Source organism: Tachyglossus aculeatus, chromosome X1, assembly GCF_015852505.1.
Source record: "Tachyglossus aculeatus isolate mTacAcu1 chromosome X1, mTacAcu1.pri, whole genome shotgun sequence".
NCBI classification, from domain to species: domain Eukaryota; kingdom Metazoa; phylum Chordata; class Mammalia; order Monotremata; family Tachyglossidae; genus Tachyglossus; species Tachyglossus aculeatus.
Window position 1 is genome coordinate 28,550,915 of NC_052101.1, and position 71,820 is coordinate 28,622,734.

Consider the following 71,820-nt stretch of genomic DNA (forward strand, 5'->3'; position numbering starts at 1 on the left):
ACGAGGTCAGCGAGGAGGCAGGTGCGGGATAGGTGGACTGCCTGGATCAGTGTAGTAGCGGTTTGGACGGAAAGGAACGGATGGCTTTAGCAATGTTGTGAAGGTAGAACCGACGGGATTTGGTTACAGATGGGAAAATGCAGAGAGAAGAGTTGAAGACAATGCCAAGGTTGCAGTATCGTCCACCGTGATGGGAAAGTTGGGTGGAGAAGTGGATTAGGGAGAGAAGACAAATCAGGAATCAAAAGGGCAGACAAATCAATCAATCGTATTTATTGAGTGCTTACTGTGTGCGGAGCACTGTACTAAGCACAAAGACAAAGACTCTTCAAGTGATACAGCCATTATTCTGGGCATAGTGGAGCAGAGTGGTCTAGTGGAAAAAGCACAGGACTCCCAGTCAGAAGAACTGGGTTCTAATCCCAGTTCTACCACTTGCCTGCTGCGTGACTTTGGGCAAATCGCTTAACTTCTCTCTGCCTCAATTTCCTCATCTGTAAAATTGAGATTAATATCAGTTCTCTCTCCCCATTTATGCAATGAGCCCTGTATGGGGCGGGGACTGTACTTCATCTGATTTTCTTGTATCTACCCAGTGCTAAGCACTGGGGTGGATGCAAGCAAGTCGTGTTGGACACAGTCCCCGTCCCCCAGAGTAGTCTTAATCCTCGTTTTACAGATGAGGTAACTGAGGCACAGAGAACTGCAATGCCATGCCCTAGGCCAAACAGCAGATTAAGTGGTGGAGCTCGGACTAGAACCCATTAATTCCCACCTGTGTATTCTCTCCCAGAGCTTAGTACAGTTCTGTGCACATAGTAAGTGTTTAATAAATATCACTACTACTACTACTGCATTGTAAAGTTGCCCAATGAAGCCAAAGCCAGCACCCTACTGACAAGTGTGTGGCTGAGTCAGGAGACTTGGGTGGACCCACTTCTGCCATTGCCCTGATGTGCAACCATGGCCAAGTTACTGAGCCTCTATGGGCCTCAGTTTCCTCCTCTATATACTGGGGATTCATTCATTCATTCATTCAATGCGCTTACTGTTTGCAGAGCACTGTACTAAGAGCTTGGGAAGTACAAGTCGGCAACATATAGAGACAGTCCCTACCCATTAACGGGCTCACCGTCTAGGAACAAAACACGTGGACAGGTGTCAAGTTGTCAGAACAAATAGAATTAAAGCTAAATGCACGTCATTAGCAAAATAAATAGAATAGTAAATATGCACAAGTAAAATAAATATAATAATAAATCTGTACAAACGTATTTACAGGTGCTGTGGGAAGGGGAAGGAGGTAGGGCGGGGGGGATGGGGAGGAGGAGAGGAAAAAGGGGGCTTAGTCTGGGAAGGCCTCCTGGAGGAGGTGAGCTCTCAGTAGGGCTTTGAAGGGAGGAAGAGAGCTAGCTTGGCGGATGTGCGGAGGGAGAGCATTCCAGGCCAGGGGGAGGGCGTGTGCCGGGGGTCGACGGTGGGACAGGTGAGAACGAGGTACATTGCAGAGATTAGCAGCAGAGGAGCGGAGGGTGTGGGCTGGGCTGGAGAAGGAGAGAAGGGAGGTGAGGTAGGAGGGGGCCAGGGGATGGACAGCCTTGAATAATAATAATAATAATAATAATAATAACAATAGCATTTATTAAGCGCTTACTATGTGCAAAGCACTGTTCTAAGCACTGGGGAGTTTACATGGTGATCAGGTTGTCCCACGGGGGGCTCACAGTCTTAATCCCCATTTTCCAGATGAGGGAACTGAGGCCCAGAGAAGTGAAGCGACTTGCCCAATGTCACACAGCCGCCAATTGGCAGAGCCGAGATTTGAACCCATGAACTCCGACTCCAAAGCCCGGGCTCTTTCCAGTCAGCCACGCTGCTTCACTCTTGAAGCCAAGAGTGAGGAGTTTTTGCTTGATTCGTAGGTTGGCGGGCAGCCACCGGAGATTTTTGATTAAATATAAGATAGAAGAACCTACCTCCCAGGGACGTCGGAAGCAAGCGTGGCTCAGTGGAAAGAGCCCGGGCTTTGGAGTCGGAGGTCATGGGTTCAAATCCCGGCTCCGCCACTTGTCGGCTACGTGACTCTGGGCAAGTCACTTCACTTCTCTGGGCCCCTTCATCTAGAAAATGGGGATGAAGACCGTGGGCCCCAAGTGGGACAACCTGATCACCTTGTAACCTCTCCGGCGCTTAGAACAGTGCTTGGCACATGGTAAGCGCTTAATAAATGCCATTATTATGATGATGATGATGATTATCAGTACTATAAGGCTACTCTGGAAAAAACAGAAGCACAGTGCACACTCCAAGCATTAGTATAAGCCACTGTAACAGGATGCCCCCACTAATCACCTGTTCATTTGTGCCGCTATCAGACACCCGTGAAACCTGCATTGCTCAGTGACAACATGCAGAGACACAGATTGTTGATCATTTCTTGAGTTTCAACACAGAAAGCAAAAATTAAATGTAAAAGCCACACTTAGCAACAGACCGCGAATCACGGAAAAACATCTCATTGCCATCCATCTTCATCTTTTTATGGCACTGGTGCTCTTCATCCTGGTGCAAATTGCCCTTTAGAGCTAATCTCCATTAGCGTGCCAAATGGCCCATTTTTCACTGCAGACCTGCCGGTTGAAAAATCAGCATTTCCAAAGCAGCTTGTGATGGAGAGCCCAAACAGAAAGGCAATAAACAACGTTTTAAATTACATTTTGGACAAAAATGCCCCGGGCTCAATTTCATAAAGAATTTGCATTTGTAATGAAAAACACATTGCAGAGTTTCCTGTCCCAGGTTAACAAACCCTTTTATGTTGTAAATTTTTGCAAGGGCAATTACAAATTGTACATAGACTCATTATTCCCCAGTACTTTTATCAGGACATTTACCCGAACGCAAAATTTGTCCTGTCTGAAATGTAACGTGACTTAGGGGACTTTCTTAATTGCTTTTGAAGCCGCTCCAAGATAATCAACTGCCATTTAGAGCATGATAGAAGATGTTTGACCATGTTACTGACTTGTCTTTAGATTACACCTTGTGTTATTTCAACTAGATGACTGGGGAGTGCAGTGTCTGCTTATTAGATTTTTAAAAATCATTTTTACTTGCTTTTTGTTTAAATCAGCCTGCTCCTGAGTTCTAGAGGTCAAAGGGGATTCCCAGACCTCCCGTTGTTCAAATCTGTCCCATTTAATTGACTAGGGATTTTGCAAATCAATATTTTACAAAAGCACGAAGATTCCCCCTTCTAGACTGTGAGTCCGCGGTTGGGAACACAGTTGTAACTCCTTGGTTTCACACTAAAGGATTAAACTTCAATCTGACATAACATCTTTCGCTGTTCCACACGTAGGATTACAAAGTTGCTGCACTTTTCCTGTGACAACTGATCAGGGCATGTATCATTTGACAGAGGTGTGCTGAGGGTAGTTACTTTTGTAAGGGTGACACTCAAGCTAGCTACTTTATTCCCTAAATATAAGAGATAACAGAAAACTGCCATTTGATAGAAAGTGAACAAAATATACGCACCCCAGGTTACCACCAACCCGCAGTAAGACGTATCCCTGACTGGTGATTAGCCTCACATTTGTCCTCCCAAACCTGTCACGTCAGAGTCACACATTAACTTCCTAATCTCCCATTCCTGTTAGATTTTTTGCCCACCCTTCCATTTAATCCTTGATTTCCTTTTCCCGACCTTTTTTTTTTCCTGTATTGACTGCAGGGCTGGCTGGCCAGGGTGGAATTCATCTGTAGGGTTTAGCATAGTTAACAACCCACGGTACAGTCGCATACAGAGAAGCAGCGTGGCTTAGTGGAAGGAGCCCGGGTTTGGGAGTCGGAGGTCGTGGGATCGATTCCCAGCTCTGCCACCTGTCTGCTGTGTGACTTTGGGTAAATCACTTAACTTCTCTGTTCCTCAGTTACCTCATCTGTAAAATGGGGACTAAGGCTGTGAGCCCCACGTGGGACGACCTTGTATCTACCCCAGCGCACAGAAGAGTGCTTGGCACCTAGTAAGTGCTTAAATAATAATAATAATGGCATTTATTAAGCGCTTACTATGTGCAAAGCACTGTTCTAAGCGCTGGGGAGGTAACGAGGTGATCAGGTTGTCCCACGGGGGGCTCACAGTCTTAATCCCCATTTGACAGATGAGGTAACTGAGGCACAGAGAAGTGAAGTGACTTGCCCAAAGTCACACAGCTGACAATTGGCAGAGCCGGGATTTGAACCCATGAACTCTGACTCCAAAGCCCGGGCTCTGTCCACTGAGCCATGCTGATTCTCCTAATACCATCATTATTATTATAATGATGGCATTTATTAAGCACTTACTATGTGCAAAGCACTGTTCTACGCGCTGGGGGGATACAAGGTGATGAGGTTGTCCCACGTGGGGCTCAGTCTACATCCCTGTTTTACAGATGAAGGAACTGAGGCCCAGAGAAGTTAAGTGACTTGCCCAAAGTCACACAGCTGACAAGTGGCGGAGCCGGGATTTGAACCCATGACCTCTGACTCCAAAGCCCAGGCTCTTTCCCACTGAGCCACGCTATTAAGCACTTAGTACAGTGCTCTTCACACAATAAGCGCTCAATAAATACGATTGAATGAATGAATCTTCAAGGAACAATATGACTCCAATGTGGGGAATGCTTGTGTTATACAATTAATGTATTTTAGGAAACGAATCCTAAAAGGTTGCTTGAGGGAATGGGATTATTCCGATCTAGTTACCCGTGAACTGAAGAGACACTAAGACTATCGCGTCAGAATTATATTTATTGTTACTTCGGAACGGTCAGAGAAACCCGCAAGGCTCATTATCGGAAACAGCTTGAAACAAAGACGGTGCACCTTTAGGTACCAGACGTCACGGCGTGAAAAGAACGGGCGGTTAACAAAAGACACACAGACAGACGCACGTGCTTACCATGTGTAGTTACAAATGAAGCCAAAGACGTTTCAAGGTATGCTAACGTTGTGAAAATATCCCAAGCGGAAAAACGCCACTCAAAATTGCAAAAATAAGGGTTTCACATTTCAGGAACGTTTTGATCTGTGCTCAGGCAAAGCAAACCCAAAAATGCCAATGATTTTCACATCAGAATAACCACTGTATACATCCACACATATATAGTGGTAAACAGGTGGCAGGCAAGGACTGCAGAGGACATGGGCATTACTCAAAAGAAGGTCTACAGCTGACCAACTTCAACCGTGCCGCCTAAAGTCATAATTTACTCTAAGCAGAGCGAGAGATTAAGCTCATATAAACGAAGGGATAAAAGGAAAGATTGTTTCTTTCGCCACAGCCTCTTTAGATAATGTCACGAGTGCAAGAGCTTTATACCTGAAAGATCATGTGTTACGGCTGAAGGACATTCATACAAAACTATTTCCTTTTTTTTTCTTTAAAAAGTGCCGCAGACTTGACTTCTGTCATAAAAAAATACAAATTAATGGAAGACCGTCTGTCTCCACCTCTTGTCAATGAGGAAAGGCCAGAGCGACTCTTTGATTCCGACTCGAAACGGCGTCCGCTGAGCGATCCCCAGGGTCTCTAGCTTGGAGCAGTCGAGCTGGGCGTTCCTCGGGCGGAGCGCGCCCACCACGGGGCTGTCGGTAATCTCGAGAGAAAGGAGGAGACATTTTTCACTCACACGGCCCAGAATCCTGATCCCAGGGCTCACGGGCCACCTTCGTAGATACCAGGTGATAGTAATAATAATAATAATAATAATAATAATAATGATGATGGCATTTGTTAAGCGCTTACTATGTGCAGAGCACTAAGCGCTGGGGGGGATACAAGGTGATCAGGTTGTCCCATGGGGGGCTCACAGTCTTAATCCCCTTTTGACAGATGAGGTAACTGAGGCTCAAAAACCTCCAATGGCTACCAATCAATCTGCGCATCAGGCAGAAACTCCTCACCCTGGGCTTCCAGGCTGTCCATCCATCCCCTGGCCCCCTCCTACCTCACCTCCCTTCTGTCCTTCTCCAGCCCAGCCCGCACCCTCCGCTCCTCCGCCGCTAATCTCCTCACCGTCCCTCGTTCTCGGCTGTCCCGCCATCAACCCCCGGCCCACGTCCTCCCCCGGGCCTGGAATGCCCTCCCTCTGCCCACCCGCCAAGCTCGCTCTCTTCCTCCCTTCAAGGCCCTACTGAGAGCTCACCTCCTCCAGGAGGCCTTCCCAGACTGAGCCCCTTCCTTCCTCTCCCCCTCGTCCCCCTCTCCATCCCCCCCATCTTACCTCCTTCCCTTCCCCACAGCACCTGCATATATGTATATATGGTTGTACATATTTATTACTCTATTTATTTATTTATTTATTTTACTTGTACATATCTATCCTATTTATTTTATTTTGTTAGTATGTTTGGTTTTGTTCTCTGTCTCCCCCTTTTAGACCGTGAGCCCACTGTTGGGTAGGGACTGTCTCTATATGTTGCCAATTTGTACTTCCCAAGCGCTTAGTACAGTGCTCTGCACATAGTAAGCGCTCAATAAATACGATTGATGATGATGATGAGGCTCAGAGAAGTGAAATGACTTGCCCATATGCCGTCCCTCAGCTTCAGTGATACACACGACCCTGGCGCCGCCCGTAACATTGCCTGTGGATCCTGCCACCGCTGCAGATGCCTTGTCTACGGCTCCCATGAAATTGGCATTGACACTGTAAACTGGGAGCACCGAGCCCGAGGTGTGGGAGAACCTCTCCGGGAGTGTCCCGCTCCCAGACAGAAGGTGAAGCTTCCACGGACTTGGCCAGAAGTGGGCCGAGTCCTCTACTTTCTCTACATCTGTAGTTAGCCACTTAAAATATCAAAGTCCGTTCTAAGCCCTCCGTGTTTCAAAGTGAGGCCACGGACCACGGCCAACAACACCCGTCTAGTTCAAACGTGTAATCAGGAAATTCCGAAATGATGTGCATCTAGCTTTATTTCTATTTTTGACACCTGTCCACATGTTTTGTTTTGTCTGTCCACCCCTTCGAGACTGGGAGCCCGTTGTTGGGTAGGGACCGTCTCTCTATGTTGCCAACTTGTACATCCCAAGCGCTTAGTACAGTGCTCTGCACACAGTAAGCGCTCAATAAATACGATTGAATGAATGAATGAAATCTTCATCCCATGTAGCATCTCCTTACAAAATAAACCGCATTTTAAGTCTCCTGAAAAGAATGGTACTTTCACCGCTAGCAGCATGACCGTAGGAGAACTAAATCCATTTTTTTTTAATTATAAGATCTCTAGGTTACGTGCATTATACGGAATTCAGGCATTTCTAATCTCATAATAGGGAATTACTGTACTTACTGGTCTCAAGTGACTGCTGGGAAGGTTGAATGCATCTGCAATAGCACATGCCATTTCATATTTGGTCATCTGTTCATTTCCTGACCAATGGTAGGTTCCTTTGATTGAAGGGTCCTAGGAAGAAGGAATTCACAAAATCAAAGAGGAAACTCATTTGCAACGCTACAACAACAAAGTAGATTCTACCCTCAAACGTTACATTCACCTTCCCTTCTTTTGGGATTGCGGCAACCATTTTCCACCGACCTATCCTAAAGGCTAACGTGTCTTTATAACACACGCCATAGCGACTTTGCCATTTGAAGGCAATCAAACGTCTTCAACTCTGGAAATTAAGATTGAGAAACTGAAGGAGTTGTAGACATTTTGCACGAACTCACAAAATAAAGGTCAGTCATCCTTACTGATCTAGTGCGGGGGTGGTCAAGCCCAATGAACTGAAGCAGCGTGGCCTAGCGGAAAGAGTCCACGTCCGGGAGGCAGAGGATCTGGGTTCTAATCCCGACTCTTCCGATTGCCTGCTGTGTAATCTTTGGCAAGTCACTTATACTCCTCTGCACCTCAGTTCCCTCACCTGTAAAACGGGGATTAAATCCTCTTCTCTCCAATTTAGAAGGGGAGCCCCCTGATAATAATAATGATGGCATTTATTAAGCGCTTACTATGTGCAAACCACTGTTCTAAGCGCTGGGAAGGTTACAAGGTGATCAAGTTGTCCCCTGGGGGTTCACAGTCTTACTCCCCATTTTACAGATGAGGGAACTGAGGCCCAGAGAAGTGAAGTGACTTGCCCAAAGTCACACAGCTGACAATGGGCAGAGCTGGGATTTGAACCCATGACCTCTGACTCCAAAGCCCGGGCTCTTTCCGAGCCCCCCTCCGTCCCCCGCATCTTACCTCCTTCCCTTCCCCACAGCACCTGGATATATGTATATATGTTTGTACATATTTATTACTCTATTTATTTATTTTACTTGTACATATCTATTCTATTTATTTTATTTTGTTAGTATGTTTGGTTTTGTTCTCTGTCTCCCCCTTTTAGACTGTGAGCCCACTGTTGGGTAGGGACTGTCTCTATATGTTGCCAATTTGTACTTCCCAAGCGCTTAGTACAGTGCTCTGCACACAGTAAGCGTTCAATAAATACGATTGATGATGATGAGCCACGCCGCTTCTCTAAGCTGTCAGGTCATTGTGGGCAGGGAATGTGTCTGTTCACTGTTATATTGTACAGAGCTTAGTACAGTGCACTAATGATATTAAATGAAAATAATAATTATTGTCATTATTATCGAATTTATTAAGCACTATGTGCCAGGTACTGTACTAGTGTACAGAGCTTAGTACAGTGCATTAATGATATTAAGTGAAAATAATAATTATTATCATTATTATGGAATTTATTCAGCACTATGTGCCAGGTACTGTACTGAGCGATGGGAATACAAGCAAATCGAGTTGGACGGAGTCCCTGTCCCCTGTCGGGCTCAAAGTCTCAATCCCCATCGGACAGATGAGCTAACCGAGGCCCAGAGAAGTGAAGCCCCTCTTTCCTCAGCTTCCCCACCCTTCCCCATCGCCCTGACTTGCTCCCTCTGCTCTACCCCCACTCCCCACCCCACAGCACTCGTGTATCAATGCACATATTTATAACTTTATATATTTATATTAATGCCTGTTTACTTGTTTTGGTGAGTATATATCTCTAATTCTATTTATATTGATGCTATTGATGCCTGTTTACTTGTTTTGATGTCTGCCTCCCCGCTTCTAGACTGTAAGCTCTTTTGTATAATAATAATGATGATGATGGCGCTTATTAAGCGCTTACTATGTGCAAAGCACTCTTCTAAGCGCTGGGGAGGTTACAAGGACTGTGGGACTGTGTTTAACCATAAACTTCTATCTACCCCAACGTTTAGAACAGTGCTTGACACATAGTAAGCACTTAAAATGCCATAAAAAATCCGAAGGGCAACAAAGCTAATATATAAAATGGCTAAGAGTACAGGTTAACACTAACAAACCCACCGCGCCGTAGCGGGTAGCAGAGAGCAGGCGTCCCTTTACAGAACAGGCAGGGGTGAACAAGAGATGACAAGGACAGGGGCTGAGGATGAAGGCAGGCAACACCCCTCTCCCTGCTCTGGGCTCCCGTGGGCCGAGCCACCGCTACCGCTGGAAGGGCTAGAGAAGCAAGAACCCGTAGTAGCAAACAAACAATAAACCAAATATGCACAAGGCAAACGGTGAGTGAAGAACCGCAGTCCGGCCACTCCAGTCTAGTACAAATCGATACGGTGAAGATCGACCCACAGTAAACGTTGGCTTTATTGACCAAAGTCACCTGCTGAACGTCCTCTGCCTGCTCAAGGTCTTTCCCCGAAAACGGCTCCACCTCGGCTACCCTGTTTTTAATTACACAGAGGATTCAGGGAGAGTCATTTTATCAGTATTGGTGAGTAGGCATATGGATTACAGTTCTGTTAACAGACCAAAAGGTTAATTTGGTCTTCGCAGTGACAAGTCTGTCAAGCTAGGTCGTGCATCCTTGGCCGTGTCCCCGTCAAGTCTCTCTGACCTCTTTCAAAATACACTCCACCGCTGTCCCCTCGAAGCAGAGACTCCCCAAACATCCCACCCTTGGGGACCACGGCTGAGGGGACCTGCTCCCGGAAGCCCTAAACTCCTTAGCTAATTCCACCCTCCAACCGCTCTGAATTCGACAAGTTTGGGAAAGCCTGGATTGAGCTGGGAAGTACTTCCCGGGCGCCGGGACCCCTCAGCATCCGACATCAATTTTCGGCATAAACGCTCATCTAGCTCCAAGGAGCCCGTTCTATTGTCATTAATAGTTGAGTAAGAGAAACGGAAAAAATCTGCAGTGCCACATGCAGACTAAAAAGCTGAATAAGGAAAAGAAAATTAGGGAATGGGTTTAAATAAGTATCCATCGCTCCTTCCCAAGGATTCTCACCAACATTCTCTTCTCCGCCAGCTGACGGCAAACGCTAGCCACATCCTTGACGTTCGTAGGAAACCTCTGCTGCCAGTGGTCCATGTTGGCCGATTTGTTACTGAACTGTACTTTATCGAACATAATGGTCACGGCGCTCTCTTCGAGCTTTTCGACTTCTCCGTACAGAACAGGAATCCTCAGCACTGCAGCACCTACAAGGAGAAAACAAACAAAAAAAACCCCACCAACCTGAAAATCAAGATTTGAGGTTGCACTGTTCAACAAAGCTCCGAGAGGAAAGACTTCTCTACTAATAGAATGAAATATACTTGGGCGCTGTTTTCCTTAAAGCAGGAGGATGAAGATTAACTGCAACGCTGCTGCTAAAGGTTACACACACCACTTGGAAGTTAGTCCAATCAATCAATCAATCGTATTTATTGAGCGCTTACTGTGTGCAGAGCACTGTACTAAGCGCTTGGGAAGTACAAGTTGGCAACATATAGAGACGGTCCCTACCCAACGGTGGGCTCACAGTTTAAAAGTCCAGAAACTACCAGCACTTACTATGTCTAGCAACCCCACTGAGGTGCAAGGGGGTGGCAACCGGCCCGGGGGCTTTGTTTCGCAGGTTTTTTGGATAGTGCCCTCCGCAATGTGGGCCAAGGCCACAGCTCCTCGTGTAATAGCAATAATAATAATAATAGTATTTATTAAGCGCTTACTATCAATCAATCAATCGTATTTATTGAGCGCTTACTATGTGCAGAGCACTGTACTAAGCGTCTGGGAAGTACAAATTGGCATCAAATTGGCTTACTATATGCCAAGCACTGTTCTAAGCATTCATTCATTCATTTAATCGTATTTTTGAGCTTGGGAAGTCCAAGTCGGCAACATATAGAGACGGTCCCTACCCAATAACGGGCTCACAGTCTAGAAGGGGGAGACAGACAACAAAACCAAACACGTAGACGGGGGGAGATACAAGGTAATCAGGTTGTCCCACGTGGGGCTCACAGTCTTAATCCTCATTTTCCAGGTGAGGTAACTAAGACACAGGGAAGTTGAGCGACTCGCCCAAAGTCACACAGCTGACAAGTGGCGGAGCCGGGATTCGAACTCATGACCTCTGACTCCCAAGCCCGGGGGTCTTTCCGGGTACACTGCGCCTATGGGAGTTCGGTCACTCTCACCAGGCTGCGGTCCAGAGTCCACAAGGGGGAAAACTAAAGAGTCGCAACAGAGCGGAGGAGGCTCTGCACTCTTTCCTGGCCCGGTGGCGACACTGCGGCCTGAGAAATTCTGGCCTGATCCGGGCGTGAACCTGCTCCGGCACCTGAGGCTTCAACGGCATCCTCGGTCTGGGCGGCTCATCTTCGCTGGTTCAAGGCAAGAGGGGGTGTCTCAGTGGCAAGAACAGCCTCTGGCCTAGTTCTGCAGCCTGGAGGGGACTGGAGAAGTGGCTGCTGAGCATGGCAGGGGAGAGAAGTTCATTCAATCAGCACTCACTTTGAGCAAAGCACTGTTCCAGGTGCTTGGGAGAGTAGGACAGAAAAGTTTCCTGGAGCCAGGAAACCCTTGTCCTTCCATTGTTCTTCCCCTATATACTTAATATAATACCATGCACCCAGGAGATGTTCAATAAGCACCATTATTACTAGTACAAAAGAGTTTCAAGTGCCTTCTTACCTTCTGCTTTGCACAGAGTAAGCGCTTAATAAATACCATTATTATTATTATTATCATTCTCCCACTCTCCTCAAAGCCCTACTCTCAAGTGGCCAATGCTCAAAAATTAACAATTAGTACTTCTCTACGAGCCAACTGAATCAATGGAATTTGAGCACTTACTATGTGCACAACAGACTGTGCTCCTCTGGACAGGGAGCTCGTTGTGAGCAGGAAATGTCACTCTTTATTGTAGTATTGGACTTTCCCAACAGGGCTTAGCACATATTAAGTGCTTAATAAATGACTGAATGAATTTCAGTCGTAATTATTGAGTGCTTGCTGTGTGCAGAGCACTGTACTAAGCGCTTGTGAGTGCACAGCACTACATTACATTCTTGTGCTTACAAGTTGACTTACAAGTTACAAGTTGGGCTTACAAGTTGAGTTGACAGGCATGGTTCCTGTCCACAGTGAGTTTTCGGTCTAGAGGGGGAGACTGTAATTTATAATATATAATTTAAAGGTTTGTACAGAATTGAAGACACTTGTTAGAGATTAAAACAGAGCCCAAAGTTTCTAGCCCTTATATTATTTACTGCAAACCTTAGTTTACTGATCTGCTGAACAACAAAACATGTCTCTTCAATTCGGCCTATTCATAGAGCCCTGGGGGAACTGAAATATACACTTCAGTTTAAACACAGTTAAGTTTAGATAAGTACATCTAGATTAACCAGCTTGGTCGGGGGAAAAGGAAGTAGGCGTAAGTCTCTAGACTGTAAGCTCGTTGTGGGCAGGGAATGTGCCTATTTAGTATTATATGATACTCTCCCAAGCACTTAGCACTGTGCTTTGCACACAGTAAGCACTCAAATACAATTGAATAAATGAATAGTTTGTAAAACAGAAGAATAATTCCACTTACAATCCAACCTAAACAATGGATGACTTTACACTGGCCAACCAAATTACCACAATTTCAGTCTACAAATTTAAGACGGCCAGAAATGTGGACATGAAGGTTTAATACAGATGGAAAGTAGGATTATTGATATTATTAATATTGCTCTCGGGGCAGTTGTGAAAATAGGATGATTAACAATTGCCCTGTAGCTGACCCTGCTTTCCTGCCCTTTAGGTTGAGTCCCACCAAGTGTGGAACCAAAACCCACAGTTCTGGGCTTCACTGAGGACACTGTGGGGCAAAGAGAAAGGAGAGTGAACTGGAGCCAACTTGTACTTCCCAAGCGCTTAGTACGGTGCTGTGCACACAGTAAGTGCTCAATAAATACGACTGAATGAACGAATGGAGCTGAAGCAGTTGCATTGCTGTACTTCCCCTCCCATCCCCCAGAAAGGGGAGAACAATTTTGCTGGTGTGCAGGAGAAGGGAGTCACACAAACACAATGGCTGACTTGTCCCAGGTCTTGCTCATTCATTCGATCATATTTATGGAGCGCTTACTGTGTGCGGGGCACTGTCCTAAGCGCTTGGAAAGTACAATTTGGCAACAGATAGTGCCAATCCCTACCCAACAGCGGGCTCACAGTCTAGAAGGGGAGAGACAGACAACAAAACAAGTAGACAGTCATCAAAGACAAGCAGACAGGGACCGTGACCAATCCAATATGCCCGCATCCACCCCAGCGCCAAGTACAGGAATGGCCCAAGTTCCCTTCCCCAAGGGGCTGCGCTGGGGGGAAACGTAAGACGCATCACAGAACCGAGATTCATTCAATCGTATTTTTTGAGCGCTTACTGTATGCAGAACACTTGACGAAGTGCTTGGTAATAAACAGTCACATTCCCTGTCCGCGATGAGTTTACAGTCTTGAGGTGGGGGAAACGGGCATCAATACAAATAAAATTACAGATACGTACGTGGGGCTGGGAGAGGGGAAAAGCGAAGGGAGTGGGAGATGAGGAAAAGTGGGGTTTAGTCTGGGAACGCCTCTTGGAGGAGATGTGCTTTCAGTAAGGCTTTGAAGGGGGAGAGAGTCATTGTCAGATTTGAGGAGGGAGGGAGTTCCAAGCCAGAGGCAAAATGTGGGTGACAGGACAGGCAAGACGAGAATATTAGCAGTATAGGAGCAAAGTGAGCGGGCTGGGTTGAAAAAAGGAGACAAGTGAGGTGAGGTCGGAGGGGGCAAGGTGGTGAAGTACTTTAACGCCAATGGTGAGCAGTTTTTGTTTGATACAGAGATGGATGGGCAACCAGTGGAGTATTTTGAGGAACAGGGTGATAAGTCCTGAACGTTTGTGTAGAAAAAGGATCCGAGGAGGGAGATAAATGTCTGGAACAAGTGGCGAGGGAGAGAGGCATGGGTGTCAACAAGGGTGGAGAAATAGCTTTGCCGGGCCGACGAGGGGGCAGAGTTAAGGCACGCAAGAATAAATCTTCAAGTGGACAAAAATCGACCGGATCTTTAGATTTTCGTCAGCAGTGTTCTGTGACTTGAGCACAAGAGCGAAGGAGGCGGTCTGTGCAGATGATCCAGGACTGTGGGTTGGTGGTATGAATCGACAGAGATATGGGGGAGCAAGTGAGTTGAGTAGAGACGGTGGTGTTGAGAACGTCTATTTAGTCATCAAGGGAGGGCAGTTTGGGTATGGCGGCTAAGTGGGGCATGATGAGCTGAGAAAATTGGATGGGGCCCAGAGATTAGAGTTCTCTGTTGGGGGATAGTACAGATTTACGGGGAGGAGGTGTGTAAGAGAAGAGGCAGGTGGGGAAGTTCAGAAACTTTCTTCCTATAGGGAGACTGCTCCAGTGGCTTGTGCGGCAGGAAGAACATCTGCTGACAGCTTGAGAGGAGGGAATAATAATGGTATTTGTTAAGTGCTTACTATGTGCAAAGCACTGTTCTAAGCGCTGGGGAGGTTACAAGGTGATCAGGTTGTCCCACGGGGGGTTCATAGTTTTCAATCCCCATTTTTCAGATAAGGTAACAGGCACAGAGAAGTTAAGTGACTTGCTCAAAGTCACACAGCTGACAGTTGGTGGAGCCGGGATTTGAACCCGTGACCTCTGACTCCAAAGCCCGGGCTCTTTCCACTGAGCCACGCTGCTTCTCCCAATGGTATTTATTCAATTCTTATTATGGGCAGAGCCCCGTTTTAACATGCTTGGAAGAGTGCAATTCAACAGAATTAGCAGACATGGTCCCTGCCCATGAGTTTGCAATCTGAACAAAGTGAACTAAGTGCATGTCCTTTTCCAAATGCAGATTGTATTCTTCAGAAGTTTGGAACGAGTGGATTTTGGTGACCAGGAGCCACCAGAAGGAAGTTCAACCAGTCAGTGGCACGGCTCTATCCATCTCCCTAGTCTAGGCTTTGATAGCTGCCTCATCTTCTAAGTTCTGGCCCTGGCTGGCCCACAGCGTGCAAAGACGATGCCGGGCTAAAATACGGTTTCTGAAAAAAAGACCTCAAATCTCTCCTGGGTGACTTGTGATTGAAATACAACAGGCAATGCACTTAACTTTCAGGCAGTCAAGAGAATCAATGCTTATTTATTGGGCGCTTACTCTGTGCAGAGCACTGTACTAAATGCTTGGGAGAGTATGATACAGAGTTGGTAGACACATTCCTTGCACATGATAAATAATAACTGTTAAAAGGGCTCTTCTGGGACGGGGTGGGATACCTCTCCCTTTCCTGAGGTCTGGACCCGACAACGTTGGGGTTTGGTGGGAGTGGAGGGATTCCCACCCCAGATCTGGGATTGTCATTTTAGACTGTGAGCCCGTTGTTGGGTAGGGACTGTCTCTGTTGCTGAAATGAACTTTCCAAGTGCTTAGTACAGTGCTCTGTCCACAGTAAGTGCTTAATAAATACGACTGAACGAATGAATGGTGGGTACCTATGCAGCCAAGGCTGAAAAGATCAAAATGCTTCTCTACCTTCAGTAACATTCTTTAGAAAAAATGCATGTTAAATGTTTAACGTGGCCTAATTTACGGAGAATTGTTTAGGGCTGTGGAAAGGAGTGGGTAAAATCTGTTCATTCTAAAAGTAAGTTTTTCCGTAACTATATAGGAAGAAGTTTCATATAGCTACGCTCATTAAGCCACCCAAAACAGCTCACCCTTCAAGAGAGAGCGCTTCCTCATTTCCGTAAGACTAAAAGTTATTTCTTACCTACATTATTCTCCAGAACCGCTTTTTCTCCTTCTAGTTTGGTTTTACCATAGAGATTTAAGGGATTCGGTGCATCCTCCTCTCTATAGGGAGGATTTGTTCCATCAAATACATAATCAGAACTAATGTAGATCAAAAATGCTCCAATTCCAGCTATGAAAAAGAAAAGATAAGACACAGTTACATCAATTTCCCAGAAGAGAATAGTCTAGTCATGTATTATGAAGAATGGCATTTTAATGTAAGGCAAGTGGACTAAGCCAATGTTAAACAGAAAAATCTTAGCGAATAAGGTAACTTCATAAAAATTTAAAGTGTTTTTCATTACCTGCCTCTTTTGCCAAGTTTCCTGAAGCTGCGACATTGAGTTGGGAAGCAGCATCTGGTTGATTTTCCACAACATCAGGCCTTCTTTCTGCAGCACAGTGCACGACGACATGAGGCTGGAAATGGAAGCATTTTTTTTTTTCTATTAAAGATGAAATTTAGAGCAGAGTATCTGTCTTCCCTATATTAAATGCAAGTTCCTGTAAGACTGTAAGCTCCTTAGGGGTACTAATCATATCTATCAATTCTACTGTACCATACTCTCCCAAGTGCTTTGTACAGTGCGCTCCACAGAGTAAATACCCAATAGATACTAATGATAGATTTATTAAATACACAAATAGCAGGCAAACGTACTAGTTAGGGGCTGCTTAAGTGTGCAACACTGCAAAACTTTAGTTCGGGAGCTTTTACAAATCTGTTCTTCTCTTGTTATTTTACAATCCTCCCTATATGACAGCATTATTTCTTATTCTCTAACACACAGGCCACAGAGTTCACATGAGACCTTCACTTATTTGCTTACGCCTCCTCCTTAATTTCCAGTCACCTCACGATATTGCACATACATAATCATGCCATCAATAGTAGTAATAATGATGGTATTTATTAAGTGTTTACTATGTGCAAAGCACTAGTGTTGAGTGAGCACCCCTTTGGTGCAGAGCACTGTGCGAGGCACTTGGGAAGGAAGGAATAAAGAAGCGACAGTTCCTGCTCATACTCTAACAGGGGAGACAAACAAACAAAAATATTTACAGGTGTAGTCAAAATAAATAAATTTACACCTGAACTGGAGAAGCAGCATGACCTAATAGATAAAGCAGGGGCCTGGGAGACGGAACGAAGACCCGATCTCAAATCCCGGCTCTGTCACTTACCTGCTCTGTGACCTCATGCAAGTCACTTAACTTCTTTGGACCTCAGTTCCCTCAACGGCAAACGGGGATTCGATATCCGTTATCCTTCCTACTTCAACTGTGAGGCCCGTGTGGGACCTGATTATCTTGTATCTACCTCAGCACTTAGTACAGTGCTTGGCACATAGTAAGTGCTCAACAAATAAATGAACCCATATTAAGTATATAAGCATAAAGTACACACGCTGGCATATAAATCCGTAGTACTAGACTCTCCTGAAGGTTTATATGGTTTAGGATGATGGAAGATTAACTGGGAGGCAAGGATGAGAATCCAGAAAGGGAGAGCTGGTTTGGGGATTGGTATGGAGGTCATAGCAGGGGGTGGAGACTGAATGGGACAAAGAGGGATGTGGATGAGGTCAAAGATTAGAGGTTACGGGTGGAAAGTGGTGAGTCTGCGGTGGTGAGTCAGAGTTGCTGAGATTAGAGATGATTATACCAAGTGTGGGTCCATGCTGATGATTGGCTGTGGTGATGTGTAGGACATCAGGAAAAAAGGAAGGATGTATGTCAACGCAATCATCAACATGGAGGATGAGGTCCCCAGATGTCAGAATAGGATAATGGAGAGAGCAGGAAGGAGAGAAATACATCAAAATCATAAAGAAAAGCAGAGGGTGAACCCAGAAGGGTGACATAACTGTAGAGAGGCAGAAATGGATAATCAGAGAGAAGAAAAGACGGATGGGGCGGGTGGTGAGGGAAAGTGACATGGTGGGGGACTAGGCCCAACTCCTCCTCATTCCTCAGTGAGATGGGGAGAATGGGAGAAAATGGAGGGTCCCACCTCAGGAGAGCAGCAGGGAAAAGCGGCACATGAGTGCCAAGTCTCTGGGATGGCCAAAAGAAACAAGTGAGCCACAGACAGGCCAAGAATGAAGGGGAGCTTGTCCGTGATGGAGTAGTGTGTCACTGAACTGCGGGATGAGGATACGAGGGAAAGAGAACTAAGGAGGTGAAGGACAAAAGTGAGTGCTTGGCTCTGAGATGGAAGGGTAGTTTGGCAGAGGATAGCAGGATGGGGGGAGGCGGTGGGGGGAGTGAAGAAACTATCAGTGCTGTGGAGTTCAGCTGCTGCTCTCTTTTCAACATTTTAAATATTGTGAGGGCTACAGTCTTTGAATTCTCAGCTTTCCAAAAGATTCTCTTCAAATGCTCTTTCCCCCTACATCCAATGACTGCCCAAAGGCACAGTCTTGGGAAGCATATCTGTCACTTCTAGTCAGTCTTCCTCTTTCTCCCCATATCACCTAGAGCAATGGTAGTTTCCTTCTTACTCCTTAATATCTTGTCAAGTCACCTTTGCAGACCCCTCTTTCATCCTCACTTTTCCACTGTTGTGCCCCTCAAATAATTTCAATAAAGACTCAAGTTCAGACTCCCTTTTGTGAAGCTCATCCACTCAAGACGGTTTCACCTCCACGTGGTTGGCTCCCCCGTCCACTCAAAGTCATGATCTTTCTCCATTTTTGTGTTTCCTCTTGTGTTGTAGGTCTTGTCTCCTCAAACTCGTTATAAACTGAACTGATTTCTTCTAAACCTTAGTTGGCTTAGAAATAAATCATGAGTCCCCCACACCTCTACTTTTATATTACCGGTTCTCCTAAACAGAATGCACTATTTTCCTTGTTCTACCTGTTCCACCCAATGAGACAATTAACTTCTTTACCAGAAATCCTTGTTGGGTTATCTTTGTGATGGCCATTTAATGAGTGTTTGGACAACACCTACTACAGTCTGGACAAGGACGAACCTATTGCAGATGCTTACTGTAATGTTAATTTTTACAAAGACAAAACACCTTACCCGAAAATCCTGTATGATGTCATGTACCGCAGTATTATCCAACAGATTAACTTGTTCAAACTTGGGTCGAGCTCTACGTAACCCGCAGCCAACTGCATGCCAATTATTTTGTTCAAATTCTTTGTACACAGCTCTTCCGAGAAGCCCAGTGGCCCCAGTAATCAAAGCACGTCTACCAGGGATGTTAACATCCTCCTAAAAATAAAAGGGGGAAAAAAGTCATTCATCAGCATACTGCTGTCAAGTTTTCCCCTATTGACACTGATTGATATCCAGAGAAGATGATAATTTGACGTCTCTCCTGTGCTTCAGAAAAGTAAATGCCAATATTTTTCATAATTTTGAGAGTGTCCAGAGCTATCTGGTTTAAGTCCAATATGAATGCCATACAGTGATTTCGTCCGGCCTCTCACAAGATAGGATTTTTTGCTTTCATAATAATAATAATAATAATAATAGTAATAATAATGGCTTTTATTAAGCACTTACTATGTGCAAAGTACTGTTCTAAGCACTGGGGAGGTTACAAGGTGAACAGGTTGTCCCATGGGGGGCTCACAGTCTTAATCCCCATTTTACAGATGAGGGAACTGAGGCACAGAGAAGTGAAGTGACTTGCCCAAAGTCACACAAATGACAATTGGCGGGGCCGGGATTTGAACCCATGACCTCTGACTCCAAAGCCCGTGCCCCTTCCACTAAGCCATGCTGCTTCTCTGGACCCATATTATTATAGCTGATTCTTGTATTTCTGGACCCATATCCTTACAGCTTTCCCAAGAGAGGGGAGTGTGAAGAGAGGGAAAATCAGTTCTTTTCAACTCACATAGAGGTTACTATTACATAAGCACTGAAGTTCAAAAAAGAATTCATGCATGACAATTATCAACCTAATTTAAAAATAAATATTTTTAATTCTCAATTACTGTGCTTAGAGGAGAAACACATAATGACGGTAACAGAAGAGGGAAAACAACAGGGATACAGATCACTACTAATAATCACTTGTTTTTTTTGCCAGTTTAATCATTTTTCCTTGACCTTTTATTTTTAAAAATTAAAAATTTTCCCAAAACACTTGTAGAGAAACTAATCAATGCTTTTTTAGTATGCCTTAATTAGCATACGTGAATCTTCCCTACTGTCACAGAATTTTTTCCATGATGGAAAAGCCTGGGAATCAAGAACTTGGAGACTCAGAAGGGATTATTTGGGCCTGATAAAAGTTCTGATCTTTCCTCCTCATGTGGCAGACCAATGATTTCAAGACAGAGTCCAAGCTCATAAGGTGGGGGGGAGAAAATATCTGTCTCTCCACTACAAATATTTGTCTCTTCCCAGGCCAAATGTCAGTAGTTTTTGTTCCAATCTACACCATTTTCTTTCAACTGCAGAAAGTTGGAAGAAGACTAGGTATCTATAAAATCCACAGGATCCATTGATAAACTAAATGTGTTCTCTATAAAAAAGAAAATCTATCGATTCAGCACAACGTTTTGGGCACTGTTTTAAGCGCTTGGCAGACGACAATAATCGGTAGACATGATTTCTGTAAACAAGAGCTTGCAATCTCATCATACCCTTTTTCTCTTTGTTGATACCAATGAAAATGATATATGACAACCTCCAAGATGAGTCTCAGAGTTTAAGATGACAGCAATTCCTATATAAGCAGAAAAAACATGGCTCAGTTTCAGATTTGGCTATGTTTAAGCTCTGCAACTAGAGTTGTAGAAAGTGGTGTGTGAAATACATATTTCTCTCTAAGTTTATTCTTTGGGATTGGGCAAAGCAGTGCAGAAACCATTTTAAAATGAACAAAGTTTAGTAGTTAAAGAAAAATTTTACTCACACACACAGAAACAGAGGATGGAAATACTGTTAAGAAGAGGAACTAGGATAATAGTTTGAGAGGTTGAGAGAGAAGTTTTATGAGTTTCGGATAGGGAGGGATAGAGAGGGAGTAATAATAATAATGATGGCAATTGTCAAGCCCTTACTATGTGCACAGTACTGTTCTAAGCGCTGGGGAGGATACAATGCCATTAGTACAGTGCTCTGCACATAGTAAGCACTCAATAAATACGATTGATGATGATTATTATTACAAGGTGATCAGGTTGTCCCACGGGGGGCTCACAGTCTTAATCCCCATTTTACAGATGAGGGAACTGAGGCACAGAGAGTGAAGTGACTTGCCCAAAGTCACACAGCTGACAAGCGGCAGAGCAGGAATTTGAACCCATGACCTCTGACACCCAAGCCCGTGCTCCTTCCACTGAGCCACGCTGCTTCTCAGTATCTCTGCTGGGTGTGAATTCCAAGACCATGGGATAAATCTGGGAGAACAAAAAGCTCTACTCAGTTCAGTATACTATGTCACGAAATTCCCGCATCAGAAGAGGTGAGGAAGGATGAACTCGGGGCTCCGGTCTGGATCCCCTTCAATTCTCCATCTACACCCACTCCCTTGGAGAACTCATTCACTCACACGGCTTCAACTACCCTCTCTATGAGGATGATACCCAAATCTACATCTCCCTCCCTCTCCGCAGTCTCACATTTCCTCCTGCCTTCAAGACATCTCTATTTGGATGCCCCACCACCACCTCCAACTTGGCATGTCTAAAACAAAATTCCTTATTTTTCAATCTCATTTCTTGAGCGCTTAACTGTGTGCAGAGCACTTCCCACCCAAACCCTGTCCTCCCGACATTCCCATCACTGTAGATCCTTCCTTCCTGTCTCACCAGCCCATAACCTTGGCATTACCCTTGACTCGTCCCTCTCATTCAACCCACATAATCAATCCACCACTAAATCCTGTCAGTTCCACATCCACAGCATCCGTCCTTTCCAAGCACTTATTCATTCAGTCAATCGTATTTAGAGCGCTTACTGTGTGCAGAGCACCGTGCTAAGCGCTTGGGAAGTACAAGTCGGCAACATATAGAGACGGTCCCTTCCCAACAACGGGCTCACGGTCTAGAAGGGGGAGGCAGACAACAAAACAAAACAAGTAGACAGGTGTCAAAACCGTCAGAATAAATAAAATTATAGCTATATGCACATCATTAATTTGTTTTGTTCTCTGTCTCCCCCTTCTAGACTGTGAGCCCACTGTTGGGTAGGGACCGTCTCTATATGTTGCCAACTTGGACTTCCCAAGCGCTTAGTACAGTGCTCTGCACACAGTAAGCGCTCAATAAATATGATTGATTGATTAATAAGAGTTGTAAATATGTACAAGTAAAATAAACAGTAATAAATATGTGCAAATATTTACAAAAGTGCTGTGGTGAGGGGAAGGGAGTAGGGCAGAAGGTGGAGAAGGGGGCAATGGGGAGGGGAGGAGGAGAGGAAGAAGGGGGAAAAACGGGGCTCAGTCTGGGAACAGTGACTTATCCAAAACCGCCTTGATTACTGTATCAGTCTCCTTGCTGACCTCCCTGCCTCTCTGGGAACAGACACTTATCCAAAACCGCCTCGATTACTGTATCAGTCTCCTTGCTGACCTCCCTGCCTCTCTGGGAACAGTGACTTATTCAAAACCACCTTGATTACTGTATCAGTCTCCTTGCTGACCTCCCTGCCTCTCTGGGAACAGTGATTTATCCAAAACCGCCTTGATTACTGTATCAGTCTCCTTGCTGATCGCCCTGCCTCCTGTCTCTCCGCCACTCCGGCCCATACTTCACTCTGCTGCCCAGGTCATTTTTCTACAAAAACGTTCAGGCCATGTTTCCCCACTCCTCAAGACCCTCCAGTGGTTGCCCATCCATCTCCCCAAACAGAAATTCCTTACCACTGGGTTTCAAGCAATCACCTTGCTCCCTCCTACCTCACCTTGCTGCTCTCCTACTACAACCCAGCCCGCACAGTTTGCTCCTCTAACCTTCTCACCGTACCTCTACCTTGTCTATCTCACTACAGACCTCTCGCCCACATCCTGCCTCTTCCCTGGAATACCCTCTTCTTCATACCTGAAAGACAATTACTCTCCCCACCTTAGTCAGGGCCCATCACCTCTAAGAGGCCTTCCCTGATTAAGTCCTTTCTTCCTCCTTGACTTGCTCCCTTTTGTCATCCCCCCCCTCCTAGCCCCCAGCCCTTAGGTACACATCTATAATTTTATTTATACAAATGTCCCCCTCTAGACTCTAAGTTCTTTGTCAACAGGGAATGTGTCTTATACTGTACTCTCCCAAGTGTTTAGTAGTGTTTACACACTGTAAGTGCTCAATAAATATGATTGGCAGACTGACTATATTCTCCCAAGTGTTGAGTACATTGCTCCACTAAACATATACTTCTGATTAGTTATAATCATGGACAAATACTGCATCATAATGCACCATAATGGATTTCTATAGCACTTTTCTAAAAACCAACAGAGTTCAAACTGCCCATTCTTTAAAGGCTTTTAAATGTATTCTTATAAGGCTAAGGTGTCAACATCCTGATCCAATTTTTTTTTTCAATGGTAAAGAGCTTACTATGTGCCAGGCACTGTCCTAAGCACTGGGGAAGATACAAGCTAATCAGTTTGGACACAGTCCGCGTCCTGGGACTCACAGTCTTAATCCCCATTTTACAGATGAGGTAACAGACAGAGAAGCGAAGTGACTCGCCCAAGGTGACACAGCCGATCAGTGATGGAGCTGGGACTAGAACCCGGGTCCTTTTGATTCCCAGGCCCATCCTCTAGTCCATGTCCTGGAATTCACAGTTTCAATCCCCGTTTTGCAGATGGGTTAACTAAGGCACCCAAACCAACTCCATAATGGATTGCTTTGTGCACGGCACATGCTCTTCGTTCTGGACGATAACTGATCATACTCTATTTATTTTACTTGTACATATCTATTATTTATTTTATTTTGTTAGTATATTTGGTTTTGTTCTCCGCCTCCCCCTTCTAGACTGTGAGCCCACTGTTGGGTAGGGACTGTCTCTATATGTTGCCAACTTGTACTTCCCAAGCGCTTAGTACATCTGCACCCAGTAAGTGCTCAATAAATACGATTGATTGATTGATCACACAGCAGTGTGATGGCTGTTGTCACGGTGTTGCATCTAACAGCCTCACATTCTCTAGACTGTAAGCTCATTGTGGGCAGGGAATGTGTCTTTTTATTGTTATATCGCATTCTCCCGAGCGCTTAATACAGGGCTTTGCACACAGTAGGTGTTCAATAAATACGATTGAACGAATGGACACTGAAGAGTAGAGCTTACCATTAACTAGTATGACTTGGGGATGGCAAGCGCTTAATACAGGGCTTTGCACACAGTAAGTGCTCAATAAATACGATTGATTGAATGAATGGACACTGAAGAGTAGAGCTTACCATTAACTAGTATGACTTGGGGATGCATTTTTCAAGACGGACACTTTTTCGTCCCCCTTCACTCGGTGGTAGCTCAACTTCCCAAGGCACTGCTGCTTCTTTAGTAGCCTGCTGAGCAGTATCTTAGGTGATCCACTGTATAGGACTTGAATTTAGGGTAGGGCAGGTTACTGAACTGTGCTGAGCCAGGCCCATTCCCTAGCAATACCCCTCCAAAACTAGCAAGACACGTTGCTAAAAGGTTGGCTGGGGTAACGGTACAGTCTGTAATCATCTCTCACCATTTATTCTCAAGTGAAGTACAATAATCGCACATATAAGCTGTTTGGGTCCCTGCTGAAAACCCAGTACTTGTAGTACATGTAGTTGGGAATTCATTGGAAATCCCGGTACTTGTAGTTGGGAATTGGGAAGTGTACTAATAATAATAATGATGGTATTTGTTGAGCGCTTACTATGTGCCGAGCACAAGTGCTGACAGAACTTCTCCTCTCCTTAGTGGTTTGGGAGAACTCCTATCCCCCAGAGCACACCTTTTTGAAGCTAAGCCAGTAGAGATGATAATAATAATAATAATAATAATAATAATGGCATTTGTTAAGTGCTTACAACGTGCAAAGCACGGTTCTAAGCGCTGGGGAGGTTACAAGGTGATCAGATTCTCCCAAGGGGGGCTCACAGTCTTAATCCCCACTTTACAGATGAGGTAACTGAGGCACAGAGAAGTTAAGTGACTTCCCCAAAGTCACACAGCTGACAGTGGGCGGAGTCGGGGTTTGAACCCATGAACTCTGACTCCAGAGCCCGTGCTCTTTCCATTGAGCCACTCTGCTTCTCATTCGATCGTATTTATTGAGCGCCTACTGTGTGCAGAGCACTGTACTAAGCGCTTCGGAAGTACAAGTTGGCAACAGATAGAGACGGTCCCTACCCAACAGATGCAGGTCTTTAAATATAAAAATACAATCTCTTTTGATGTAAACAATCACAGTTTCCTACTTTCCCTCTCCTCGGTCCTTTCAAATCTGCCTAGAAGTATGCGACTATCTGATGTTAGGACTCCGGCCCCTGAAAGAAACAAAAAATTTCTGCCACAGATCAGCAGGCGTCCCAACAAGTGACCCACTGTAGTGAAGAATGCATCTAGAAAGATCTGGGTAGAGTCAACACAGGAATACCAACTCTGCCAATTGTAAGCTGTGTGACTTCTCTGCGCCTCAGTTCCCTCATCTGTAAAATGGGGATTAAGACTGAGAGCCCCCCGTGGGACAACCTGATCACCTTGAAACCTCCCCAGTGCTTAGAACAGTGCTTTGCATGTAGTAAGCGCTTAATAAATGCCATCATTATCATTATTATTATTACCACCATCTGACCATCAGGAGAGGTGTTGACGCTCAGAGGAGAAACAACTGTAATATTTTTCAGAAGGCCAGATCAATCAATCGTATTTACTGAGCGCTTACTGTGTGCAGAGCACTGTACTAAGCGCTTGGGAAGTACAAGTTGGCAACACATAGAGACAGTCCCTACCCAACAGTGGGCAGATGACTTGGGAAATGGCAAAAAAGGCAACTCATCAGGTTAAGGTCCAGGTGAAAGCTTTAGACAGTCAGTCACTTAGGAGTTGCTATTTACAGATGACTGTGCCCCTAGAGGTCCGCGCTCAGGGACGGGATTTCTGTTTTCTAGCCGGAGCCTTGCGACGGAAAAGAAAGTAAAAAAATAAAACAGAGTTAGCACATCATCAGGAGACTGTCAGAGAGTGGTGTCAACGTGGCACCGGACTAAACTGAATACCTACAGAGTCGTACCGCTATCCAACCAACTACACCCAGACCGAGCCCCCTTTTTCCTCTCCTGCTCCCTCCTTCCCCTTCCCACAGCACCTGTATATATGTTTGTACAGATTTATGACTCTATTTGACTTGCACATATTTACTATTTATTTTGTTAATGATGTGTATCTAGCTTTACTTCTAGTTCTCCTGACTTGACACCTGTCCACATGTTTTGTCGCCCGTCTCCCCCTTCTAGCCTGTGAGCCCGCTGTTGGGTAGGGACCGTCTCTAGATGTTGCCAACTTGGACTTCCCCAGCGCTTAGTCCGGTGCTCTGCACGCAGTAAGCGCTCAATAAATACGATTGAATGAATGAATGAATGAATGAAAAGGGGATTCACAGACGCGCTCCTTGGACGGTTCCATCGGAGTCGAGGAGGAAGCCAGGACCTCCGGCAGCGAAGTCCTGGGATGAAGCCCTGAAGCCACGCTCACCTCGACACGTCACTGGGGGTGAAGTGAGGAAAGGGGACAAAAACAGACTATCGAAACAGTTGCTGTACGGTGAGCTGAAACCCGGGATGGCTGAAAACCGGGGGGACACAGCAAATCCTTTAAGGTGGCACCCCTGAAAAAGAGTCAGGAGGCCACTGTGGCCCGACCGAGGAGAAGTGGCTCTGACCAAGTGGCTTCAAGAGGATGGCGAAGCGAGACCATCCCCGGAGCTGCCGACAGCTCATCCTGAAAGGGCCATTTAATAATAATAAGTTCACGGTCTAGAGAATCCCTCTCCCTTTTGTGCCACCCTTGGCATTTGGATTTGCGCTTTTATTCATCCCACAGCACTTCATTCATTCAATCGTATTTATTGAGCGCTTACTGTGTGCAGAGCACTGTGATATACATATCTGAAATCTATTTTAACGTCTGTCTCCACCTCTAGGCTGTAAGCTCCTTGTGGGCAGGGGAGACATAGCAGTCTCTCAAATATTTAGTACAGTGCTCTGCACACAGTACGTACTCAATAAATATGATTGATTGATTGATTGATGGGACCATAATATGAGCTAGGGTTGGATGGTCTAGACTGCAAGGTCCTTGAGAGCAGGCACTATGTCTACTTACTCTACTGCCCTCTTCAAAGTCCTAAGTATTCAACAAATACCTTTAATAATTGTCTTGGGGAAATAATAATAATAATGATGATGATGGCATTTATTAAGCGCTTACTATGTGCAAAGCACTGTTCTAAGCGCTGGGGGAGGAGACAGGGTGATCAGGTTGCCCCCCCTTGGGGCTTCCAGTCTTCATCCCCGTTTGACAGATGAGGCTCAGAGAAGTGAAGTGACTTGCGCAAGGTCACACGGCTGGTAAGCGGCGGAGGTGGGATTAGAACCCACGACCTCTCCATCCCCGTGATCCCCGTGCAGAGCCCCAGGTTCGAATCCCAGCTCCACCACTTCTCTGCTGTGTGAACTAGGGCAAGTTGCATAAATTCTCTGGGCCTCAGTTACCTCATCTATAAGAAGTGGGGATTAATTGTCGGAGCCCAATGTGGGACAGGGACTGTGCCCAACCTGATTAACTTGTATCTACCCCAGCACTTAGAACAGTGCTTGGCACAAGGCAAGTGCTTAACAAGTACCATAATTATTATCATGGTCTTCCCAGCCTGAGCCCCCTTTTTCCTCTCCCCCTCCCGAGAAGCAGCGTGGCTCAGTGGAAGGAGCCCGGGCTTGGGAGTCAGAGGTCACGGGTTCAAATCCCGGCTCCGCCAATTGTCAGCTGTTTGACTTTGGGCAAGTCACTTGACTTCTCTGGGCCCCAGTTCCCTCATCTGTAAAATGGGGATGAAGCCTGTGAGCCCCCCGTGGGACAACCTGATCACCTTGAAACCTCTCCAGCGCTTAGAACGGTGCTTTGCCCATAGTAAGCGCTTAATAAAGGCCATCATTATTATTATTATCGAGAAGCAGCGTGGCTCAGTGGAAAGAGCCCGGGCTTGGGCGTCGGAGGTCATGGGTTCGAAACCAGGCTCTGCCACTTGTCCGCTGTGTGACCTCGGGCAAGTCACTTTAGTTCTCTGTGCCTCAGTTCCCTCATCTGTAAAATGGGGATGAAGACTGTGAGCCCCACGTGGGACAACCTGATCACCTTGTATCCCCCCCCCCAGTGCTCTGCACATAGTAAGCGCTTAAAATGCCACCATTTATTTTTATCCCCCCCACCCTACCTCCTTCCCCTCCCCACAGCACCTGCATATATGTTCGTACAGATTTACTACTCCATTTATTTTACTTGTCCTTATTTACAATTCTATTTATTTTGTCAAGGATGCGCGTCTAGCTTCACTTCTATTTATTCTGACGACTTGAGACACCCGTCCGTCCGCACGTTTTGTTTTGTCGTCCGTCTCCCCCTTCGAGGCCGCTGCTGGGTGGGGCCCGTCTCTAGCTGTTGCCGACCCGTCCTTCCCAGGCGCTCGGCCCCCTGCTCCGCACGCAGTCAGCGCTCAATAAAGCCGATGGAAGGAATGAATGAATGAACGGTCCTTCCCGAAGCGCTCAGCCCGCTGCTCCGCGCGCGGTCAGCGCTCAGTACAGACGATGGAATGAACGGATGACTTGAGTCCCAAGCCCGGGCTCCTCTCACCGCGACGCGCGGCTTCTCTTTTACGGGGGGAGGCCGGCTCGCGCCCCCTCCTCCCCCGCCTCGCGCCCCCTCCTCCCCCGCCTCGCGCCCCCTTCACCCGCCTCGCGCCCCCTCCCCCTCCTCGCACCCCCCTCCCCCGCCTCGCGCCCCCCTCCCCCGCCTCGCGCCCCCCTCCCCCGCCTCGCGCCCCCTCCCCCTCCTCGCGCCCCCCTCACCCGCCTCGCGCCCCCCCCCACCCGCCTCGCGCCCCCTCACCCGCCTCGCGTCCCCCCAGCCGCCTCGCGTCCCCCCAGCCGCCTCCCGCCCCCCTCACCCGCCTCGCTCCCCCCCTTCACCCGCCACGCGCCCCCTCCTCACCCGCCTCGCGCCCCCCTCAGCCGCCTCGCGCCCCCTCCCCCTCCTCGCGCCCCCCTCACCCGCCTCGCGCCCCCTCACCCGCCTCGCGTCCCCCCAGCCGCCTCGCGTCCCCCCAGCCGCCTCCCGCCCCCCCCACCCGCCTCGCTCCCCCCCTTCACCCGCCACGCGCCCCCTCCTCACCCGCCTCGCGCCCCCTCAGCCTCCTCGCGCCCCCCTCACCCCCTCCCCCTCCTCGCGCCCTCCCCTTCACGCGCCTCGCGCCCCCCTCACCCCCCTCGCGTCCCCCTCACGCGCCCCCCTCCCCCCTCACGCGCCTCGCGCCCCCTCCTCACCCGCCCCCCTCCCCCCCTCACGCGCCTCGCGCCCCCTCCTCACCCCCCGCCTCGCGCCCTCCTCACCCCCCGCCTCGCGGCCCCCTCCTCACCCGCCTCGCGCCCCCTCCACCCGCCTCGCGCCCCCTCCTCCCCCTCCTCGCGCCCCCCTCAGCCGCCTCGCGCCCCCTCCTCGCGCGCCCCCCTCCGCCTCGCGCCCCCTCACACGCCTCGCGTCCCCCCAGCCGCCTCCCGCCCCCCCCACCCGCCACGCGCCCCCTCCTCACCCGCCTCGCGCCCCCCCTCGCGCCCCCTCCTCACCCTCCTCGCGCCCCCCTCACCCTCCTCGCGCCCCCTCCTCACGCGCCTCGCGCCCCCTTCACCCTCTTCGCGCCCCCTCAGCCTCCTCGCGCCCTCCTCACCCGCCTCGCGCCCTCCTCACCCGCCTCCTCGCGCCCCCCTCCTCACCCGCCTCGCGCCCCCTCCTCACCCTCCTCGCGCCCCCCTCACCCACCACGCTCCCCCTCCTCAGCCGCCTCGCGCCCCCTCCTCGCGCCCCCTCCTCACCCGCCATGCTCCCCCTCACCCGCCTCGCGCCCTCTTCACCTGCCACGCGCCCCCTCACCCGCCTAGCGCCCCCTCCTCGCGCCCCCCTCAGCCTCCTCGCGCCCTCTTCACCCGCCACGCTCCCCCTCCCCCTCCTCGCGCCCCCTCCTCACCCGCCTCCCGCCCCCCTCACCCCCCTCGCGTCCCCCTCACGCGCCTCGCGCCCCCCTCCTCACCCGCCACGCTCCCCCTCACCCTCCTCGCGCCCCCTCTTTCAGCCCCCCGGCGCCCAGGCCCCGCCCCCTCATGTCAGGCCCCGCCCCCTCGGGCCTTCTTCGTCAGCGCATTGGCCAAACCCCCCCCCCGTCGGCCTCCGCCCCCCGCCCCCGGCCGGGCTGCATTCATTCATTCATTCATTCAATCGTATTTATGGAAAGGATAATAATAATAATGTTGGCATTTGTTAAGCGCTTACTACGCGCAAAGCACCGTTCTAAGCGCTGGGGGGGGGGGGGGAACACAAGGAGACGAGGTTGTCCCACGGGGGGCTCACGGTCTTCATCCCCACTTTACAGATGAGGGAACTGAGGCCCAGAGAAGTGAAGCGACTTGCCCAAGGTCACACAGCAGACGCGTTGAAAGCGCTGACTGCGCGCGGAGCGCCGGACTAAGCGCTTGGGAAGTCCAAGGCGGCAACGTCTAGAGACTGGGTCCCTGCCCACCAGCGGGCTCACAGTCTAGAAGAAGTGCTGCAGAAGTGAAACCCGGCTCAGTGAAGAGAGCACAGGCTTCGGAGCCAGAGGTCGTGGGTTCAAATCCCGGCTCCACCAATTGTCAGCTGGGTGACTTTGGGCCAGTCACTTCGCTTCTCTGGGCCTCAGTGACCTCATCTGTAAAATGGGGATTAAGATTGAGCCCCCCGTGGGCCAACCTGACCACCTTGTACCCTCCTCAGCACTTAGGACAGTGCTTTGCACATAGTAAGTGCTTAATAAATGCCATCATCCTCCCCGCCTTACCTCCTTCCCTTCCCCACAACACCTGCATATATGTATGCACGTATTTATTACTCTACTTATTGATTTACTTTACTTGCACATATCTATTCTACTCATTTTATTTTGTTAATATGTTTTGTTTTCTGTCTCCCCCTTCTAGACTGTGAGACCTAGAGAGGACCAGCTCTCCAGGTGGCCAACTTGGACTTCCCAAGCGCTCAGTCCGGTGCTCTGCACACAGTAAGCGCTCAATAAATACGATTGAATGAATGTGGGGCTAGGGACCGGCTCTAGATGTTGCCGATTTGTACTTCCCAAGCGCTTAGTCCAGTGCTCTGCACACACTAATTGCTCAATAAAGACGACTGAATGACTGTGTGGCTAGGGACCGGCTCTCTATGTTGCCTATTTGTACTTCCCCAGTGCTCTGCACACAGTAAGCGCTCAACAAATACGACTGAATGAATGTGTGGCTAGGGACCGTCTCTAGATGTTGCCGATTTGTGCTTCCCCAGTGCTCTGCACACAGTAAGCGCTCAACAAATCATCATCAATCGTATTTATTGAGCGCTTACTATGTGCAGAGCACTGTACTAAGCGCTTGGGAAGTACAAATTGGCAGCATATAGAGATAGTCCCTACCCAACAGTGGGCTCACAGTCTAAAAAATACGATTGAATGAATGTGTGGCTAGGGACCGGCTCTAGATGTCGCCGATTTGTACTTCCCCAGTGCTCTGCACACAGTAAGCGCTCAATAAATAGGACTGAATGAATGTGTAGCTAGGGACCGTCTCTAGATGTTGCCGATTTGTACTTCCCCAGTGCTCTGCACACAGTAAGCACTCAACAAGTACGACTGAATGAATGTGTGCCTAGGGGCCTTCTCTATATGTTGCCGATTTGCACTTCTCAAGCGCTTAGTCCAGTGCTCTGCACACAGTAAGCGCTCAACAAATACGACTGAATGAATGTGTGGCTAGGAACCGTCTCTAGATGTTGCCGATTTGCACTTCCCCAGTGCTCTGCACACAGTAAGCGCTCAACAACTACGACTGAATGAATGTGTGGCTAGGAACCGTCTCTAGATGTTGCCGATTTGCACTTCCCCAGTGCTCTGCACACAGTAAGCGCTCAACAAATACGATTGAATGAATGTGTGGCTACGGACCGTCTCTAGATGTTGCCGATTTGCACTTCCCCAGTGCTCTGCACCCAGTAAGCGCTCAAACTTGTACTTCCCAAGCGCTTAGTACAGTGCTCTGCACACAGTAAGCGCTCAATAAATACGAATGATTGATTGATTGCTTAGGGACCGTCTCTAGATGTTGCCGATTTGTACCTCCCCAGTGCTCTGCACACAGTAAGCGCTCAACAAATACGACTGAATGAATGTGTGGCTAGGGGCCGTCCCTAAATGTCGCTGATTTGTACTTCCCCAGGGCTCTGCACACAGTAAGCGCTCAACAAATACGATTGAATGAATATGTGGCTAGGGACCGGCTCTAGATGTCGCCGATTTGCACTTCCCAAGCGCTTAGTCCAGTGCTCTGCACACAGTAAGCGCTCAACAAATACGACTGAATGAATGTGTGGCTAGGGGCCTTCTCTATATGTCGCCGATTTGCACTTCCCCAGTGCTCTGCACCCAGTAAGCGCTCAACAAATACGACTGAATGAATGTGTGGCTAGGGGCCTTCTCTAGATGTCGCCGATTTGCACTTCCCAAGCGCTTAGTCCAGTGCTCTGCACACAGTAAGCGCTCAATAAAGACGACTGAATGACTGTGTGGCTAGGGGCCGTCTCTGTATGTTGCCGATTTGTACTTCCCCAGTGCTCTGCACGCATTAAGCGCTCAATAAAGACGATTGAATGAATGAATGAATGAATGACGGCCCCGGCCTGCCCACCGTCCCCGGCCTCCGCCCGTGGGGCCTCCACCCCTCGGCCTCCATCATCATCATCAATCGTATTTATTGAGCGCTATGTGCAGAGCACTGTACTAAGCGCTTGGGAAGTACAAATTGACAACATATAGAGACAGTCCCTACCCAACAGTGGGCTCACAGTCTAACAAAATAAAATAAATAGAATAGATATGTACAAGTAAAATAAATAAAGAAATAGAGTAATAAATCTGTGCAAACATATACACATATATACAGGTGCTGTGGGGAAGGGAAGGAGGTAAGAAGGGGGGATGGAGAGGGGGACGAGGGGGAGAGGAAGGAAGGGGCTCAGTCTGGGAAGGCCTCCTGGAGGAGGTGAGCTCTCAATAGGGCCTTGAAGGGCCTGCATTGGCCTTCTACACTGTCACAGTCTTCTAGCCTGCCAGCCCACTGTTAGGTAGGGACCGGCTCTCTAGATGTAGCCAACTTGGACTTCCCAAGCGCTTAGTCCGGTGCTCTGCACACAGTCAGCGCTCAATAAAGACGACTGAATTAATGTGTGGCTAGGGACCGGCTCTGGATGTTGCCGATTTGGCCTTCCCAAGCGCTTAGTCCGGTGCTCCGCACACAGTCAGCGCTCAAACAAGACGACTGAATGAATGAGGTGTGGCTAGGGACCGTCTCTATGTGTTCCCAACCTGTACTTCATCATCATCATCAACCGTATTTATTGAGCGCTTACTGCGTGCAGAGCACTGTACTAAGCGCTGGGGAAGTACAAGTTGGCAACATATAGAGACAGTCATCATCATCATCATCAATCGTACTTATTGAGCGCTTACTATGTGCAGAGCACTGGACTAAGCGCTTGGGAAGTCCAAATTGGCAACATATAGAGACAGTCCCGACCCAATAGTGGGCTCACAGTCTAAAAGGGGGAGACAGAGAACAAAACCAAAGATACTAACAAAATAAAATAAACGGACTAGATAGGTACAAGTAAAATAAATAAATAAATAGAGCAATAATAAATAAATTGAGATTGCACCCAGACTGAGCCCCTTCCTTCCTCTCCCCCTCGTCCCCCTCTCCATCCCCCCATCTTACCTCCTTCCCTTCCCCACAGCACCTGTGTATATGTATATATGTTTGTACATATTTTTTACTCTATTTATTTATTTATTTTATTTGTACATATCTATTCTACTTATTTTATTTTGTTAATATGTTTGGTTTTGTTCTCTTTCTCCCCCTTTTAGACTGCGAGCCCACTGTTGGGTAGGGACCGGCTCTCTATGGTGCCGACTTGGACTTCCCAAGCGCTTAGTCCAGGGCTCAGCACATAGTCAGCGCTCAATCAAGACGATTGAATGAATGAATGAATGAATGAATGAATGAATGACGGCCCCGGCCTGCCCTCCGGCCCTCGGCCTGCATTGGCCCGTCTCCCCCTTCTAGCCCGCGAGCCCACTGCTGGGTAGGGGCCGGCTCTAGATGGAGCCAACTTGGCCTTCCCAAGCGCTTAGTACAGTGCTCCGCACACAGCCAGCGCTCAATCAAGACGACTGAATGAATGAGGTGTGGCTAGGGACCGTCTCTATGTGTTCCCAACCTGTACTTCATCATCATCATCATCAACCGTATTTATTGAGCGCTTACTGCGTGCAGAGCACTGGACTAAGCGCTTGGGAAGTACAAGTTGGCAACGTATAGAGACAGTCCCTACCCAGCAGTGGGCTCACAGTCTAAAAGGGGGGAGACAGAGAACAAAACCAAACATACTAACAAAATAAAATAAACGGACTAGATAGGTACAAGTAAAATAAATAAATAAATAGAGCAATAATAAGTAAATTGAGATTGCACCCAGACTGAGCCCCTTCCTTCCTCTCCCCCTCGTCCCCCTCTCCATCCCCCCCATCTTACCTCCTTCCCTTCCCCACAGCACCTGTATATATGTATATATGTTTGTACATATTTTTTACTCTATTTATTTTATTTGTACATACCTATTCTACTTATTTTATTCTGTTAGTATGTTTGGTTTTGTTCTCTTTCTCCCCCTTTTAGACTGCGAGCCCACTGTTGGGTAGGGACCGGCTCTCTAGATGTAGCCAACTTGGGCTTCCCAAGCGCTTAGTCCAGGGCTCAGCACACAGTCAGGGCTCAATCAAGACGAATGAATGAATGAATGAATGAATGAATGAATGAATGACGGCTCCGGCCCTCGGCCTGCATTGGCCCGCCTCCCCCTTCTAGCCCGCGAGCCCACTGTAGGGTAGGGGCCGGCTCTAGATGGAGCCAACTTGGGCCTGCCCAAGCGCTTAGTACCCAGTCAGCGCTCAGTCGAGACGATGGACCGAGTGGATCGGCGGCGGAGGCCGGGGGTTGGTGGTGTGTCTGGCTCCCCGCCCGCCCCGTCCCGCCCCGTCCGGTCCCGTCCGGTCCCGTCCGGTCTGACCGACCTTGAGCAGGCGGCAGCGGCCGGGGACGAAGTGTATGTTGAGCTCCTGCTGCCGGCCCACCATGCCCGAGGCCGCCGCCGCCGCCGCCGCCGCCGCCGCCCGTGGCGCCTCCAGCTCGGCTCCGCGCGGGGCTGCGGCTAAGGCGGGGGCGCGCGCGCGCGCGCGCTCCCGCTCTCTCTCCCCCCACCCCTTCTTGCGGGGGGCGGCGGACGCGGCCTCCGATTGGCCGGGCCCTCGGGGGCGCGCACACGCCCGCCTTCCTCCCGGCCGCGCGCCCGCTTCTTCAATCAATCAATCGTATTTATGGAGCGCTTACTGTGCACAGCCCGCTGGGGGGGGGGGGCGCGGCGGGAGGGTTGGGCGGCGGGCGCGGCCTCCGATTGGCCGGTCCCTCGGGGGCGCGGCCTCCGATTGGCCGGGCCCTCGGGGGCGCGGCCTCCGATTGGCCGGGCCCTCGGGGCCGCGCATACGCCTACCTTCCTCCAAGGTAGCGCGCCCGCTTCTTCAATCAATCAATCAATCAATCAATCGTATTTACTGAGCGCTTACTGTGTGCAATCAATCAATCAATCGTATTTATTGAGCGCTTACTGTGGACAGCCCGCTGGGGGCGGGGGGTGGGTTGGGCGGCGGGCGCGGCCTCCGATTGGCCGGGCCCTCGGGGGCGCGGCCTCCGATTGGCCGGTCCCTCGGGGGCGCGACCTCCGATTGGCCGGGCCCTCGGGGACGCGGCCTCCGATTGGCCGGGCCCTCGGGGACGCGGCCTCCGATTGGCCGGGCCCTCGGGGACGCGGCCTCCGATTGGCCGGGCCCTCGGGGCCGCGCACACGCCTTCCTTCCTCCCGGCCGCGCGCCCGCTTCTTCAATCAATCAATCAATCGTATTTACTGAGCGCTTACTGTGTGCAATCAATCAATCAATCGTATTTACTGAGTGCTTACTGTGGACAGCCCGCTGGGGGCGGGGGGTGGGTTGGGCGGCGGGCGCGGCCTCCGATTGGCCGGGCCCTCGGGGGCGCGCACACGCCTGCCTTCCTCCCGGCCGCGCGCCCGCTTCTTCAATCAATCAATCGTATTTATGGAGCGCTTACTGTGCACGGCCCGCTGGGGGGGGGGGGGCGGTGGCGGGAGGGTTGGGCGGCGGGCGCGGCCTCCGATTGGCCGGGGCCTCGGGGACGCGACCTCCGATTGGCCGGGCCCTCGGGGACGCGGCCTCCGATTGGCCGGGCCCTCGGGGGCGCGCACACGCCCTCTTTCCTCCCGGCCGCGCGCCCGCTTCTTCAATCAATCAATCAATAGTATTTATTGAGCGCTCACTGTATACAGCCCCCCCGGGGGGGGGGGGGCCGGTGGGAGGGTTGGGCGGCGGGCGCGGCCTCCGATTGGCCGGGCCCTCGGGGGCGCGGCCTCCGATTGGCCGGGACCTCGGGGGCGCGCGCACAGCCGCCTTCCTCCCGGCCGCGCGCCCGCTTCTTCAATCAATCAATCAATCAATCGTATTTATTGAGCGCTTACTGTGTGCAATCAATCAATCAATCGTATTTATTGAGCGCTTACTGTGGACAGCCCGCTGGGGTCGGGGGGGAGGGCGGTGGGTGGGTTGGGCGGCGGGCGCGGCCTCCGATTGGCCTTGCCCTCGGGGGCACGCGCACGCCTGCCTTCCACCCGGCCGCGCGCCCGCTTCTTCAATCAATCAATCAATTGTCTTTATTGAGCGCTTACTGTGTGCAATCAATCAATCAATCGTATTTATTGAGCGCTTACTGTGTACAGCCCGCTCGGGGGGGCGGGGGGTAGGGCGGCGGGCGCGGCCTCCGATTGGCTTTGCCCTCGGGGGCGCGACCTCCGATTGGCCCGGCCCTCGGGGACGCGCGCGCTTGCCTTCCTCCCGGCCGCGCGCCCGCTTCTTCAATCAATCAATCAATCAATCGTATTTATTGAGCGCTTACTGGGTACAGTCCGCTGGGGGGGGGGGCGGGAGGGCTGGGCGGCGGGCGCGGCCTCCGATTGGCCGGGCCCTCGGGGGCGCGGCCTCCGATTGGCCGGGCCCTCGGGGACGCGACCTCCGATTGGCCGGGCCCTCGGGGCCGCGCATACGCCTTCCTTACTCCCGGCCGCGCGCCCGCTTCTTCAATCAATCAATCAATCAATCGTATTTATTGAGCGCTTACTGTGTGCAATCAATCAATCAATCGTATTTATTGAGCGCTTACTGCGGACAGCCCGCTGGGGGCGGGGGGTGGGTTGGGCGGCGGGCGCGGCCTCCGATTGGCCGGGCCCTCGGGGACGCAGCCTCCGATTGGCCTTGCCCTCGGGGGCGCGGCCTCCGATTGGCCGGTCCCTCGGGGGCGCGCGCGCGCCTGCCTTCCTCCCGGCTGCGCGCCCGCGCCTTCAATCAATCAATCGTATTTATTGAGCGCTTACTGTGTGCAATCAATCGTATTTATTGAGCGCTTACTGTGTGCAGCCCGCTGGGGGGGGGGGGGAGGGTTGGGCGGTGGGCGTGGCCTCCGATTGGCCGGGCCCTCGGGGGCGCGCACACGCCCGCCTTCCTCCCGGCCGCGCGCCTGCGTGCCCCCTTCTTAAAGGGGAAGCAGTGGCAAGAGCCCGGGCTTTGGAGTCCGGGATCATGGGTTCGAATCCTCCCTCTGCCCATTGTCAGCTGTGTGACTTTGGGCAAGTCACTTCACTTCTCTGGGCCTCAGTTCCCTCATCTGGAAAATGGGGATTAAGAGTGTGAGCCCCCCGTGGGACAACCTGATCTCCTTGTAATCTCCCCAGCGCTTAGTACACTGCTTTGCACATGGTAAGCGCTAAATAAATGCCATCATCATTATTATTATTATTAAAGCGCCAGGGCCGCCACCGCTCGGCCCCCTCCGGGGCTCCTCAATCAATCAATCGTCTTTATTGAGCGCTTACTGTGTGCAATCTCAATCAATCAATCGTATGTATTGAGCGCTTACTGCGTGCAGCCCGCTCTTGGTGGGGGGGGGTGGGGGGGGTGGCGGGCGCGGCTTCCGATTGGCCGGGCCCTCGGGTACGCGGCCTCCGATTGGCCGGGCCCTCGGGGGCGCGGCCTCCGATTGGCCGGGCCCTCGGGGGCGCGCGCACGCCCGCCTTTCTCCCGGCCGCGCGCCCGCTTCTTCAATCAATCAATCAGTCGTCTTTATTGAGCAATTACTGTGTGCAATCAATCAATCAATCGTATTTATTGAGCGCTTACTGCGCTCAGCCCGCTCTGTGGGGGGGGGGGGAGGGTTGGGCGGCGGGCGCGGCCTCCGATTGGCTGGGGCCCTCGGGGGCGCGCCCGCCCGCCTTCCTCGCGCCCGCGCGCCCCCTTCTTAAAGGGCAAGCAGCGTGGCTCAGTGGAAAGAGGCCGGGCTTTGGTGTCAGGGATCATGGGTTCGAATCCCGCCTCTGCCAATTGTCAGCTGGGTGACTCTGGGGAAGTCACTTCACTTCTCTGGGCCTCAGTTCCCTCATCTGGAAAATGGGGATTAAGAGTGTGAGCCCCCCGTGGGACAACCTGGTCACCTTGTAACCTCCCCAGCGCTTAGTACAGTGCTTTGCACATAGTAAGCGCTTAATAAATATTATTATTATTATTATTATTATTATTATTATTATTATTAAAGCACCAGGGCCGCCACCGCTCGGCCCCCTCCGGGGCTCCTCAATCAATCGTCTTTATTGACTTTATTGAATCTTTTAGACTGTGAGCCCACTGTTGGGTAGGGACTGTCTCTATATGTCGCCAATTTGTACTTCCCAAGCGCTTAGTACAGTGCTCTGCACATAGTAGGCGCTCAATAAATACGATTGATGATGATTGAGCGCTTACTGTGTGCAATCTCACTCAATCAATCATATTTATTGAGCGCTTACTGTGTACAGCCCGCTGGGGGGGGGGCGGGAGGGTTGGGCGGCGGGCGCGGCCTCCGATTGGCCGGGACCTCGGGGGCGCGGCCTCCGATTGGCCGGGCCCTCGGGGGCGCGACCTCCGATTGGCCGGGCCTTCGGGGGCGCGCACACGCCCGCCTTCCTCCCGGCCGCGCGCCCGCGCGCCCCCTTCTTAAAGCCACAGAGCCGCCACCGCTCGGCCCCCTCCGGGGCTCCTCAATCAATCAATCGTCTTTACTATTATTTTATTATTATTATTATAGAGAAGCAGCGTGGCTCAGTGGAAAGAGCCCGGGCTTTGGAGTCAGAGGTCATGGGTTCAAATCCCAGCGCCACCAATTGTCAGCTGGGTGACTCTGGGCAAGTCACTTCACTTCTCTGGGCCTCAGTTCCCTCATCTGGAAAATGGGGATGAAGACTGGGAGCCCCCCGTGGGACAACCTGATCTCCTTGTAATCTCCCCAGCGCTTAGTACAGTGCTTTGCACATAGTAAGCGCTTAATAAATGCCATTATTATTATTAAAGCGCCAGGGCCGCCACCGCTCGGCCCCCTCCGGGGCTCCTTGATCAATCGTCAATCGTCTTTATTGAGCGCTTACTGTGTGCAATCAGTCAATAGTATTTATTGAGCGCTTACTGCGTGCAGAGCACTGGACTAAGCGCTTGGGAAGTCCAAGTTGGCAACATAGAGAGACGGTCCCTACCCAACAGCAGGCTCACACTCAATTCAATCGTATTGGGCGCTTACTGTGTGCAGAGCACTGTACTAAGCGCTTGGGAAGTTGGCAACATATAGAGACGGTCCCTAATAATAATAATAATGGTATTTGTTAAGCGTTTACTATGTGCAAAGCACTGTTTTAAGCGCTGGGGGAATACAAGGTGATCAGGTTGTCCCATGTGGGGCTCACAGTCTTAATCGCCATTTTACAGAGGAGGGAACTGAGGCCCAGAGAATCAATCAATCATATTTATTGAGCGCTTACTGTGTGCAGAGCACTGGACTAAGCGCTTGGGAAGTACAAGTTGGCAACATCTAGAGACGGTCCCTACCCAACAGTGGGCTCACCGTCTAGAAGGGAGACAGAGAACAAAACCAAGCATATTAACAAAATAAAATAGAATAGATATCAATCAATCATATTTATTGAGCGCTTACTGTGTGCAGAGCACTGTACTAAGCACTTGGGAAGTACAAGTCGGCAACACATAGAGACAGTCCCTACCCAACAGTGGGCTCACAGTCTAGAATACGTACAAGTAAAATAAATAGAGTAATAAATATGTACAAACATATATACAGGTCCCAGTTAAGTGGCTTGCCCAAAGTCACACAGCTGACAAGGGGCGGAGTTGGGATTCGAACCCATGACCTCTGACTCCAAAGCCCGGGCTCTTTCCTCTGAGCCACCCTGCTTCACTAGCCTGAGAGCCTGTTGTTGGGTAGGGCCCGTCTCTAGATGTTCCCAAGCGCTCAGTCCAGTGCTCTGCACACAGTCAGTGCTCAATAATATATATCTGTATATATTCATAAATAATGAATAAATGTATTTATTTTACTTGTACATATTTACTATTCTCTTTATTTTATTTTGTTAATATGTTTTGTTTTGTCGTCCGTCTCCCCCTTCTAGACTGTGAGCCTGCTGGTGGATAGGGGCCGTCTCTCTAGGTTGCCAATTTGGACTTCCCAAGCACTTAGTCCAGTGCTCTGCACATAGTAAGCGCTCAATAAATATGACTGACTGAATGAATGAATAAATAGGATTAAATTAATGAATGAATGCCTTCGGCTCGGGAGGGAGGAGGGGGGGAAACCCAACCGTCCACCAGCGTTGTGGCAACGGGGAGAGCTCCAGAGGGAAGGGAAGGGCAATATTTATTACTCTATTTACTGGTACAGATTTACTATTCTATTTATTTTATTAATATGTTTTGTTTTGTCGTCCGTCTCCCCTTCTAGACTGTGAGCCCGCTGTTGGGTAGGTTGGGTAGAGAAGCAGTGTGGCTCAGTGGAAAGAGCCCGGGCTTTGGAGTCAAGAGGTCACGGGTTCGAATCCCGACTCCGCCCCTTGTCAGCTGTGTGACTTTGGGCAAGCCACTTAACTGGGACCTGTATATATGTTTGTACATATTTATTACTCTATTTGGGGCCTCGGTTCCCTCATCTGTAAAATGGGGATGAAGGCTGTGAGCCCCTGCGTGGCTCTGCCCCTTAGCTGTGTGACTTTGGGCAAGCCACTTCACTTCTCTGGGCCTCGGTTCCCTCATCTGTAAAATGGGGATGAAGGCTGTGAGCCCCAGCGTGGGACAACCCGATCACCTTGTAACCTCCCCAGCGCTTAGAACAGTGCTTTGCGCATAGTAAGCATTTAATAAACGCCATTATTACTATTATTGTAGAGACGGTCCCTACCCAACGGGCTCACAGTCTAGAAGAGGGAGACAGCAAAACATGGAGACAGGTGTTAAAACCGTCGGAATAAACGGAATTAAAGCTATATGCACATCATTAACAAAATAAATAGTAAATATGTACCAGTAAAACAGGGTAATAAATATGTACAAGTAAAATAAATAAATTTATTTATCATTTATATATATATACTATTGAGCGCTGACTGTGCAGAGCATTGGACTGAGCTCTTGGGAACATCTCTATATGTTGCCAACTTGTACTTCCCAAGCGCTTAGTACAGTGCTCTGCACACAGTAAGCGCTCAATAAATACGATTGATGATGATGATGATGATGATGATCTAGAGGCGGACCCTACCCAACAGCGGGCTCACAGGCTAGAGAAGCAGCGTGGCTCAGTGGAAAGAGCCCGGGCTTTGGAGTCAGAGGTCATGGGTTCAAATCCCCGCTCTGCCCCTTAGCTGTGTGACTTTAGGCAAGTCACTTCACTTCTCTGGGCCTCGGTTCCCTCATCTGTAAAATGGGGATGAAGGCTGTGAGCCCCCGCGTGGGACAACCTGATCACCTTGTAACCTCCCCAGCGCTTAGAACAGTGCTCTGCACATAGTAAGCGCTTAATAAACGCCATTATTACTATTATTATAGAGACGGTCCCTACCCAACGGGCTCACAGTCTAGAAGGGGGGGACAGACAGCAGAACAAAACATGGAGACAGGTGTCAAAACCGTCGGAACAAATGGAATTAAAGCTATATGCACATTTACTGTTGGGTAGGGACTTTATATGTTGCCAACTTGTACTTCCCGAGCACTTAGTACAGTGCTCTGCACACAGTAAGCGCTCAATAAATACGATTGATTGATCATTAACAAAATAGTAAATATGTACAAGTAAAATAGGGTAATAAATCTGTACAAATATATATACAAGTGCTGTGGGGAGGGGAATGAGGTAGGGCGGGGGGAATGGGGAAAGGGAGAGGAAAGAGGGGGCTCAGTGTGGGAGGGCCTCCTGGAGGAGGTGAGCTCTCAGGAGAGAATGAGGCCCAAGGGGGCCGTCCACCTCCCACCCTCAACCGCAATCATTCCAGCCCTCCAATGACAATAATAATAATAATAATGACTGTATTAAGCGCTTACTCTGGGCGAAGCGCTGTTCTAAGCACTGGATGGGGATACAGGGTGGCCAGGTTGTCCCACCGTCTTCATCCCCACTTCCTTCCTTAGCAACGCGGCTCGGTGGAAAGAGCCCAGGCTTGGGAGTCAGAGGTCAGGGGTTCAGATCCCGCCTCTGCCCCTTTTGTCAGCTGTGTGACTTTGGGCAGGTCACTTCACTTCTCTGGGCCTCAGTTCCCTCGTCTGGAAAATGGGGATTGAGATTGGGAGCCCCCCCGCCCCCCGTGGGACAACCTGATCACCTTGGATCCTCGTGCGCGCTTAAATGCCAAAATTATAAATTATCATTACAGACGAGGGAACTGAGGCACAGAGAAGCGAAGTGACTCGCTCAAGGTCACAGCTGACGGGGCGGCGGCGGGATTCGAACCCACAACTTCCGACTCCCAAGCCCGGGCTCTTTCCACTGAGCCCCTACGATGTCCTGCATCCTTCCTCCCCTTAAATCGAGGCCACCCATTTGGACTCGGTTTATCAGGGGAGAGAATAAAGGCAAAAATCTAAGAGGTTAAATAAGAAATAATCCGACGAGGGACAGAGGGGAGAAGCAGAGCAACGCAGAAGCGGGAATGCAAACGCCACCAACAAGGCCGAACGCCCCGGTGACTCATTCATTCAATCGCCTGTATTGAGCGCTTAATGTGTGCAGGGCACTGTACTAAGCGCTTGGGAAGTACAGATCAGCAAGATAGAGATAGTCCCTACCTAATAACGGGCTCACAGTCTAGAGCACCCGCTTGGGTGAGAGCATCGTCCGTTGGGATGCAGGAAACGACGTACGACGATACTTTCCAGTGATGCCAGTCCAATAATAATAATAATACTAAAAAATCCTGCCGATTTGACCCGGTGAAATGCAAACTGGATCGCGCCAGGTGCCGCTTTACGGAAGAGCAAAAACAGCAACAAAACCAGCAGGATTGAGTCCCGCCAGGGTCGAGAGTGGCCCGGCAACCGTGAGTGGGACGAGTTTCCACCCCTCAACACCGGTGCACCAGTTCCCCATGACTGATCGTTGGTGTGTGTGTGGCATTTGTTAAGCACTGGGGTACATACAGGTTATACGTGGGGTTCACAGTCTCGGCAGGATGGAGAACAGATACTGACTCCCTATTTTGCAGATCGGGGAACCGAGGCACAGAGAATTTGAGTGACTTTAAGTCACTTGGCATGTGGCAGGGCCAAGGTTAGAATGCAGGCCCTCCGATTCCCAGGCCTGTGCTCTTTCTACTGGGCCACACTGCTTCCCTAAACGGCATGGTGAGAATGGGATAGAACTTTTATTTGGTAGAAAGTACAGCATGAATCAATCAATCAATCAATCAATCAATCGTATTTATTGAGCGCTTACTATGTGCAGAGCACTGTACTAAGCGCTTGGGAAGTACAAATTGGCATCACATAGAGACAGTCCCTACCCAACAGTGGGCTCACAGTCGAAAAGGGGGAGACAGAGAACAGAACCAAACATACCAACAAAATAAAATAAGTAGGATAGAAATGTACAAGTAAAATAAATAGAGTAATAAATATGTACAACCATATATACATATATACAGGTGCTGTGGGGAAGGGAAGGAGGTAAGACAGGGGGATGGAGAGGGGGACGAGGGGGACCGTGAATGAGACCGAGATGAGCTTAATATTATGGGAGTTCTTTGGGGAAGGTGTCCACATAAGCCATGGACTATTGGTGTCTCCTCCTCTAGACTGTGTGAATGTGGGCCGTGAATTTGTCTGTTTATTGCTGTAGTGTACTCTCCCAGGCACTTGGTACAGTGCTCCGCACACAGTAAGTGCTCAATAAATACCATTGACTGACTCATTTGAAACTAGCACACGCAAAAGCAGAAGGCAGAGAGGAATGCAGATCACACCTACCTAAAGTGAAGGAGTTAAATTAAAGACAGGGAAAAAGGCAGAGACATTGGATGAGCTGGATTTTCGATTGCCCTAAGCCAAGCATTTGTTGAGTGTCGCTTTTGGGAAGGTGCCTTATTTTAAAGTACTTTTTACCACTCTAGGGGTTAGTACAGTGCTCTTCTGCACACAAAGTGCTCAGTAAATAATAATAATTGCATTTATAAAACGCTTACTATGTGCAAAGCACTGTTCTAAGCGCTGGGGAGGCTACAAGGTGATCAGGTTGTCCCACAGGGGGCTCACAGTCTTAATCCCCATTTTACAGATGAAATAACTGAGGCCCAGAGAAGTGAAGTGACTTGCCCAGAGTCACACAGCTAATTGGTGGAGCCAGGATTTGAACCCATGACCTCCGACTCCAAAGCCCGGGCTCTTTCCATTGAGCCACGCTGCTTCTCTATATGATCGATTGGTAGGGGCCGAAGCCACCAGGTAATTTCCCATTTATCTTTTCCCATTCACAGCTAGCATTTCGCCCGCTTTTTCCTCTGCTCCTCCTCCCTTCCCCATCACCCTTATTCCCTCCCTCTGCTCTACCCTCTTCTCCGCCCCACAGCACTTGTGTATATTTGTACATATCTATTATTCTATTTATTTTATTAATAGTGTGTATATATCTATAATCCTGTTTATCTATTTTGATGTTATTATTTTGTTTTGTTGTCTGTCTCCCCCTTCTAGACTGTGAGCCCGTTGTTGGGTAGGGATTGTCTCTATCTGTTCCCGAATTGCACTTTCCAAGCGCTTAGTACAGTGCTGTGCACATAGTAAGCGCTCAATAAATACGATTGAGTGAATGAATGAATGGGGCTTAATTTCCTTTATAACGAGAAACGCCGTGTGCCTAGAAAGTGACCGCTCCAGGAACTACCTCGAGGTTACCGTTTCACGATTTGGAATTTGTGGATTTATAGTTCCGAACCGGAATCAGAGCTACACTCACCACTATCTTTAAAACCACTGGAAACAATCCACTTCCCAGTGCAAGGTGGAAGAGGCCTGATTAGTCAGTAAATCCGCAGCTCCGACCTTTTATCTCCGGCTGTGTCGTTTTCTTCGTTCAAGCCACTCGGAGATAAGTTGGTGGGGGGGAAGTACCCTGCCTTCTGTGTCCGATAGTTTACGGTTCAGATGTGCTACCGCCGATTTCCCTACAAAGAATTCGCTCATCCTTTTGTCCGCTCTCTTAAAACCTCTCTCTTAAAACCCTGTAAACCGAAAATGCTTCAATTCTTGACCGCTCAGCCCCTTACCTGCTCCATTTCCAAAACCTCGGGCATGATTCTTATCTACCGAGGAAAACAGGAATTAATAACTATCCCAACCCAGCTCAATGGTCGCTCAATGCTGGGACGACACGCGGCGAACCTCCTCGGCCGACCTTTCAGTGACGTGTGGCTCTCCGCACTCCAGTACCCCGGCAGCTCCTTCCCCCGTGACAGCCTTTAAAATGGCCAATGAAAATTTCTATTTTTAATTCTCCCGAACCAAGGATGCCCTCGCAAAGTCATTACCGCACGCGCTGTTCAAGGGAAACACTGGTTATGACGATGACATTTTTCATTAGCGACATATCTGGCAGTCAGAAAAGACAACTTTGTACTTAATTCACAAGACTGCTTTTACATTCAGTTCCTCCTGAGTAATAATGGTGGCATTTGTTAAGCGCTTGCTATGTGACAAGCACTGTTCTAAGCGCTGGGGGGGAAAATACAATCAATCATATACAATCGATACAGTGCAGAGCACTGTACTAAGCGCTTGGGAAGTACAAGTTGGCAACATATAGAGACCTCTACCCAACAGTGAGCTCACAGTCTAGAAATACAATCATATTTATTGAGCGCTTACTGTGTGCAAAGCACTGTACTAAGCGCTTGGGAAGTACAAGTTGGCAACACATAGAGACAGTCCCTACCCAACAGTGAGCTCACAGTCCAGAGATACAATCGTATTTATTGAGCGCTTACTGTGTGCAGAGCACTGTACTAAGCGCTTGGGAAGTACAAGTTGGCAACACATAGAGACAGTTCCTACCCAAGGGTGGGCTCACAGTCTAGAAGGGGGATACAGAGAACACAGTCACAGTCTTAATCCCCATTTTACAGATGAGGGAACTGAGGCACAGAGAACTTAAGCGACTTGCCCAATGTCACACGGCAGACAAGTGGCGGAGCCGGGATTAGAACCCACGACCTCTGACTCCCAAGCCCGGGCTCTTTCCACTGAGCCACGCTGCTTCTCTAAACCACGTACTCAATTCAGTCACGGTCTTAAAAAATGGTTAGTTCAGGGTTTGCTAAATCATCAGTGGCTCAGATCCAAGAACCCTGAGCTGAAATAGGGAGAAGCAGCATGGCTCAGTGGAAAGAGGCTTGGGAGTCAGAGGTCATGGGTTCCAATCCCCCCTCCGCCACTTGTCAGTTGGGTGACTTTGGGCAACTTACTTAACTTCTCTGTGCCTCAGTTACCTCATCTGTAAAACGGGGATCAAGACTATGAGCTCCATGTGGGACTACCTGATTGTATCCCCCCAGTGCTTAGAATAGTGCTTGGCACACAGTAAGCGCTCAACAAATGCTATTATTTATACTGACATTTTCAATTCTCTCATTTTCTTTTAACACCCTATCGGTTGAAATTACCCAACATGTCTTTATCATATTGGTATGCAGCTGAGATTTAGAACGGTAGAGGAAATTTTCATTGAGTTAATAAAATCTGACTGTGGTTATTTAAAAGGAGCCCCATTCACCCAGGGAATACCGACACTTAAGCAATCTTGTAGTTACTCAATCTGACGATTCCTGGAGCATAGACTGGATGGTTTTTACCCAATTTCAGTAGTTTCAAAATGTTTGATCAACTCTTTAACACATCCTCTCTCTTAGATCTCTAGTGAATCCCAAAAGCGGTTCACAGATTTCATAATATAAATCAATCATCAATCAATCATATTTATTGAGCGCTTACTGTGTGCAGAGCACTGTACTAAGAGCTTGGAAAGTACAGGTTGGCAACATATAGAGACAGTCCCTACACAACAGTGGGCTCACAGTCTAGAAGGGGGAGACAGAGAACAAAACCAAACATATAAACAAAATGAAATAAATAGAATAGATATGTACAAGTAAAATAAATAGAGTAATAAATACGTACAAACATATATACATATATACAGGTAACGTTACCTGTAAATCTCCCGTGAGGACAAGGCAAAGTGAAAGCTGGTAGGTCAAATTAAATCTGTCACATTTTCCGGGACAGAAAATAGTTGTTGGAATAGGGTAACAAGAATGAGAAGCACTGTGGCTAGTGGAAAGAGCACGGGGCTGTGCGTCAGAAGACTTGGATCCTAATCATCATCATCATCATCAATCGTATTTATTGAGCGCTTACTATGTGCAGAGCACTGTACTAAGCGCTTGGGAAGTACAAATTGGCAACATATAGAGACAGTCCCTACCCGACAGTGGGCTCACAGTCTAATCGCCACTCTGCTACCTGTGCTCTGTGACGGCAAGTCACTACTTTCTAAGCACTTAGTACAGTGCTTTGCACACAGTAAGCGCTCAATAACTACAATTGAATGACTTTATCTGAGTCTCAATTACCCCATCTATAACAAGCAGATTAAGACTGTGAGCCCTATGTGGCCTGTGTCCAACCGGATGACCTTCTACCTGGCTACACCTGCTCTTAGTTTAGTCACGCGAGTTCATACTCCACTCCATTTCACTGGTTCTCCATGATAGAGCGATAATGTGTTCCTCAAAAATGTGAATTTATCCTCTAAAGCTCTATCACTGGGTTCACTTCCCCTATACACTTATATGTAATTGGGATCAGTCCCTAAACCTCTGAAAAATGGCATAATTCCTCTGTGTGCTATGCACTGCTTTATTAAAAATCACTTTTGCTTCTCGGCTAAAGTAACTCAAAGCAAATCATTAGAGATTACGCACCCTTGCAGGAAGCTGCAAAAGTAGGTTTGTCTAGCTGAATCATTTGTCCAATATATGTATATATATATATATATATATATGTTTACATACATATACACACATATAGGACATATATGTGTGTGTTTACACATATATACATATATATGTAAACACATATGTCCTATATATATACATATATGTGTGTGTGTTTACATATATATGTGTGTGTGTAAACACACATGTCCTATATATATATATATATACACACACACACACACACACATACACACACACACATACACACACATATATAGGACATATATATGTATATACACACACACACATATAGGACATATATATGTGTTTACACATATATATATGTAAACACATATGTCCTATATATATATACACACACATATATATGTCCTATATAGATTCTTTTCATCAAGAACTTCATAGCAGGCCATTTCCTCCTGAACACCTCTTAATACCTTAGAGCTGCCCTTTACTTCAGGATCGGCTTTATTCATTTTGAGAAATTCAGCTTCTTTAACATAGGTGCAAGATAATTTGATCCCCAAGTCTTGACTGGTAGCGAAAAGTACATAACTTGATCTGTTCTGGCATCTTGCGATTTGCATTCGATAGCCAAGATGTCAAATTATAATGACTGTTTCCCTGAGTTGTAACAGAGTGGCTGTAACCTGAGATAAGCCGCGTGGCTCAGTGGAAAGAGCCCGGGCTTTGGAGTCAGAGGTCATGGGTTCAAATCCCGGCTCCGCCACTTGTCAGCTGTGTGACTTTGGGCAAGTCACTTGACTTCTCTGTGCCTCAGTTCCCTCATCTGTAAAATGGGGATTAAGACTGTGAGCCCTCCGTGGGAGAACCTCATCACCTTGTAACCTCCCCAGCGCTTAGAACAGTGCTTTGCACATAGTAAGCGCTTAATAAATGCCATCATTATTATATGCATGAATAAAAAGGGATTCCCTACTTCCTGCTCATCACTTCCCCCAAATTCTCCTTCTAACTTTGCCTCATTCTCATCTTCCCTGCCTCTGACCCTCTTGCTCGTGTGATCTGTCCAAACTGAAACTCCCTTCCCAACAACTCTGCAAGACTATAGCCCTTCACTTTTTCAAAGTCTTCCTAAAAAATCCCACTTCCTCCTCCTGGAAGCCTTTCCAATTCATAATAATCCAGGTGCATCAGTCCAACCCCGTTTTTTTATGCTCTGCACTTTAGATATACTGTACATATAATAATAATAATATAATGATAGTATTTATTAAGTGCTTACTATCTGCAAAGCACTGTTCTAAGAGCTGGGGAGGTTACAAGGTGATCAGGTTGTCCCACGGGGGGCTCACAGTCTTAATCCTCATTTTACAGATGAGGGAACTGAGGCCCAGAGAAGTTAAGTGACTCGCCCAAAGTCACACAGCTGACAAGTGGCGGAGCCGGGATTTGAACCCATGACCTCTGACTCCAAAGCCCGGGCTCTTTCCAGAGCCACGCTGTTTCTGCTATTACATTTTTGCTTTCTGCTCTATCTCTGTTCTTCCTTTTGCTTCCACTGTTTATCTCCCCATAACACATCTTCCCTCCTTCGCAAATAGATATGCTAATCTGCTTGTTTCACCCGGTATTTTAGTTGAGATTTACTTGGAAAAAGCTCAACTTCCCTGGTTTGCAGATATTATCCTGATTTCTAATGTGGTTTTAGTAAAATGTACTTCAGTGATGCCACTTTTGGAGAAGCAGTGGGGCTCAGCGGAAAGAGCCCAGGCTCGGGAGTCAGAGGTCACGGGTTCTAATCCCAGCTCCACCACTTGTCAGCTGTGTGACCTTGGGCAAGTCATTTAATTTCTTCATGCCTCAATTACCTCATCTGTAAAATGAGGACTAAGACTGTGAGTCCCACGTGGGACAACCTGATTACCTTGCATCTCCGCCAGTGCTTAGAACAGTGCTTGGCTCATAGTAAGCGCTTAATACCATCATTATTATTATTACTTTTATTATTTTCTACCAGTCTGAAATAAGCACTAAAACTATGATTTCTTTTATGTTTTAGACTACAAAGGGGAGTTGTTTGAAACTTCTAATTCGTAAATTTTCACTTATATGAATAAGCACTCGCAACTCAGACTTCAGGTTATATCAAATGGAATTTAACGGCATATTGAGTACAATACACTGACTTGAGTTCACCGTTTAGCTAAAAGTAGCTAAATACTTTTACTTAAATACTTCAGAGAATCACAAATTTGGCTCGTACACAGGTTCCTTAAAACAGTGTTTGGCACATAGTAAGCGCTTAACAAATGCCTTCATCATCATCGTCATCATTCAGGGATCTAGTCTTTATTCCTTTGCAGATTTGTCAGTCACCCACAAGATAACTCATTAGGATAATGACTCACATTATATATCTCACATTTAAAAGCTTAAAATGGACAGTTACAGCAATTATTCTTTTAATGAAACCAGTGTATTAAAATTGACTAATCCACGTTAGAAGTATTTAGGACCAATGATTCAATATAATTAGCTTTCAGGGATAACGGTAATTTTGTTCAGAGGAACCATCCAAAAAAGGACAATATCCAACCTCAACAATCCCATGCAACACTGCAAGATAGAAAAATAGAACTGATGAGTTCATTACCCATAGCTAAAATTAAAGTTGTCGATTTTCAAGAAAAGTACAAATTTGTCATATGATTGAAGAAGACTAATGGGAAGGCATTCAAAAATTGCACAACTGTTCAGGTTGAATTAGTCTGCTTCAAGGTACTTTAAAAAGAAAAGGTGGCCACTATTTAATCTGTTGGACAAAAACTTAAATTGCTAATACAGTCAGCAGACCAAGCTCTACTTCTCAGAAGAGACTCTTAATATTACAACTTCTCACATTTATACGACGATTTGACTTTCTTCAATAAAGATTAAGCAATAGTTGGAAACTTTTCCATCTTTAAAGTGTATACCACATAAAGGAATTACATGATTATTTTTCTAGAGGTTTTGGAATGGATCCTAACTTGTAACGGACTAATTTACCAACAGCCCCCTGTTTATAACCCTCATAAACCAGTTGTATCACAGCCTGTAAATCAACAGCACTCATCCAATTAGCCAAATAATTACCTTCTGGGCTAGAGAAGTCATGTGATTTTATAATTATTTCACTATGTGATGAAAGCCCCTTTACACATCTCCCCAGTATTTTCCCCAAGTCTGAGAACTAAGTAATTCCAAGAGAAAATTTACATGGCAGAGCTGTAAAATTTACATGGCAGAGCTGTAAAATTCACACCATTCTTGTAGTATTTAAATAAAATGGTGTTTATTGCAACATCTTAAAGAAATGTTTAAATTTTCCATAACCACATGAAGATAAAATGACATTTTACACGTTTTGCCAGAGGAATGTTTATTTATTAGCCAGAGCAGTTGGGTACAAGGGTTTGGAGAAGACAAAAGGAAAAACCTGGAGACTGGAATTTTTTGACATTTAGAACCCACAATCTTACATGTTGCAGCAGAATCCTTTTATTCCTTCGCTAGGAACAAGGGTAAATGTGAAATTCTATGAGACTGTAACCCAAAATTCAAGCACAACAGATCTCTTCTCTCATGCAAAAGTGAGTTTTCATGAAAAAAGCTTCATGGGAACATGTTTCCATCCAATGAACTAAATTATTCTTATATTAAATTCCCTACCAAAAGGAGGTTGTCACAGCTCTGGACAGAAAATTGCAGGTGTATATTAATTATAATTACTTTGTTTTTTAAAAAAACCTTTAAAAACATTAAAATATGCAGCGTGGAAATAAGGCCGACTTTAATAGGTCACGATGAGCAACGCAAACTGAGAACTTCTATCATTTCTAACACTGGAGGGAATTTCTATGAAACATTGCTTTCAAGTCCATGTTTTTAGTTACCATTAAAATGCTCACTGGGGAAAAATAGAGAGAAAGTTAACTGCCTAAATAGGAACCCCACATATTCTCATTTGGATAAAATAACAAAACCAAAATAAACAGCTGTCCCGGAGACAAAATAAAAATTTCCCCCTGATAAATTAATGTCAATACCTTATTTAAATGAAGGATTAGTAGTAGCATGGTGTATAAAAGTACAAGGTCTGAATGGTATTATATTTTGTATTCAATACAATTTTAATTATCAAAATACAAAGCTTTCTTACAACTGATCGGTTTTAATATTGATTAAATCATTATCACAAACACCGTGATGATAACTGCCTATGTTAGTCCCTGAATCTGAAGAACACCATTTCAACATAATAGTGAATACACTGATTATCATCCTTCTAGCCTATTTCAGTACGCTGTTCATCAGACTGCAGCCACCAAAGTTGCAATATTAGCAGACAGTACACTCACGGAATGGACGTATTAACAAACTCTCCGGAGGATGTGGCCAGAACTCAGGCTGGCAATTTACTCTTTTGGTAAATCTTATCCACTATATAGTGCTATTGTTCTCAAATATATCAAATGTATAAAGATAATAGACACACATGTGTAGAATTTATATATACCCACTTGCATATATTCATAAGAATGACAAAACTGTGCTCGGCTTGTCGTGAAATTCTCCTCGATTTTAGGAAATCCACAGGAAATCAGCAGTAATTTATCTTACCTGCAAGATTTAAAATATGTTAGTAGACTAAAGTTATATTTCTGCAAAAAAAATCTACACACATTTCTCACAGCTTGATTACCAAAAACCTATTTTCCTGTAAAGGAAAACTATGCACATCCCCAACCCCCTAAAGCACATAGCCTCTCCCATCAAAGGGAAAAAGCAATCTCTTATTCCCTTTAGCATAATTCCATCTGTGACAATATGTAGTATATCTACTGAGGCCTACTAATACGTTTCTAAACGAAAGGTGTCCATAGTTTACCATTGTTACTCAAAGTAGCAAACATTCAGAAAGCAAAACAGTTTGACTGGTTAGTGCTGAAACTTTAAAATTTGAGTTCCCTTACTTTCTTTTAAAGGCATTTTAGGAACAACATTTTCTTTACTGTCGTGTTGAAAAGCTTTGGCAGGGTCAAACCGCCTTATACCCTTTGCTTCATTCAGTTGTTCTTGAAGTTTCTTCTCAGCTTCCTTTTCTTTTACCAGCTGAGCACGCAATTTGGAAACTTCCTGAGTGAGAGAAATATGAACATTGAAGGATTTCTATCCAAAGTATATTATGCGGCCATGAACGGCAAATTGCTACTTTCAGAGAAAGAACTTAAAAGTCGTTGAAGCACACTTGCTATATTTAGGAAATTACTCCACACAACCTCTAATATTTTGAAAAATTTAACCTAAATGTGGACGTGATCTAGTATAAAGCACTAACTTCTAAATTACTTGGGTGGGTTTCTAATTTGCACTACCCGACTCCTACACCCACGAGTGCCACTTCCATTTCATACCTCATCTGACCAGGGTCATGTGTGGCAAAAATAACAACAATAGTAATAATAATTGTGGCATCTGTTCAGTTAGTAGGCACAAAGCACTGACTAAATACTGGGATAGATACAAAATAAGCAGATCAGTCACATTCTGATTCATCTGGAGCTTACCATTTAAAGGGGAGGGAGAACAGGTATTTTGATAATCATTTTACAGATTAACTAAACTGAGACTGAAAAGTTAAGTGACTTGCCCAGGTTCACACAGCAGGCAGATGGCAGAGCTGGGATTATAACTCAGGTCCTCGGACTCCCAGGCCTGCCATAATTAATGTCTTAAAGAAGTCACAGCCGAAAACTATGGCATTATTTGTAGCATAAGGACTGGCTAGATGTGGAGTGGCCATCACAGCCCTAGGTAAGGCTACAAAGCTTCCCTTCCCGTCCCCACAGCACCTGTATATATGGTTGTACATATTTATTACTCTATTTATTTATTTATTTTACTTGTACATTTCTATCCTATTTATTTTATTTTGTTGGTATGTTTGGTTCTGTTCTCTGTCTCCCCCTTTTAGACTGTGAGCCCACTGTTGGGTAGGGACTGTCTCTACGTGTTGCCAATTTGTACTTCCCAAGCGCTTAGTACAGTGTTCTGCACATAGTAAGCGCTCAATAAATACGATTGATTGATTGATTGATTGAAAGCTTTATGAAGGATAGCTCAGAAATAGATGATGAATGCATTTTATTTTGGAAAAGTCTTGCTTTACCTTTTGGAAGGGTGGCTGTTGGGGACGGTTTTGCAGTTAGGCAATTGTCAATGAACCAATCAATGGTACTTACTGAGTGCTACCTCGGGCAGACCACAATACTAATTACTGGGCAGACAATTGTCAATGAACCAATCAATGGTACTTACTGAGTGCTACCTCGGGGCAGACCACAATACTAATTACTCGGCAGAGTACGGTACAACAGAGTTGGTGGACACAATCCCTACCCATAGGGAGCTTACAGTCTACCAGGGGAAGACGGACTTTAACATAAATTATGGTTATATACATAAATGCTGTAGGGCAGAGGGTGGGTGAATATCGAGAGAGAGAGTAGAGAGTAGGAATAAGAAGGCTTCATCGGGAAGGCCTCTTAGAGGAGATGGGATTGGCCTGCCATATGGAGGGAGAAGGAGCCCCAGTTCAAAGGGAGGGTGTGGGAAAAGGGTCATCAGAATCATGACTTTGTACTTCCCAAGCGCTTAGTACAGTGCTCTGCACATAGTAAGCACTCAATAAATACGATTGATGATGATGATGACTTCCGAATTCTGCCTAGAAGCAGCTATTAGGTGATACTGCGTTGCCTGGTGAAGTAACTGCTCTTGTCTCAATGTGTCCTCTGATAACCCTGCTATTTATCTACCTGGATAGGGTACAAATATATTTATATATAAATATATATATATATATATATATAAAAATACACACACACACACACAAATATATTTGTTGTTGTTTTTTCATTTCCTATTTTCACAGTGAAGATGAAAAGTCCCCCTGGCCCTTACTGCATCTGAATATCGTAGTTAACAATGGCTTAATGGGTGGGGCATAATAATGTTTGCTGTTCTTCAAGTTTCGGAGATACTCTGTTCTGTAACCACATACTACACTTTTTCTCCCTTGCAGTGATTGCTGCTTGGCACAGGGGGACTGGCTGAGAGCGTGAATGGCTCAGAGCAAACCATCACCACTACTGAAACAGCTGTGGGAGTGGGACTCTGGGTGGTAAGACAATTTTCTCCATTTAACCATTGGAGACTCATACCAAATGTGAAAGGGCCAGAAAATGAGCACTACTGCATTTTCATGGCCACAGAATCAAAACAATCCCCTCTCAAGGACATTCACAACTCACGGATACAATTTCATCTGTGAACTCAAGGACAACCTTTCAAACTCATTCCTAACTTCCAAGACCGCACATTTAAATGTGGGCAGAATTATTTTTTAAAGATTATGTTATTTATACATTGCTTATACCATGATTGGCAACTTGTATTGTAATTAACTATTACATTCACTTTTTAAGAATAGAATAGTAATATCAGAGCACCCGGGGAAAAGGTTCATTAATCCAAAATTAAAGAGATAAAAGCAGGAAACGGGGACAGGACAAAGAGAACAGACAGAAAGATGCAGAGAAAGTAAACGGGCGTCAGAGAAGATAAAGAGATGGCAGAGAAACAGTTATAGCTAAAAATGAAGACAATGGGACCGTCACAACACTTTAGAATCTACCGTTTCCTCTCCATCCAGCTATGCATTTGACTGTGTACCCTTTAAGCCCTTCACTACTTATGTACATATCTTTATACTCTGTTATTTTCCCTATCCGTAATTTATTCTAACTTCTGCCTTCCCCTGTACACCACAAGCCCCTTGTGTGCAGGGATCATGTCTACCAACTCTATTGTGCTCTACTTTCCCAAGCGCTTAGTAGGGTGTTCTGTACACAATAGGCACTAAATACCACTGATTGATTCACTGCTCCTAAGGGCTGCTCTCTGGGACTTCTACTGCCAAGGCCAATTCTATAAGGCGGAATTGCATATAGGAAGGCCTCTTGAAACTCCAGAAAAGCAGCACCTAGCATTAGCCTGGAGCCTAGACCCACTCTATTTTTTTTATGGTATTAGCAATTACCGTTAGTCACGGTATTCGTTATTCCCAGGCACTGTATGAAGCACCAGGTACAGTCACCTTTCTCGTGTGTGCCACGGACAAGCTCACAGTCAGCTGCATGTGATCAGTCAGCTGCATGTTTGCCATGCCTGAATTGGAGTGTAAATGCATTTTTTAAAATTTCAGAACCCTCTAATCAACCAAGCAACTCATTTATCAGATGCCAGTGTGTAGAACACTTCAAGTGCTGGGGAGAACCCTCCCTTATAGTCACAGCTGTAACAAAAACCACAATTCATAGCCACATCTGCAAAAAATATAAATTATCTTTCACAAATAGCAAGAATAATTTGTTCTTAACAGTTTGGTCATATTGCTTATGTTTAATCCCATTATTATTAAGCATAAAAGTCTTGTTTATCTCACAGCCACCTAGTTCACGACAGTCTCACCTTAAGTGTGCACATTCTCACCACTCACATTAATGGATACAATCTGAATGACAATATCTCCTTCCAAATGAATAACAATTCACTAAAGAAGCAATGATTTTTAGTAAATATTATTAATATCTTGCCATTTTATGCTACATTTTGCTATTTTAGCAGAGGGGTGCTGGAAATATAATTTAAGTTTAGAAAAAATTTAAATCCGATTTGGCATCTTTGCAACAGGCACTGACTCTGGCTTCTGAAATGCTCGTTTTTAATGTTGAAGTTCAGTCGTCGCTACTATTGTTCTATAGAACTAGTTCATATTTGCGATTCACTAATTGAGGCCTCTTTCTAAAAAAGCACAAATATTAAGCGTCAAATATTCTAATTTACACACCGACTTAAGCTGGCTATTTTCTTCTTTCAATTTCATGACGTGTTTGATTTTCTGCTTTTGATTCTGATGACCCAATAATTTGGCATATGAGTCGCTTAATTTAGTTAGCTCTTCCTGGGCTGCACCATGTTCATTCAGTAAAGCATTCTTTTCTTTTTCATACGCATCTAGTTGTTGCTGAAAGATAAATTACTTTTAATAAGACACTGAATCTTAGTTGTAGACAAAAAAAATCACTCTTTACTTACATATTCGATCAAGCTAATCCTTTAAATGTCCACAACTCAAACCCATATTATGGCAATTTCCAAAACAGGAAAAATCACCACTTCAGTTTATATAATTTGTTTCATTATTAAAGTTTTCTCTAGACATCAAAAGAGAACTAAAATAAGTTTCCTTGAAACATGTGAAGGGATAAGAGAGCAGTTGATAAGAAAGCAGGCTGAAAATCAGATTCAACTGCTTAGTTGAAAATTTCACCATCTAGGAAATAGGCCATGGCATAAGAAATGAACATAAAATGTTTCTTTATGTCCTCAACATTATCACATTTTTTTGAAGGGGACAAACCTGAAAGGGCTTGGTTTTATTGTGTAGTTCTTCATAAAGGAAACGCCATGTTTTTATTTCTTCTGTTAGCCCTTCAAAAGTATTCTCTTTCTCCATTTTCCTAAATAAAAAAAAGGTTTTGATCAATAGCACTTACTGAACATTTACTGAATGAAGAGTACTACAGTAAGGTCTTGGGAGACTTCAATACAGAAAGATAGAAGAGATAATCCCTGTCCTCTAGCTTACATTCAGGGAAGAAGACACACAAAAATGTATAAATAGAAGGAAGAAGAGCATGAAGAAAAGTCAGAGATATACTTCTTTACTGTGTACTTGTTTCAGATCTGCCTGACAATATCTTGTCTTTGTAAAGTACATGGAATCCTATAGAATTCCCACACTTGTTGAGTTTTACATATTTAGAACAGTTCACTGGCAGATAATTTTGTTAAATTAACCAAAGGTTTACTCTCAAGTATTAACGTGGTTTGAATCAGATCGTTGACACTAGTTTTCTGGCAGTTTTCTGGTCTCTGTTCTACTATTTTGGAATAAAGTGTTTCACATTTCAAAAGTTCAATTTTTTTCACAAAACAGGATGAATAGAAGGTTGTGACATTTTCAATCAAGCTACTATGCATTTTACAAGAGAAAAACAACAACGCATTGTGTAAACTGGAAAAAAATCCTCGCTGAATTTGAGAAGTATATCCTAACCTTGATTTTTCTACATTCATCCCTCCTTAGGGATATGATAGTTAATATTGCTGTCTAGATGAAAATAACAATATGGCACAGATTTTTTTCCTCTCAAAGGATATTAGCCGGGTTTCAAACAGTATAAAATGAGAGACTATTAAGAGGAATACCACAGCACATTTCACCCAAACATAGAATATTTTTAAATAAAGCAAGATACTAAATAAAATGAACACCACTCATAGGGGGAAGAGTGAATACTTAATTACTACAGTGTATCAAATGAATATCCCAACATTACTGAGGAAACCAAATAAACTAAAAATGGGGGGTAAATTTTCAAGGGCAGAGCAAGAATGTATGCATGAATGGGCTTCACATTTTTGTTTATACTTCACAGTCCACAAGCCCTAGGCCACTAGTGCTTCTACAAACCTTTTTAGCTTTTCTTCTAAGTGTTCTAGCTCTTTGATTTTCAGCTTCATTTCCTGTTCCAAGTGCTTTATTAGGTTTTCAGCCTGTTCTTCTTTCTGTTGTAATTTATCTAGCTCATCTAATGCTTGTTTCAATTCTTCTTCCAAAAGGCTTCTCTCGTTAATCATCTCCTCTTGAAGTTTAAGTAGATTTTTTTGCAAGCCACAACACAAATCCTAAAGACAGACAATACAGATCGTTTTAGAATGAAATAAAAGCCGGCTTATTCCAGTGGTGGAGTATTATAAGTATTCAGATAATCCAACAGTGGAAATTAAGTTGAAAAGTTGGAGAACGCTAATTATTAAGGCACCGTTTATGCTAGAAATTAGTCAAAAACTTACCTTCTCCCGTTGCAGGAGTAAGCCAGTTTCTGTTTGTTCTTGCTGTAGTTTTTCATGTTTTTGTTCCTGTAGTTTTAATTTTTCTTTCAAGCTCTGTATCTCAGCACCTAGGTTGCTTTCCTGCTCCTGCTGCAGTTTCTCACGCTCTTCTTGTTCTAGTTTTAATTTCTCCTTCAAGTTCTGTATTTCTGCACGCAGACCGTGCTCCTGTTCCTGCTGCACTTTTTCATGTAGTTTTAATGTATTTTTCAAGCTCTGTATCTCAGCACCTAGGCTGCTTTCCTGGTCTTGCTGATGTTTCTCATGCTCTTGCTGTGCTAGTTTGAATTTCTCCTGCAAGCTGTGTATTTCTGCACGTAGACTGTGCTTCTGTTTCTGCAGCAGTTTTTCATGTTCTTCTTCTTGCAGTTTTAATTTATCTTTCAAGCTCTGTATCTCAACGCCTAAACTTCTTTCCTGCTCCTGCTGATTTTTCACATGCTCTTCTCGTTCTAGTTTTAATTTCTCCTTCAAGCTGTGTATTTCCTCACTTAGACTGTGCTTCTGTTCCTGCTGCCGTTTTTCATGTTGTTCTTCTTGCAGTTTTAATTTATCTTTCAAGCTCTGTATCTCAACGCCTAAACTGCTTTCCTGCTCCTGCTTTTTCTCATGCTCTTCTCGTTCCAGTTTTAATTTCTCCTTCAAGCTGTGTATTTCTGCACGTAGACTGTGCTTCTGTTTCTGCAGCAGTTTTTCATGTTCTTCTTCTTGCAGTTTTAATTTATCTTTCAAGCTCTGTATCTCAACGCCTAAACTGCTCTCCTGCTCCTGCTTTTTCTCATGCTCTTCTCGTTCCAGTTTTAATTTCTCCTTCAAGCTGTGTATTTCCGCACATAAACTGTGCTTCTGTTCCTGCTGCAGTTTTTCATGTTGTTCTTCTTGCAGTTTTAATTTATCTTTCAAGCTCTGTATCTCAACGCCTAAACTGCTTTCCTGCTCCTGCTGATTTTTCTCATGCTCTTCTCGTTCCAGTTTTAATTTCTCCTTCAAGCTGTGTATTTCCGCACATAAACTGTGCTTCTGTTCCTGCTGCAGTTTTTCATGTTCTTCTTGTAGCTTTAATGTATCTTTCAAGCTCTGTATCTCAGCAAGTAGACTGCTTTCCTGCTCCTGCTGATGTTTCTCATGCTCTTGCTGTGCTAGTTTTAATTTCTCCTTCAAGCTCCGTATCTCGGCACGAAAACTGTGCTGCTGTTCCTGCTGCAGTTTTCCATGTTCTTCTTCTTGCAGTTTTAATTTCTCTTTCAAGCTCTGTATCTTGGCACCTAGACTGCTTTCCTGCTCCTGCTGATGCTTCTCATGTTCTCGTTGTTCTAGTTTTAATTTCTCTTTCAAGCTCTGTATCTCGGCACTGAAACAGTCCTCCTGTTCCTGCTGCAGTTTTTCGTGCTCTTGCTGTTGTAGTTGTAATTTCTCTTTCAAGCTTTGTATCTTGGTGCTAAATCTGTGATCTTGTTCCTGCTGCAGTTTTTTGTTTTCTTGTTGTTCTAGCAGTAATTTCTCTCTCAAGCTGTGTACCTCGGCACTTAAACCGTGCTCCTGTTCCTGCTGCAGTTTTTTGTGTTCTTGTTCGAGTTGTAATTTCTCTTTCAGGCTCTGGAGCGACGCAGTTAGGTTATGTTCTCGTTCTTTGTGTTCAGCAATAAGTCGTCCTATAAAAATACATTTCCAAAGCAGACTCAAAAAGCAATTCCAAGGAATATAGGCATTTACAGTTTTCTAGTTCTCTATCACTCAAAATGTCAAAAATAAGAAAGAATGCTTGGGGAACAGCACTATGTTATTTCGGGAAATGTTTTGAATATAATCTTCAGCAACTACTACAATAATTTATTAATTCAGCCAACTATGTGAGTAGAATGCAATTACAGTCTTTTAAATTATTTTCCATCATCCTTTACCTGCAGCCCCACAACCTGACAGTAATTTTAGTCCGCAGTAACTAAACTTCAGAGTAACTTCAAAGCCCAAGCATTTACAAAGGCTAAAGGTTTTCAAAGGTAACATACAATCTAGAAAGTATTGCAGCTGTTGCATTTTCAATTGGTGCAGTCCCACTGATGGCGAAGATTCATATTGCCTCTACTTACCCTTGAGACCTTATTCACCGACCTGTTAGGGTGCACAAAGTCCGAATCAGAGCCATTCGATGCATTCAAAAATACTAGAAGATCACACTGCTGAGCCCACAAAAAACCCCACTGGTACTGAGTTGAGCTTAACCGTGGAAATAGGAAAACTTTCCATGGACAATTAATTATAAGACAGCCACGCTGTGTCCATGGATGTTCTTGTCAATGGAAGAGTATGGAGCTGGGAGTGAGAGGACCTGGGTTCTAATTCCACTCCGCCATGTACCTGCTGTGTGACTTTGGGTAAGTCACTTACCTTCTCTATGCCTCAGTTTCCTCAAGTGTAAAATGGGGATTACATTCTCCTCCCTCTTAGACTGAGAGGCCAATGTGGGACAGGGACTACGTCCCACCTGATAAGTTTGTATCTACCCCAGCTCAGAGAACGGCGCTCAAACGCTTAACAAAACACCCGTAAAGCAAACAAAACAATTCATACGGCAGTTCCATTACCATTTTCCTGTTCAAGCAGCTGACACGCAGAAGTCAGTTCTTTCATTTTCCTGGATAACGCGCAATCCTTTTCTTCAAGAGAATTTTTCAGGATTGAAAGTTCATGATTCTTTTCCTTGAAAATCTCCTCAAAATAGAAAATATCTTCCTTATATTTCTCCCTTTCACCTAAACTGCTTTATCAAAAGAAATGATTCATTTACGGATTGTATGTCTTTGGAAAATACTAATGTTAATATTTCTCCAGATCAGATATACTAAACTTTGTTTTTAATAAAAAAAAGCATCGATAGTACCTGATTTGTTCAATATAGTCCAAAAGTTTCACTGTATCGGATTTTTCTTCTACTATTTCTTTCTCGGTACTTAAACTAAAAAACACAAAAACGAAAACCCCCACAAAAACATAAAGTACTAAATTCAGGTTCTATTCGTTACTCAGAATAGATAAAAACATTAGTGTGGCCTGAATGAAAAAAAACAAACAACTAAATATAACATTTTCCCCCAAATCAAAAGGTTTTCTAAATTAAATACTTAGAGCAGTGGTTCTCAAATGTAGTCACAATAAGTGCAGAGCACTGTATTAAGCGCCTGGGAAGTACTAATCGGCAAAACACATAATAAGGTAATATAGTCTTTAAATATAAGAAATAGGAATTCAATTTTAATATTTCGGGGCTCAGTGGAAAGAGCCCGGGCTTTGGAGTCAGAGGTCATGGGTTTGAATCCCGGCTCCCCCACTTGTCTGCTGTGTGACCTTGGGCAAGTCACTTAACTTCTCTGAGCCTCCGTTACCTCATCTGTAAAATGGGATTAAGACTGTGAGCCCCACATGGGACAACCTGATCACTTTGTATCCCCCCCAGCGCTTAGAACAGTGCTTTGCACATAGCAAGCGCTTAACAAATGCCAACATTATTATTATTATTATTTAAGCTCTTTTTGCTCCAACTTAAAATAATTTTTCATTGGTAGCCAGATTTTAAAAGCTTCACACACAGCAAACTATCCTGCTTTAGAATCATCAAAGCAGGTTTTCGATAGAAAATTAGATTCTGTAATATTTACTCATGAAATGTAAATTATAAGCATTTAAACCTATACACTGGTAAACAAAGACTGAGTGGAAAAATTTTTTCTCGAAGTTAATTCTGCTTAGAATCCTCCCCACCTCCCCTTTCGTAAGCTTACAGTTTTTCCTCAATTTGTGCCACTATTCCTTGTGTTTGCTGGAGATTCCTCTGAGCCAACTGCAGCTTCATTTCCATGTCCTCTTGCTTGGCAGCAGCACTCTAAAAATCAAAGATGACCGTCGTAAGCAAATGAAATCTGGTTCAAAAATAGATTCTCACAGAGATATAACGAACCTTGTTCTTGGCTTCCATCTTGCTCCTCAGTTTCATTACTTCCATACTTAGACTGCTCATTTTCCTCTGGGTCCCATCGTCTGAGAACTTACAGAAGCAAGAGAAATAGGAGGAGAACCATAAGGTAGAAGCATAACCAAAGCTATTATTATTTTTATGGTATTTGTTACGAGCTTTCTATGTTGTCAAGCACTACTCTCAGTGCTGGGGTACAGTGCTCTGCACATAGTAAGCGCTCAATAAATACTATTGATGATGATGGGGTAGATATAAGTTAATCACGTGGGACATGGGGATCACAGATGAAGTGGAAGAGCAAGCACTGAATCCCCATTCTACAGCTGGGGAAAATGAGGCACGGAGCAGTTGAAGGACTACGGCAAGAAGGAGCTCACCAGTAACGATGGAGACGGCAGTTTAGTGAAAGGAAGGGGAAGGAGACTGTATTGTAACAAGTTAAGAAGGGCTGTGGAGAAGAGGAAGTAGAAGGACATATTCATATACCCTGCTTGAAAAGTCTGAACAGGACAGAAGGAGGGATATGAAGCAGTAGCTGGGATATTGCCTAAAAAATTTAGTTGCCCATTAACCCTAGAAAGGGAACCCACTGTGGGCAGGGATTGCTTTATTGCTGTCCAAGCGCTTAGTACAGTGCTCTGCACACAGTAAGCGCTCAGGAGATACGCTTGAATGAATCCAAGAAAGGATCTTGAGATATACAGTGTAAGCAGATTTCAGTAACTCAGCCTTTTGAAACTATTTTACTAATCTAATCCCGTCCGTGGAGAAAAGGAATACGGTCATTTCTTCTAATACTGCATGTTTCCACTTCACGTTTTGGAAAAATAATAAAAATTATTATTATGTATAATACATATAATACATATATAATATAATACATATATTAGTACTCTGCACACAGTAAGCGCTCAATAAATACGATTGATGATGATGATGAATAATAATAATAATAATGGCATTTATTAAGCGCTTACTATGTGCACTGTTCTAAGCGCTGAGGAGGTTACAAGGTGATCAGGTTGTCCCACGAGGGGCTCACACTCTTAATCCCCATTAAGATGAATGAATATGACAGCGGGATTAGGGAATTCTCTTCCGATAATGCACATCTCCCGGGGGTCCAGCGCGACTCCCGTGATATCGGAAGCAACACGCACCGAGGATTATGCTAGGGGTTTTCCTTGAAGTGGGGTTCCGCAAAACTTACCCTTTGCGTGTTGTTAATATGAACGCTGAGATTTATAAAATAACCCGCATTTCCAGGAAGGCATTTAAAAAGCCCAGATACCTTTAGTTTCAGAAACTCGTTCGCTTTAGTTAGTTCCATGAGCTGTTTTTCTAGTGAAGCAATATTTGCAGAGAGAGATGTTTTCTCCCTGACGGCTGCATTTAGCTTGGCTTCCGTCTTCTCAAACTCAGCTTCTAGATCCTGGTGACGCTTGTCCTGCATGCCACGTTCTTTTACCAGATCACGAATCTAGAGGAAAAAGTTATAAATGCAGTGTTAGGGCACGCAGAATCCTTCCCATATGGCATGTTCCCTGGAGAGTTCAACCAACCAGTCAATAGTACTTATTATTATTGTGGTATTTGTTAAGCACCGTGCTAACCGCTAGGAAAGATACGACTTAGTTTGGACACAGTCCATGGCCCACGTGGGGCTTACAGTCTAATTAGAGAGTGAAAACGGTGCAAAATATTATACTAAGAGCTTGTGAGTGCAGCGTTCCCAGAAAAGTAACCCAGCAATATCACCCTGCAGTAGAATTTATTTTTTTTTTAGCTAAACCTCTAAATAAATGATGCGCATACTTTTCGAGCTTTTTAAAAACCATCTTATCCTCCAAACGTGTGCCAGAGCGGGATCTGGATTTTTAATCAATTTTAAATTTAAAAAGAAACAAAAAATAACTCTCCCCCCAAAACGGATTCTCGGATTTTCTTCTTTCATATTAATACCAGTGGGCTTCTGACCCCAGTCCTATTCGTTCTGAGCACCTTATAGCCTTCTTCTATTTCAAGGGTTGGGAAGCTATGACTCTGGATACCAAATACGGTTCTCGAGTCTAGGCCTCCACAGACTTGGCATCCTGAGGATGATACCACCCGATTCATTTAATCGTACTTACTGAGCGCTTACTGTGTACACGGCACTGTACTGAGCTCTTGGAAAGTACAATTTGGCAACAGATAAGAGACAACCCCTACCCAACAACAGTTTTATCTATTTGTATCGATGTCTTTCTTCCCCCTCTTTTATTCATTCAATCATATTTATTGAGCGCTTACTGTATGCAGAGCACTGTACTAAGCGCCTGGAAAGTACAGTTTAGCAACAGAGACAATCCCTACCCAACAACGGTTTTATCTATTTGTACCGATGTCTCTCTTCCCCCTCTTTTATTCATTCATTCAATCATATTAATTGAGCGCTTACTGTATGCAGAGCACTGTACTAAGTGCCTGGAAAGTACAGTTCAGCAACAGAGACAATCCCTACCCAACAACGGTTTTATCTATTTGTATCGATGTCTCTCTTCCCCCTTTTTTATTCATTCATTCAATCATATTTATTGAGCGCTTACTGTATGCAGAGCACTGTACTAAGCGCCTGGAAAGTATAGTTTAGCAACAGAGACAATCCCTACCCAACAACGGTTTTATCTATTTGTACTGATGTCTCTCTTCCCCCTCTTTTATTCATTCATTTAATCATATTTATTGAGCGCTTACTGTATGCAGAGCACTGTACTAAGCACCTGGAAAGTACAGTTTAGCAACAGAGACAATCCCTACCCAACAACGGTTTTATCTATTTGTACTGATGTCTCTCTTCCCCCTCTTTTATTCATTCATTTAATCATATTTATTGAGCGCTTACTGTATGCAGAGCACTGTACTAAGCACCTGGAAAGTACAGTTCAGCAACAGAGACAATCCCTACCCAACAACGGTTTTATCTATTTGTACCGATGTCTCTCTTCCCCCTTTTTTATTCATTCATTCAATCCTATTTATTGAGCGCTTACTGTATGCAGAGCACTGTACTAAGCACCTGGAAAGTACAGTTCGGCAACAGAGACAATCCCTACCCAACAACAGTTTTATCTATTTGTATCGATGTCTCTCTTCCCCCTCTTTTATTCATTCATTCAATCATATTTATTGAGAGCTTACTGTATGCAGAGCACTGTACTAAGCGCCTGGAAAGTACAATTGGGCAACAGAGACAATCCCTACCCAACAACGGTTTTATCTATTTGTACCGATGTCTCTCTTCCCCCTCTTTTATTCATTCATTCAATCATATTTATTGAGCGCTTACTGTATGCAGAGCACTGTACTAAGCGCCTGGAAAGTACAGTTCAGCAACAGAGACAATCCCTACCCAACAACGGTTTTATCTATTTGTACCGATGTCTCTCTTCCCCCTCTTTTATTCATTCATTCAATCATATTAATTGAGCGCTTACTGTATGCAGAGCACTGTACTAAGCGCCTGGAAAGTACAGTTCAGCAACAGAGACAATCCCTACCCAACAACGGTTTTATCTATTTGTACCGATGTCTCTCTTCCCCCTCTTTTATTCATTCATTCAATCATATTTATTGAGCACTTACTGTATGCAGTGCACTGTCCTAAGCTCCTGGAAAGTACAATTCGGCAACAGATAGAGACAATCCCTACCCAACAACGGTTTTATTTATTTGTATCGATGTCTCTCTTCCCCCTCCTTTATTCATTCATTCAATCATATTTATTGAGCGCCTACTATATGCAGAGCACTGTACTAAGTGCCTGGAAAGTACAGTTTGGCAACAAAGAGAGACAATCCCTGCCCACGATGGGCTCACAGTCTAGAAGGGGGAAGACAGACACCAAAACAAGTAAACAGGCAGCAGTAGCATTAATATAGAGAGAATTAGAGATATATATTCATATCAGAGCAAGTAAAACAGGTATTAATATAAATAAAATAGAATTATAGAGATGTACACAGATACACAAGTGCTGTGGGGCGGGGGGTGGGGTAGAGCAAAGGGAACGAGTCGGGGCAATGGAGAGGGGAGGAGGAGAAGAGGAAAAAGGGGGGCTCGGTCTGGGAAGGCTTCCTGGAGGAGGTGAGCTCTCAGTAGGGCTTTGAAGGGAGGAAAAGAGCTAGTTTGGCGGCTGTGCGGAGGATGTGGGCCAGGGGTGGACGGCGGGACAGGCGAGAACGAGGCCCAGTGAGGAGGTGAGCGGCGGCAGAGGAGCAGAGTGTGCGGGCTGGGCTGAAGAAGGAGAGAAGGGAAGGTGAGGTGGCAGTGGTTATCACTTCAAGTGTTGTTGTGATTATTATCTTTGTGATCAAGAATCTGTAATTTTATTTGTAATAATAATGACGGTGGTATTTGTTAAGTGCTTACCATGTGCCAGGCACTGCCTTAAGCGCTAGGGCAGATACAAGCAAATCGAGTTGGACAAAGTCCCTGTCCCATGTGGGGTTCACAGTCTCAATCCCCACCTCAAAGATGAGGCCACTGAGGCACAGAGAAGTGCAGTGGTCTTCTCAAGATCACACAGGATCCCTCTGCTCTTCCCCGGCGGACAGACTGGAGGATGGATGGATGGACGGAAGGACAACTGGACAGGCGGACGGACAGGTAGATGGACCGACAGATGACATCTGGACAGACGGACGGACGGACAGATGGGCATTTGGACAGATGGACATTTGGACAGACGGATGGACAGACGGACATGTGGGCAGATGGACGGACAGACAGATAGATAGCTGGATGGGCAGATAGACGGACAGATGGACAGACAGATGGACGGACAAACAGACGGACAGACAGATGGACATTTGGACAGACAGCTGGATGGACAGACACTCGGCCAGATGGACTGGCAGATGGACATTTGGGCAGACAGACGGACGGATGGACGGACAGAAAGACTGATATTTGGACAGACAGATGGGCAAGATGGATGGACAGACAGACAGACAGACATTTGGGCAGACGGACATTTGGGCAGACGGACGGACAGACACGCAGATGGAAGGAGAGACGGACATTTGGATGGACGGGTGGACAGACAGACGGTTCTGCCTTGGGCAGGAACCAGTTGGATCACCCTGCTGAAGAGAGGGCTAAAGGAGAGCCAAGGTGGGGCCTCAATTCTGAATCCTGTGAGTGCGGGGGATGTTGCCCTGCCTGCCTGGAGGCCCGGGGGGGATTTCCATCCCCCTCAGTAGCCCAGAGGTGAGCTACGGCTCTTCTATCACTTCCCCTACCCTGCCCTTCGTCCCCCACTAAATCAGGATGAAAGGAATTGCGCAGACCCTACCTTTTTACCTACGCTATTCATTCATTCATTCAATCGCATTTATTGAGCGCTTACTGTGTGCAGAGCACTGGGGAAGTGCAAATCGGCAACGTCTAGAGCCGGTCCCTACCCAACAGCGGGCTCACAGTCTAGAAGGGGGAGACGGACAACAAAACATATTAACAAAATCAAATAAATAGAATAAAGATGTACAAGTAAAATAGAGTAATAAATCTGTACAAACATATATACATATATACAGGTGCTGTGGGGAGGGGAAGGAGGTAAGGCTGGGGGAGGAGGGGGAGAGGAAGGAGGGGGCTCAGTGTGGGAAGGCCTCCTGGAGGAGGGGAGCTCTCAGTAGGGCTTTGAAGGGAGGAAGAGAGCGAGCTTGGCGGATGTGCGGAGGCAGTGTGAACTAGTGGAGAGAGCACAAGCTGGGGAGTCAGCAGGACCCGGCTTCTAATCCCAGTTCTGCCAATTGCTTGCTGTCATTCATTCGATCACATTTATTGAGCGCTCACTGTGTGCAGAGCACTGTACTGAGCGCTTGGGAGAGGACAATAATAATAATAATAAACGGGCGCATTCCCTGTCTACAACAAGCTCATGGTCTAGAGGGGCAGATAGACAATAATATAAATGGAAATAAATTACAGATGGGTATGATGATGATGACGGCATTTGTTAAGCGCTTACTACGTGCAAAGCACTGTTCTAAGCGCTGGGGGAGGTTACAAGGTGATCAAGTTGTCCCACAGGGGGCTCACAGTTTTAATCCCCATTTCACAGATGAGGTAACTGAGGCACAGAGAAGTGAAGTGACTTGCCCAAAGTCACACAGCTGACAGTTGGCAGAGCCGGGATTTGAACCCATGATCTCTGACTCCAAAGCCCGTGCTCTTTCCACTGAGCCACGCTGCTTCCTAGGTGCTGTGGGGCTGGAAGGGGGGGATGATTAAAGGGACCAAGGCAGGGTGACGCAGAAGGGAGTGGGAGCTCACTGTGGGCAGGGAATGCGTCTGTTTGTTGTTATATTGGCCTCTCCCAAGACCTTAGTACCGTGCTCTGCGCACAGTAAGCGCTCAATAAACACGACTGAATGAACGGGAAGAGGACAAGTCACTTGACCTCTCTGTTTCTCAGTTTCCTTGAGTAAAATGGATACCTCTTCTCCCTCCTACTTAGCCTGTAAGCCCCATGCAATTCCTTTCTTCCCGTGTCCAACCTAATTAACTTGTAGCGTGGTAGCGTGGTAGAGAGGCAGCGTGGCTCAGTGGAAAGAGCCCGGGCTTTGGAGTCAGAGGTCATGGGTTCGAACCCCGGCTCCGCCGCTTGTCAGCTGTGTGACTTTGGGCAAGTCACTTCACTGGGCCTCAGTTCCCTCATCTGGAAAATGGGGATGAAGACTGTGAGCCCCCCGTGGGACAACCTGATCACCCTGTATTTACCCCAGTGAGACACATAGTAAGCGCTTAACAAATACGATTATTATTATTATTATTATTATTATTATTATTATTGTACCTAGCTCAGCGCTTAGAACTGTGTCTGACATATAATAAGTGCTTAACGAATACCATGGAAAAAAATAAAAACAGAGGCATTCAATTCCAAGCAGTTGTCTCCCTCCCTTCCCTGGCCATTTATAAACAAATCTGTTTTGATTTGTTTTCGATTCCCAGGTTCTTTTCTACCGACACTTAGCCCTTGTCCTTCCAGGAGCCCCCTTTCTAACCCCATGGTAGCACCTCTTCCCCTCCAATGCTCTAATAATAATAATAAGATGGCATTTGTTAAGCGCTTACTATGTGCCAAGCACTGTTCTAAGCGCTGGGGAAGACACAAGGTAACCAGGTTGTGCCACGTGGGGCTCACAGTCTTCATCCCCATTTTACAGATGAGGTTACTGAGGCACAGAGAAGTTACGCGGCTTGCCCGAGGCCACACCGCAGACAAGTGGCAGAGCCGGGACTAGAACCCACGTCCTCTTGAGCCCACTGTTGGGTAGGGACCGTCTCTATATGTTGCCAACTTGTACTTCCCAAGCGCTTAGTACAGTGCTCTGCACACAGTAAGCGCTCAATAGATACGATTGAATGAATGAAAAGCCCGGGCTTTGCCGCTAAGCCACACCGCTCCTTCCTTCTCTAGTGACGAAGGTGTTGTCTCCCCCTTTTAGACTGTGAGCCCACTGTTGGGTAGGGACTGTCTCTATATGTTGCCAATTTGGACTTCCCAAGCGCTTAGTACAGTGCTCTGCACATAGTAAGCGCTCAATAAATACGATCGATGATGATGATGATGTTACCTCTTACCTCTACAGCTTGAATCAAGCTTATAACGCCTATTAATAAGCCTGCTTATTAATCCTCACTGCAGCCTGGCCAATTAGAAAAAGAGAGAACACATGTACTAGTTGGTTTTCTCTCTCTCTCTCACTTGTTCTCTGCCTCTACTATTACTTCACAACTGAACAAGTTGTCATTTGAATGAGTTGAAAAGATGTCTTACCTCTTTTTCAAGCATCTTCAGCCTTTTGAGATCTTTAATGTCCTTCTG

General features: G+C 46.2%; 2 protein-coding genes across 6 annotated transcripts in view; both read right to left on the reverse strand.

The window, feature by feature from the left end:
* Positions 1-4,777: 4,777 nt before the first annotated feature.
* On the reverse strand, positions 4,778-46,240 carry MAT2B (methionine adenosyltransferase 2B). Of its 4 annotated transcripts, none has more exons than XM_038740011.1 (7): positions 46,199-46,240; positions 19,178-19,372; positions 16,450-16,564; positions 16,122-16,274; positions 10,322-10,515; positions 7,342-7,455; positions 4,778-5,645 (listed from the first exon to the last, which is right to left on the reverse strand). In XM_038740011.1, the coding sequence occupies exons 1-7, from the start codon at positions 46,223-46,225 to the stop codon at positions 5,475-5,477; spliced, it is 969 nt and encodes a 322-aa protein (XP_038595939.1). In that variant the 5' UTR covers positions 46,226-46,240; the 3' UTR covers positions 4,778-5,474. The 4 variants fall into 4 exon arrangements, with proteins under 4 accessions (XP_038595939.1, XP_038595938.1, XP_038595940.1 ...); XM_038740010.1 differs by lacking the exon at positions 46,199-46,240 and adding an exon at positions 35,526-35,625; XM_038740012.1 differs by lacking the exon at positions 46,199-46,240 and adding an exon at positions 24,529-24,652.
* Positions 46,241-51,846: 5,606 nt separating this feature from the next.
* HMMR (hyaluronan mediated motility receptor) overlaps positions 51,847-71,820 on the reverse strand; it is a 32,198-nt gene continuing 12,224 nt past the window's right edge. The window contains exons 4-15 of one of the 2 annotated variants that reach the window (XM_038772909.1): positions 71,773-71,820; positions 65,236-65,424; positions 63,927-64,013; positions 63,751-63,851; positions 62,853-62,927; positions 62,557-62,729; positions 59,933-61,623; positions 59,550-59,764; positions 58,434-58,533; positions 57,861-58,037; positions 53,923-54,085; positions 51,847-53,569 (exon numbers count right to left, since the gene is read on the reverse strand). The exon at positions 71,773-71,820 is cut by the window's right edge and continues 9 nt beyond it. In XM_038772909.1, the coding sequence (XP_038628837.1) occupies positions 53,550-53,569; positions 53,923-54,085; positions 57,861-58,037; positions 58,434-58,533; positions 59,550-59,764; positions 59,933-61,623; positions 62,557-62,729; positions 62,853-62,927; positions 63,751-63,851; positions 63,927-64,013; positions 65,236-65,424; positions 71,773-71,820 (3,039 nt within the window). In that variant the 3' untranslated portion in view covers positions 51,847-53,549. Of the gene's footprint in view, positions 53,570-53,922; positions 54,086-57,860; positions 58,038-58,433; positions 58,534-59,549; positions 59,765-59,932; positions 61,624-62,556; positions 62,733-62,852; positions 62,928-63,750; positions 63,852-63,926; positions 64,014-65,235; positions 65,425-71,772 lie in introns of both variants that reach the window. The other variant, XM_038772908.1, reaches the window with a different exon arrangement.

Bases quoted from the DNA above. Each gene is read 5' to 3' on its own strand.
- MAT2B (XM_038740010.1), bottom strand. From the start codon at position 35,588: ATGGTGGGCCGGCAGCAGGAGCTCAACATACACTTCGTCCCCGGCCGC. The intron at 16,275-16,449 runs GTAATGAAAAAC...TCTTTTTCATAG, and splicing joins AAACTTGGCAAAAGAGGCAG to CTGGAATTGGAGCATTTTTG. The intron at 10,516-16,121 runs GTAAGAAATAAC...TTCTCCTTGTAG, and splicing joins GGTTCTGGAGAATAATGTAG to GTGCTGCAGTGCTGAGGATT.